This window comes from Cinclus cinclus, chromosome 29 (assembly GCF_963662255.1).
Source record: "Cinclus cinclus chromosome 29, bCinCin1.1, whole genome shotgun sequence".
In the NCBI taxonomy this organism is placed as follows: Eukaryota; Metazoa; Chordata; class Aves; order Passeriformes; family Cinclidae; genus Cinclus; species Cinclus cinclus.
The window spans coordinates 2,928,916-2,999,980 of NC_085074.1; the positions used below are offsets into that span (position 1 = coordinate 2,928,916).

The 71,065-nt window shown below is 46.4% G+C and overlaps 1 protein-coding gene across 1 annotated transcript; it reads right to left on the reverse strand.

Moving 5' to 3' along the window:
- Nucleotides 1-19,768: 19,768 nt before the first annotated feature.
- Nucleotides 19,769-44,850, reverse strand: ADAM28 (ADAM metallopeptidase domain 28). The gene is made up of 24 exons (XM_062510553.1): nucleotides 44,802-44,850; nucleotides 42,229-42,329; nucleotides 41,577-41,653; nucleotides 39,537-39,615; nucleotides 36,456-36,532; nucleotides 35,347-35,542; nucleotides 34,846-34,908; nucleotides 33,680-33,751; nucleotides 32,737-32,906; nucleotides 30,775-30,859; nucleotides 30,144-30,274; nucleotides 29,640-29,817; nucleotides 29,124-29,213; nucleotides 27,889-28,084; nucleotides 26,935-27,037; nucleotides 26,287-26,443; nucleotides 24,138-24,218; nucleotides 23,528-23,606; nucleotides 23,022-23,112; nucleotides 22,589-22,688; nucleotides 21,153-21,215; nucleotides 20,791-20,868; nucleotides 19,882-19,944; nucleotides 19,769-19,801 (listed from the first exon to the last, which is right to left on the reverse strand). Exons 1-24 carry the CDS (start codon nucleotides 44,848-44,850, stop codon nucleotides 19,769-19,771), a joined length of 2,412 nt encoding a protein of 803 aa, XP_062366537.1.
- Nucleotides 44,851-71,065: the final 26,215 nt, after the last annotated feature.

The following is a 71,065-nucleotide window of genomic DNA, read 5'->3' on the forward strand; positions in this document are numbered from 1 at the left end:
CAGCCTCATGTGCTCCTGGAGATGCCTCTGAGTGCTTTTCTTTATTATTTGCCTGATTTGAACCCCTTCCAGCGCTCGAATGCAGTAAAAATGACATTTAGGAAGCAAATTGGGACATAACTCTGAGGTTCTGAAGTCTCCTGGAATAGAGAGCTCTGTGGAAGGACAGGGTGAAAAATTATTAAGAGTTCTTTTAAAAGCCGTAAGATTTTGTTGTTGTGTGAATACAAATATTATAAAGTTTCTCTGTGTCTATAAATGCAATAAAGTGATTTTTGTTTTTGTTTTTGTTTTTTTTTTCCTCTTCTGGAAATTGCAGCGTGACCTGAGAAAGGTGGAAAGGAAAGATCAGTTGGAAATTATTCCAAACCTTCTACCTCCTTTTTATTTACAATTTAATAAAAAAATAACATCAAAGTTATATTCAAAAGCTTTGAGTGTCATTGTAAAAGAGTTTGATTTTTTTTTTTTAAATTTAAATAGGAATCCTGGGGCTCTTAGGCCTGGGGTGAGCTAGGCCCACAATAAAAAGAGATTATTTAATTTTGTAGCATCCAGTTTATGGTTGCAATTAGAACCCCTGGAGCATCAGTTCCAACCCTGGAGCATCAATTCCATCCCAGGAGCATCAATTCCACCCCTGGAGCATCAATTCCATCCCTGGAGCATCAATTCCATCCCTGGAGCATCAATTCCACCCCTGGAGCATCAATTCCATCCCAGGAGCATCAATTCCATCCCTGGAGCATCAATTCCACCCCTGGAGCATCAATTCAGCCCCAGGAGCATCAATTCCACCCCTGGAGCATCAATTCCATCCCTGGAGCATCAATTCCATCCCAGGAGCATCAATTCCATCCCTGGAGCATCAATTCCACCCCTGGAACATCAATTCCATCCCTGGAGCATCAATTCCACCCCTGGAGCACCAGTTCAGCCCCTCTTGCCCCAGAGCTGGGTCTGGCACAGCCCAGGGGCAGCAGGAACTGGGAGTGACATCCCAAAATCACTCCAAACCCCACCTGACATCCCGAAATCACTCCAAACCCTCCATGTGACATCCCAAAATCACTCCAAACCCTCCATGTGACATCCCAAAATCACTCCAAACCCCACCTGACATCCCAAAATCACTCCAAACCCTCCAAGTGACATCCCAAAATCACTCCAAACCCCACCTGACATCCCCAAAATCACTCCAAACCCCACCTGACATCCCGAAATCACTCCAAACCCTCCAAGTGACATCCCAAAATCACTCCAAACCCCACCTGACATCCTGAAATCACTCCAAACCCCACCTGACATCCCAAAATCACTCCAAACCCCCCACCTGACATCCCGAAATCACTCCAAACCCTCCAAGTGACATCCCAAAATCACTCCAAACCCCACCTGACATCCCAAAATCACTCCAAACCCCACCTGACATCCCCAAAATCACCCTTTTGTGTTCCAGGGCAGTCAGGGATCAGCTCATGCCCGGATCCAGGGGGGTTCCATGGACTCCCCCTCCCTCCCCAGTTCACCTTTGGAACTGGAGCTGGAGCTGGAGCTGGAACTGGAGCTGAGCGAGCTGCAGACAGGAGCACAAGGAGGAAAAGCCTCGGGAGCTTGTCCCGGATTTCCAACCCTGCTCCCTGCGTGCACTGAGGGCAACCACGGAGCTGGGGGCTGGAGATTGATCCAGAGCAATCGCAGACCCTGGGCAAGGCTCAAAGCTGCCCCTCCGTGCTCCGCTTCCCCTCCCAGCCCTTTTCTCTCAAGAACTGTTTAATAAAAGCAGTTTTTCATTAAGGAGATGAGCCTGGAATCCACGGGACTGTTCTTTCTTTGGCTCAGAGGTCACAAAATTCAATTAAAAGCTGCCCAGCACTGCAGGAGGGAGCTGGGCTGTGCTCAGAGCACTCCAAGGTGCCTCAGACATCCTTGACACTCTCACTCCATGGCAGAATTGAGGGTTTTATGTTTTTATTGCAGCTGAGAAGACTTTGAGCGCGAGGTCCATTTGCATTTTCAAATCTGAAAATAAATCAGTTTGGAAGAAATTTTTTTCCCCCTCTCTGAGCCCCTGAGCAGAGAGCTCCGGTAGCTGGAAATTTCTGAAATTGCTTTGAAAACGAGGCCAGAATTAACACAAAGCTGCAAAACCCCCCCGGGGAGGAAAATGTGACATTAATTTTTGGTTGCGTCACACTCTGATTTCATCACTGCAGGGCTGGGAAGGGGCTGGGAGTTAAAATGAAATAAAACGAGTTAAAATGGATGTAAAACTCGGCCCGTGCATCGTGGGCTCAAGGGCGAGATCAAATCATCTCCCGGCCACTGCCACTCCCAGCTTTGCCTGTCATGTGGGACAAAAATCAACCCGAGTTCCATTCTGCACTAAATAAATTTTGTGTTTGAAAGGCTCAGCCAAAGTCCGGGAGATCTGGGGTTGTCTGGGTTGGTGCTTTCGATTTAATGCTTGTCAAATCTTAGCACAATAAAGTTACAGGCAAGGATTACGTGGTTCTGACCCTTGGAACTCCATCCCTGCTCACAAATATCTCAATTTCTTAATTCTTATTTATAGTGCGGTGAGTGCCCCACTAAGTTCCAGCTAACGAGCTAAAAATCAAAACATGGAGCTGGATCTTGCTCGTTACAAGGTCTGTTAAGGCCTAATTATTCCATTAAAAGCTAACATTTATATTATTTATATTATTTATATTTTTATATTATTTATATTTTTATATTATTTATATTTTTATATTATTTATTTTATTTATTTTATTTACATTTTTATATTATTTATATTATTTATTTTATTTACATTGTTTATATTATTTATGTTATTTATATTATTTTTATTATTCATATTATTTATATTATTTGTAATTTTGACCCAATGACCAAACACCTGTGACCCGCGGTGTGGAATTTTGTATCCAATTTTAAAAGTACCACCTAAAACTAAGAAGGAACAAGAAGGAAGGAAAAAGACAAAGCCCCAGAACCTCCACCTCGTCCCATAACTATTACTGTGTCCCAAATTCACACAATCCCAAATTCATGAGCAATCCCAATTTCACACACAGTCCCAAATTCTCACACAATCCCAAATTCACACAATCCCAAATTCTCTCACAGTCCCAAATTCACACAATCCCAAATTCCCACACAACCCCAAATTCACACAATCCCAAATTCTCACACAGTCCCAAATTCACACAACCCCAAATTCACACAATCCCAAATTCACACACAATCCCAAATTCATGTTCAATCCCAAATTCACACACAATCCCAAATTCACACACAATCCCAAATTCCCAATATCCCAAATTCACACACAGTCCCAAATTCTCACACAATCCCAATTTCACACAAAACCCCAAATTCACACAATCCCAAATTTCACACAATCCCAAATTCTCACACAATCCCAATTTCACACAATCCCAAATTTCACACAATCCCAAATTCACACACAACCCCAAATTCACACACAACTCCAAATTCACACAACCCCAATTTCACACAATCCCAATTTCACACAATCCCAATTTCACACAACCCCAATTTCACACAATCCCAATTTCACACAATCCCAATTTCACACAACCCCAATTTCACGCACACAACCCCAAATTCCCACAGAACCCCAAAATTCCCGCAGAACCCCAAATTCCAAACCCTTCCCCACGTGCAATCCCACACTTCTGTTCAAACCCCACGGCAGCGACCCCAAATCCATCAGCCGGATTTTGGAATCTGAGCGTTCTCCAAGGCCCAGCTCGCCCGCGGTGCTCTCCAGGGGCAGGGCCAGAACCCCGGGATCAGGGGTCCAACGTTCCTGGAATAGGAACGAGTGAAGGCTGGGGCTGATCAGGGATTGATCAGATTGATCAGGGATTGATCAGATTGATCAGATTGATCAGATTGATCAGGGAGTGATCAGAGATTGATCAGATTGATCAGGGAGTGATCAGGGAGTGATCAGGGAGTGATCAGAGATTGATCAGGGATTGATCAGATTGATCAGAGAGTGATCACAGATTGATCAGAGAGTGATCAGTGATTGATCAGATTGATCAGATTGATCAGGGAGTGATCAGAGATTGATCAGATTGATCAGGGAGTGATCAGGGAGTGATCAGAGATTGATCAGGGAGTGATCAGAGATTGATCAGAGAGTGATCAGTGATTGATCAGATTGATTAGGGAGTGATCAGAGATTGATCAGGGATTGATCAGAGATTGATCAGGGATTGATCAGATTGATCAGATTGATGAGGGAGTGATCAGAGAGTGATCAGAGAGTGATCAGTGATTGATCAGGGATTGATCTGAGATTGATCAGAGAGAGACTGATCAGAGATTGATCAGAGAGAGATTGATGAGAGAGTGATCAGAGGTTGATCATATTGATTAGAGAATGATCAGAGATTGATCAGATTGATCAGAGAGTGATCAGAGAGAGATTGATCAGAGATTGATCAGCAATCGATCAGGGATCGATCAGAGAGTGATCCCTGTTGGAACAGAGCAGTCCCAGCTCACTTTTCATGCAGAGCAGGAGCGATTCCTCCTCTCATCCCAGGAATTATAAATCCATGGCTCTCCTCATTTAGCAGGGGCAGCTGTTAATTGGGGGATAAATGGGAATTTGTCACCTTTGAAGCTCCTCCTTGACCCGAGGAAGAGCCTCCACAAAGGCTGAGGAGCTTCCAGCAATGTTAGTTTAGATTATCACAGCAATTTTCTGGCCCAGTAGAACGCCACAAGTCCTCATTCCTCATCCCTGCTACTCCTTGGAGTAAATCAATAAATAACAAAAGGCAGGCAATTGAACTCCGTCCCTAATGGATCGCTGTCCTCTTATTAAATGGGCACAAATTGAAAATCCAGCAGCAGCTGAGGGGAAAAATCATCTTGTCTGATGCTTGGTGGGCGCAGAACTGCTAGGAAATCTGTGATGTAATTGAGGATCATTGCCTGGTGTAAATGTTTGTGATGGAATTTATTATTTTATTTTATTTTTCAATAGATTTGTTCAAGGAACCTCTGTACATGGAACTCAAGGCTCTGGTCTGGTCAAAAAGGTGGGATTTGGGCAAAAGTTGGGTTTGATCCTGAAGGTTTTTTTTCCAGCCTTGGTGATTCTGAAATCCAAGTGTCAGTGGGAAGAGTTTTAATGCAGGAGGAGGAGTTTTAATGCAAGAGAAGGGTTTCTAATAATGAAAAAATAAAGCTATGGGAGAGTGTCTGGAGCCAGGAGAAGGGAAGGGAAAGGATTCTTGGGGTGCCCAAGGAGACACCAGGATAAAAAGCAAAAGAACTTTTGCAGGTCTAAATGCTGAAGTCCATCGGTACTGCAAGAATTCAGGGGGAAATATATTCCTGGGAAAAATAAGAAATAATTTCCTTTAATTCCTGGCTATAATTTGATTTTCAGCATTTCCATCCAGCAACTTCCATGTTCAGCTGCTCCTGTTGGGGTTTGATTCTCCATCCTCCTCTTTGCCCTGTAAACCCACAGAAACACCCCGAGCCTTTGTTTTAGGAACATGCTGTTTTATAAATATCCCTGCTGATTTCCAAGAGGCTCAAATTAGCAGGGCCAGGATCAATGGATTCAGAGCTGACGTTCTGCTGTGCTGCCTCAGAGAGGCAGAGCTGGGAGCAAAATCTGCCAGCCTGGGTTGGGATTGAGGGGATATTTCAGCCAGGAGCTGCCCAGTTTGGGGGATTTCAGCTGGAGCAGGCACTGAGCTGTCGCAGGTTCAATATTCTCCACTGCGGGGAATTTGTTCTCCTTTTGGAATTCCTTTTGGAATGAAAAATGCCGGGGGAAATTGGCTAATTTGTCCACCTCTCCAAATCCTGCTCCAAATCCAAATCTCCAAATATTTCTTCATTCAAACAAAGCCTGGCTTTGTACTTTTGACTCTTCCAGAGGAACCGCTCAATCTCTTTAATGAAAAAAGAAGGGGGGAAAAAGCCAAAAAAGGGACAAAATGCCCGGTGATTTCTGTGGCTCTCTGCCACCAGCGCTTGCACCAACCCATCCTCGAGGCTCAACTCATCCTTGAGGCTCTGTCTCCATCCCCCGCCAAGCAGGAATGATTTTTCCCTGCTTTTCTGCAGACAAAGGGGTTGTTGTCTGCCCAGCAGATTTGGGATAGCTGAGCTGGGAAAACGGGAATGAATTTTGGATGCACGCCGTTTCTGCTGTGCCTGGCGGCTCCCCCTTTGAATTAATTAACATTTGAGTGTCTGTGCTGTAATGAGAAGGTTCTCAGAGCCTGAGCCGCACCTTTACCTGAAATCCCAAATTTTCACGCCATGGGTGGATGTTAAACAACAGCTGAATTTACAGTGACCATGGTGTAAAAGAGAATTTCAAGGGTGGATGTGGTTTCACAGCTCTGCCCGGGGATGGTGTCCCTGTGCACCAGGCCAGGGCTCTGTCACTTTGGCGAGGTCTGCAGCCAAATCGCTGCCAATTAAGTGGCTCTGTTAAATGGGAATGTTGGGAAACATTTCCATTTGCCGGCTGAGTGTCCGCATGCCTTTGATTAATGCAGAAAACAAAGCAAATATTAGGGCAGAACATTCCTGCTGGGTTTGCCTGGCTGCTTTTCCATCCATCTCGCCTGGAATCAAGGGCCATAAATTTTCCAAGGAGGTAATTGGAGCGTGCTTCCATTTAATCCTGCCGTGATTTTTAACCTTGACATGAAGTTTCTTGATGATGCTTCCCCTCCCCTCCTTTTTATTTTTTTTTTCCTGTTGTTTTTTCTTAATTGCTTGTCTTGGCAGCAGGACATTTCACTGTCCCAGTGTAATCCCCAGTTCCCTCTGGGAATGTTCCAGCAGAGCTTTCTGCAGAGTCAGCCTTTCTGAAAATAAAGCAGATCCCGAGGTTAACACGACAGGAGCGTGCCTGGAGGTCACATTGGAAGGGGGTTTTTGTCCTCTGCGTGCAGGAAGGACAAGATCCCCTTGAAATCCTGAATCCTTCCCTGTGTGCCATGAAAAGAAAACAAGCTTAAAGAATTGCTTGGTTATTTGAATTAATTTTTAAGTTGCAATAGGGGATAGTAATAATAATAATAATGGTAGTGATAATAATAATAGCCTTGTGGAATAATCAAATGTTTCACCTGAAATCCTGGATTTTATGTGAAGAAATGTTTTTATCCCATTTGGATACATTAAATCACTCTTCCTTGCGAAAATAATCCTGTTATAAAGGTGAGCTGTGTTTAAAAAGGAACAGAGAGTGACCCAGCTCTGACACCAAACACGACAAAATTCACAAAGACAAATCCTTGGAGATGAAGCAGCTGCTGTGTCAGGGCTCTCATCAGCCAGGTTAATAAAGATTAATTGGAGGGATTGGATTGAAGCTGGGAATGTTTTATGGGAGGCGAGGAGCAGCCCAGGGTGCGGGCAGGGCCCTTGTCACTGCAGGCAAATCCTGCTGGGCACATTCAGGGGACAGCACCCGCCTGCTTGTCCCAGACCTGGGCAGGAGAGGAACTCTCCTCTCTCCTTGGGAATGAACTCCAGCCTGTCCCCACTCCAGCTGTCAAACCCTTGGTGTGTGGCAGTCCTTGGGCATCAATTCTGCTCCCGCTGAGATTTGCCACGGGATACTGTGGAGATCAAGAGCTGCTGTGGGTGGGCAATTATTACCAATAATGAGCATTGATCGACGCGGGACAGTTCAACTGCACCTTCCAGGACCTGAAGGAGCCAACAGGAAAGAGGGAGAGGGACTGGGGACAAGGGATGGAGGGACAGGACAAGGGGGAAGGGCTTCAAATGGGAAGAGGGGAAGGTTGGATGGGATGGTGGGAAGGGATTCCTGGCTGGGATGGAATTCCCAGAGGAGCTGGGGCTGTCCCTGGATCCCTGGAAGTGCCCAAGGCCAGGCTGGGATAACCTGGGACAGGGGGAGGTGTCCCTGGGGTGGCACTGGGTGACTTTTGAGGTCCCTTCCAGCCCAAACCATTCCAGGATTCCCTGAGGAGGGACTGGGGACAAGGGATGGAGGGACAAGACACAGGGAATGGCTTCACATGGGAGCAGGGGAAGGTTGGATGGGATGGTGGGAAGGGATTCCTGGCTGGGATGGAATTCCCAGAGGAGCTGGGGCTGCCCCTGGATCCCTGGAAGTGTCCCAGGCCAGGCTGGGATAACCTGGGACAGGGGGAGGTGTCCCTGGGTGGACTGGTGGCACTGGGGGATTTCAAAGCCTGTCCCAGCCCAGGGTTCTGTGACTCCTGGAGTTCAAGCACCACCATGGCCACGGGAACATCCCAAGCTGGATCCTTTGGGAGCTGCTGGCTCCCACCGTCCCAGCAGTGTCACAGGGCTGGGGCAGGGTGCCACACACAGCACAGATTTCAGTCTGGGAGCTGGGGATTCGCTGCATGGATGAAACATCTGGGTTTGCTGGGATGTGACTTGGCCAGGGATGTGACTGGGGATGATAAAGGGACTCTCCAGGGAGTTGAATCATTCCTTGCACTGGGGCGATCCCTCCTCATGCCCTGCCCAGTCCTGCAGAGGTTTTTAAGCAGCAGGTTGAACATTGCCCTCGGAATGTCCTGATCTCTGCAGGATTTTTTGGCTCCAGGCTCCTTGGAGGACTGTGGCTCACTCAGGGCTGACAAACCCAATATTTCCACCCCATCTGCTCGGAGCCCTTCCCTTCCCTTCCCTTCCCTTCCCTTCCCTTCCCTTCCCTTCCCTTCCCTTCCCTTCCCTTCCCTTCCCTTCCCTTCCCTTCCCTTCCCTTCCCTTCCCTTCCCTTCCCTTCCCTTCCCTTCCCTTCCCTTCCCTTCCCTTCCCTTCCCTTCCCTTCCCTTCCCTTCCCAAAACTTCCCAAAACTTCCCAAAACTTCCCTTCCCTTCCCAAAACTTCCCAAAACTTCCCTTCCCTTCCCAAAACTTCCCTTCCCCAAACTTCCCTTCCCAAAACTTCCCTTCCCAAAACTTCCCAGAACTTCCTAAAACTTCCCTTCCCTTCCCAAAACTTCCCAAAACTTCCCAAAACTTCCCAAAACTTCCCAAAACTTCCCAAAACTTCCCAAAACTTCCCAGCCTGGTGTGTCCCTCGTGTCAGAGCTGAGCCCACACCTGCCAGGGGAGGGCTCTGATCCAGGTGATCCAGCCCCCCAAGCCCAGGAATGTTTGGCTGCTCACCCCCCTTGCTCTCACACAAAACGTGCAAGGGAGTTTATGAAATTGAGCTTGGGCAAGCTGGGAAATCGATTCTGGGGTTAAATGAGACTTGTTATTACAATTAAGTTGGTGTGTGCAGCCCTGGATGGGAATAGCTCAATCAATAATTTAAACAATGGGATTTTTGGGGGGTGGGAGACAATCAGGAAGGATGGAGCTGCTGCTGCTCCGAGCCTGGGCTGTGTTTGGGAGGATCTCGCCCTGCACAGACCTGGATTGGGGCAATTAAATCAGTAATTTAATTTGGATTTTGGGGGGTCGGAGGCAATCAGGAAGGATGGAGCTGCTGCTGCTTTAACCTGGGAGGACCCAGTCCTGCACAGGCTGCTCCTGGGGATGGGTCCCAGTCTGGATAATGGCTGCAATGAGCAGGGAAGAGCAGATAAAGCTGGGCTCAGGCCTGGGCATCCCTCAGTGATCACAGAGCTCTTCAGCAGTGATTTATCTCCTGAGCTGAGCCCATCCTGATGAGGACAGGTCACCACCAGGGTCCAGGGCTGGCTGCCTGCAGGGAAGGATAATTCCCAGGGAGAATTCCCTGCCTGGGCCACATGGTGAAACTCAAAGCTTTGCTTTCCCAGGATTTCCCTCTGCAGGCTCCTCTTGCTGCAGATCAAAAAGACTCCTTGTTGTGTGTTTTAATTGAAATACAGTAATAATAAAATCACTGTTGATCTCACAATATTTACCAGTGCCTGCAGATACCATCAGCTCCCAATATCTCCCTGATATCCCACCAAAGAAATCCATCCCTGCAGCTCCCTGGCTGGAAAACAGCACTCGTGCTGGGGCTCTTTCCTTTTCCCTTTTCCCTTTCCTTTTCCCTTTTCCCTTTCCTTTTCCCCTTTCCCCTTTTCCCCTTTCCCCTTTTCCCCTTTTCCCCTTTTCCCTTTACCCTTTTCCCCTTTTCTCTTTTCCCCTTTTCCCTTTCCCTTTTCCCCTTTTCCCCTTTACCCTTTTCCCCTTTTCTCTTTCCCTTTTCCCCTTTCCCCTTTTCCCCTTTTCCCCTTTTCCCTTTTTCCCTTTCCCCTTTTCCCCTTTTCCCTTTTCCATTCCCTTTTCCCTTTCCCTTTCCAATTCCCATTCCCTCCCCCTTTCCCCTCCTCCAATCAAAAACTCACTGCAGCTTTTGGGTGGATTTTAGGCATTTTTAGAGCAGCTCCACAAACCTTTCCAGACATTTATCTTATCCAAGAGCTGCGGGCACAGAAAATTCCTCCCTTTTCTCACAGGGCTTGTTCACACAGGGCCCTGCTGGAGGTCAGCAATTCCCAGAAAAGCTGAGCTTATGGAAAAAAAGCTGAGCTTATGGAAAAAAAGCTGAGCTTATGGAAAAAATCCTCCCATCCTGGGCTTGCAGGTGAACACAACACCAGGCAAAGCCCAGCTCGGCACTTCTGCCTCACCAAGCAAGGGATTTCACAAAGGTTAATGGGAATAACTGGGAATCAAAGCTGGAGAGCAGCAAGTGCCTTCCCTGCTCCTGCCCAGAGTCACTCACCGTCCTAAAATTCATGGCCAAACCCAAATTCACACACAGTCCCAAATTCACACAATCCCAAATTCATGTACAACCCCAAATTCACAACAAAACCAATTTATGTGCAATCCCAGCTTCATGCACAATCCCAATTAATGTACAGTCCCAAATTCCCACACAGTCTCAATTCAGGTGCAATCCCAAATTCACACAATCCCAAATTCACTCACAACCCCAAATTCACTCCTTTCCTGTCCTCAGTTTAAACCCTCCAAACATGACTTTAGTTTTAAGCAAATAAACCCTTTTCATTTCCGTATTTCCTGTTGGTGGGTGCTGCTCTGCCAAACTGACCCCTCCTCACTGCGCTCAAAAACAAAATTCAAAAACACCTCAATGATTAAACACCACCATAAATATTCTGATACATCCAAACTCCTTTGATCTGGATTTTGTAAGATTTTAGTACTTTGTTTTTCAGCTAAAATAGGACATTTCTTCTTATTGTTCACAAAATAATCCCCATACACTTTGAATTATTAATTCCTGTTCACGTCCTTTCAAGTTCCTTTCTGGAGAAGGGTTGAATAAAGTTATTTTTTCAGGAGGTTCTGCCCCCACCTGCTCAGGGGTTCAATACAAATTCCGTGTCTGTCCTTGCAGATTGCATTAAGCAGTCTGGGGATGATGGACTCTTTAATAAAGTTGAGTATCAGAGGCAGATTTGATAAAAGACATGCCACTGCTAACGATGCTTAATGAAAATAAAAGCTTTGGGGTTTGGTGTCCTGCCCATCCTGTTAAGTGGGATTGTATTTATTGGCCATCAGGCAGCTCCACACAAGCTCGGGGAGAAAATGGAATTTCAGTGTTCCAGTAAAAACAGAAAACAGGCTGGGGCTGGGGTACAAACAGGGATGGTGAAGGGCACATAAATCCACGGAATTATTGCCACTGGCTCCAGCAGGGATGGGCTGGGGGTGGGTGCTGCTGGCCGAAGGTTTGGTGTGGAACAAAATCCTGGTGTTTTCCCCAGTATTCCTCACCTGATTCTGGGGAAATGGGGATGCTGGACATGGAGCTTCCCTGTTCTCCCGAGGTTTTCCTGGCTGGGCAATCCCTGTGTGCGTGGAGTTCCAGCTGTGTGTGACACAGGCACCTCCTGCAGCACCTTCCTCTCCCTGAACCCCAGGATTCCAGAGCTCCCCACATATCCCTGCACGAGCAGGAATTAAACTCACGTCGATCCATAAAACACCTCTGAGAGTTTCTGGGGATGCACAGCACTCTCCAGAACAGAGCAGTACTTGTGATTTCCAAGGGAAATGTGTTATTCCATGGGTTTATTCCCTGAGCAGAGGCAGCAGAATTGCTTCCCAATATCCCACCCACCCCTGCTCTCTGCCATTCCCCGTGTCCTGTCCCTCTATGCGCTGTCCCCAGTCCCTCTCCAGGGAATTCTGGAATGGTTTGGGTTGGAAGGGACCTTAAATCCCATCCAGTGCCACTCCTGCCATGGCAGGGACACCTCCCCCTGTCCCAGGTTATCCCAGCCTGGCCTTGGGCACTTCCAGGGATCCAGGGGCAGCCCCAGCTCCTCTGGGAATTCCATCCCAGCCAGGAATCCCTTCCCACCATCCCATCCAACCTTCCCCTGCTCCCATGTGAAGCCATTCCCTGTGTCCTGTCCCTCCATCCCTTGTCCCCAGTCCCTCCCCAGCTCTCCTGGAGCCCCTTCAGGCCCTGCAAGGAGCTCTGAGCTCTCCCTGCATCCTTTCCTTCCCTTCTCCAGGTGAACATTCCCACCTCTCCCAGCCCAGCTCCAGAGGGGCTCCAGCCCTTCCCGACAGGAATTTGGGTCAGGGCAGCCTCAGGTGAGCCCTGCTCCAGGGCTGGGTGGATTTGCAGATCCTGGCTGGAGGTGTGGGAGATGCCTCCAGTGACAACCACAACTCCCGGGAAAATCCCAGGAGAAAATCCCAGGAGAAAATCCCAGGAGAAAATCCCAGTGGCGGGATCGCTCCTTCCCAAACCCACAGTGGCAGCAGAGGCAGCAGCTCCCACCTCATTTTGGGACTCGGGATGCTCCAAACCCTCAGCTTGTCTCTGAACCTCCCACTCCCTGCCGTGGCTGCAGCTCCTGGGGTGTGATTTGCAGAAATAATTTGCTCAACCTCTCAAAACCCATCCGAGGAAAGAAAAAATAATACAATGTAAGAGACACCCAAAAATCCCATCCTGCCTTCCCTGACAAGACACCAGGCAGGAACTCAGCAGGGCCCAGAAATTCCCCCCTTCCCTCATCTGGAGCAGCACTTCCTAATTTTATTTAGGATTAATTTCGGGTGGAGAAGGGCCCTTTTAAGAGGAACTTTTTAAACCAGGATTGGAGCTTCTCTTCTCCTCCTCCGTGCCATGGGGGTCTCTGCAGATGGGCGGGAGATGGAAATATGGAACTGTTGGTTTCGGGTTTGTTTTTTTTTTTTTCCTTTCCCTCTTTTCCACTTGGGCATAATTTGGAATGCCTTTCATAGATGTCTGTGCTAGCAGGCACGTTTTAAATAAGTGATGAGGAGGCCCCACTCTTCTGATTGCAGTTTCTAATGATGGCAGTGATTAAGGAAGCTCCAAACCCGGGTCAGGGCGGCTTTTAAGGCAAGGAAATGGGACATGAATAAGGAATAGGTGGGAAATGTGATCATTCCAGGGAAAGCAAAGCCGTGGGGCTGGTGAGAATTGGAGCTCTGCTCATTTCTGTCCCCACTCAGGTTAAATTTAAAGAGTTTTGGGTCAGGTTTCATGAGTGAGAGAGGGAAGTCTGGCTGCTGCTTTGTGCTGTCTGGGTGGATGCTGAGATGTGGTGATAAATGCACCATTAAATCCCCTTCCCTTTCCTTTCCCTGTGGGTTTTGTCCTGACCAGACCCACAGCAATGAAATTCTGGAATAAAACTACTTTTGGCACCAATAAATAAAATAAATAAAACCGATTTTGGGGTGTTAATTCAGGCTCAGAAGCTCCTGAGGGAGGGTGCAGCTCACCCAAACTCCTGATGTGTCCTAAATCCAACTGCTGGCCACCCCAAAACCTGGATTTTAATGGTTTTCCTTCATTTTAACCCAGGTGTATTTTGGCCAAAAAGAAAAAAAAAAAAGGGGGAATTACTCCACCAGGCTGCCTGAGGTTCGCTGTCCTCATTTGCAGCTCTCTTGCTCTGCAGTGGCTCATGAATATTTCAGGATTCTCTTCCATCCTCTGCGTGCCTGCAGCACACAGCTGATTCCAGCATGAAAAATTCACAGGGAATTGCAGCAATCCCGAGCTGGGCTGATGGGACCCAGCTCCCCCCAGGCTCCTCTTCTCACGAGCAGCAGCACCAGAGGACACCTCAGGTTGTGCCAATTGTGCCGATTTTGAAGGGGAAAATTCATCCCTTGTCCAGCCCTAGCAGTGGAGTTGCCGTTCCTGGAGGGATTTAAATCCTGTGGATGTGGCACTTGGGGACACGGGTGGGGTGGCACTGCTGGGGGGGGGGGGTCTTAATGGTTTTTGAGGGGTTTTTCCAGCCTCAGTGATTTTAGAATTCTCTCTCTTTCTGCCTTTTTCGGTGCTGGGCTCTGCAGGAGCTGTGCAGGTTCTTGGTTTTCCTTTGCAGAGATCACTTCAGGGATGGTCACAGATCAATCCCAGCAAAGCACCAGTTACTGGGAGAGAGGTGTGGGCACCTGAATGTGCTTTGGTGTTGTTCCTGTGAGTCCTTCCTGCTGCTATTGCCTAAAATCCACCACCACGGGCCCTTTCCATGGAATCACTGCATTGCCGAGGCTGGAAAACCCCTCCAGGGGAACCAAATCCAGACTTGGCCAAATCCCACCTTGCCCATAAGGCACATCCCAACCCAGAGACCGGGACGCTGCCCAGGGAAGGCACACAGGGGTCCCCCAGAGCAGGGATCAAATCAATCAACCCAAAAAATGGGGCTGAGCACCCCCTGTGCAGCCAGAGCAGCCCAAGGAGAGCTCTGGGATTTGGGACGAGGCTCAGAGGAACCCGAGTCCTTCTTGTGGGCACTCTGAGCCAAATCCCAGGGGACTGAGGCTGGGATGGAACTCCCAGATTCCAGGTGAGCAAGCTGAACATGCTGGGGAGGTGGAAAATGCTGGATTTCTGTGCACATCCTGGGATTGGGATGGGATGGGATGGGATAATGGGATGGGATAATGGGCTGGGATGGGATGGGATGGGATGGGATGGGATGGGATGGGATGGGATGATGGGATGGGATGGGATGGGATGGGATGGGATGGGATGGGATGGGATGGGATGGGATAATGGGATGGGATGGGATGGGATGGGATGGGATGGGATGGGATGGGATGGGATGGGATGGGATGATGGGATGGGATGGGATGGGATGGGATAATGGGATGGGATGTGGGGGTCAGCCCCTCCCGTGGCACCAGCCCAGCATGGAAAAGGGACTGTGGCCTTGGGATGTGGCTCCAGGAGCAATGTCCCTTGGGCTGGGGGCAGGGGGTTTCCTGCTTTTCCCAGGTGTGTTTGGGGAGGGAAGGTGTTCTGAAAGGAATCCTGTCCTGGAAGGAACAGTGTCCTGAAGGGAATCGTGTCCTGAAGGGAATCTTATCATAAAGTGAATCACATCCTAAAGGGAATCATGTCCTGAAGAGAATCATATACTGAAGGGAATTGTGTCCTGAAGGGAATCCTGTCCTAAAGTGAATCATATACTAAAGGGAATTACATCCTGATGGGAATGACATCCTAAAGGGAATCCAGTCCTGATGGAAATCCAGTCCTGAAGGGAATCCAGTCCTGAAGGGAATCCTGTCCTAAAGAGAATCATATCCTAAAGGGAAACATGTCCTAAAGGGAGTCACGTCCTGAAGGGAATCACATCCTAAAGGGACTCGTGTCCTGAAGGGAATCCTGTCCTGAAGGGAATTACATCCTGATGGGAATCACATCCTGAAGTGAATCCTGTCCTGAAGGGAATCATGTCCTAAAGAGAATCATGTACTGAAGGGAATCACATCCTAAAAGGAATCCTGTCCTGAAGGGAATTGTGTCCTGAAGGGAATCGTGTCCTGTCCCAGTGGGAGACCCCACCACGGGGATTTTTAATCCTCTCTTAAATCATCTCATGCTCTGAAGCCCCATCCCGCCATGGGGCTGGGCAGGAGGGACGTTTGGGGTCACCTAATTTAGGAGCAGGAATTCCCAGCAGCACTTTTCCCGTGCCTTTCCCACCGCTGGGATCCTGGGATGCGCCTCTCCGTGCTGGCTGCAAAATGGAACATGGAAAACACATTACTGCAGTGCACTCCAGGACAGGCAAAAATAGCTCAGCTGATCCCTGTCTCCATGTAGGAACAGTTGTAAAAGGGATGTTTTGTGTGGCTGCAGCCACGAGCAAACCCACCTGGGCTCTGTCCTCACGTGTTCTGCCTGGAAAACTCCTCCATGCTTTCCCAGCACTTTTTTCCCTGCTGGAGGAGCAGGGGGGTTTTTTTTGCCTCCATTTCCAAATTCCTGCTGAAATGGTGCGGGGTTTATCGTTTCTGTGTTACCTGGGGCTGAACGCTCAGATCTGTTTGGTCAAGGTGCGGCCCAGGGTCCTCCCTCCTCCCTGTGCTGCGGCTCAGCCCCACCCCATGGAAACCACTTTCCCTTCCCTAATGGCTCCTGCAGACACATCCATCAATATTTCAGCCTCTACTCTTTTACCCTGAGACCTTCTAAAGGCCAGGGCCACGCTTTTTGTGGAATTATTTATGGATCTCGTGTCAGGAGCAGCCTGTTAATCTTTGCCACTTTTCCTGAGGGAGGTTTTAGAGGGATGCAGGGACCTGGACAAACGCTGGAGCCTCTTGTTTGGGAGCCCCAGAGGAGGGTTAGAAGCGTCCAGCAATTCCATACTGGAGAAATCAGCATTAAACGGGTGATTAATGGCACTTCTCAGCCATTCTTAAAGAAACTGAAGTGGCTGAGGTTCACATTTCAGCACAGGGTGGGATCCTTGGGGTGTCTGTGCTGAGCCAGGAGTTGGTTGATGATCCTGGTGGATATCCAGGATATCCAGGAATATCCGGGATATTCCATGATTCCCTGGTTATTATTATTACTGATATTATTAATACTTATATTATTATTACTGATATTATCACTGATATTTTACTGATATTATCACTGATATTTTACTGATACTATTACTGATATTATCACTGATATTTATTAATATTATCACTGATATTTTACTGATATTATCACTGATATTTTACTGATATTATCACTGATATTATTACCAGCCAGTGGCACGGGCTGCCATGGTCAGAACCATTTTTTGGCAGCACTGGGGACCATTAAGCCCAGTTTGGTGTCAAACTGGGCCAGCAAGGGGTGAGTTCAGGGAGCATCAGCTGGGAAACCTTCCCTGTGAATTTTCCCTGCGATTTTTCCCCGTATCAGTGGGCTCATCCTGCAGCCTTTTGTCTCCTCTTTTGCGCAGAGGGTGATGATTTATGCATTACTACAAGGCTACAGAAAATCTGCTGGCACAGGGAAGCAAAATCCTGAATTCCACCTTCCCAGTGACATGAATTATTCACCTGCACAGGGGCTGCTAGGACAAGGCTTTGGTTAAAACCTGACTCAGTTAGAGCTGGTTCTTTCTGAGGAGCCCTGAGCCCGGCCTGGGTGGGAGTGGTGTTTGGAGAGTTGGCATCAGTTTATTTATTCCCTGTCTGGTGCCTCGGTGTCTGCAGCTCCTCCGTGTCCCTGTCCTGGACGCAGCCCAAGGTCAGGAGGTGCTGGAAGTGCAGAATTGATCCTTTTTATTTTATTTTATTTTATTTTATTGAGCCATTCCTTCCCCACATCCCATTGCCCTCTAACGGCCAGCACGGAATTTGCAATGGACAATTGTGAGAATTCCAAAGGAATTCTGAATTTCCAGAATTTCCCTAAAAACCTTCAGGGAGAAGATTGGGTTTGGGGTGCAAGGAGAAGCGCCATGCTCAAGGGGAAGATGGAGGGAAAAGTGGGATGAGGAAGGGTGGAAAATTGGGAATGGGTTATCCCGGAGAGGTTGTGGACTCCCCATCCCTGGAAGTGCCCAAGGCCAGGCTGGACAGGGCTTGGAGCAGCCTGGGACAGTGAGAGGTGTTGGGGTTGGAATTGGATGATTTTTCATGTCCCTTCCAACCCAAACCATTCCAAGATTCTGCGATTCTGCCGATTCAGAGGTTGAAAATTAACAGAAAAAAAAAAAAGTTTGTTTTCCCGTGGAGTGAGGGAGAAGGAGGAGTGGAATATTTACTCATACAAAAAAAAAAAACCAAAACAAAAAAAAAAAAAAAAAAAAAAAACCAAAAAAAAACCCAAAAAAACCCCCTATCAATAAATGGCTTTTTGGGGGTGCTGAGAGCAGGGGAAGTTCCAGCCCACGGCTCCTGCACAGCAAATTCCAGGAAATTTGGGGATTTTTTTTTTTTTTTTTTCCTCCTGCAGTGGAGGCTTTTGAGCAGCAGATGTCACGTTTGTACAACGCTACGAGAGGTTGTAGCTACACACGGAGTAACCAGGGGTGTCCCGCAGCAGGAGGGGCTGGAAATCACAACCTGCCCAGGGTGGGAATAAATCAGATATAAAATGATATATAAATTATAGAGAAAATAGAATTTTTATTTTTTTTTTCTGAAGTTTCTACTCCCGCTCACTCTGAGGAGGATTTTTGATCTCAGCCCAGGGCTCACCCTCTGCTTGGGGCTGGAAGTGCAGGAGTTCAGGTATGGATTTGGTTTTCTGCAGGAAAAGGCAGCCCAGGCTCCCTGCTTGGAGCTGAATCTCAGAGGGTAATCAAGAAAAAAAAACAATTCTCTGGATTTGCTTCAAATCTCACTATCCTTGGAAAATTCTGGACTGCTCCCAAAGGCTGGAAATCAGGAAGAAATAGATTTGAAGGTGGCAGAAAATATCCTGTAAAGCCTCATTGTAAATGGAATTCAGCTTTCCTGGCTGACTTGGCAGCTCTGACAACACCTGAGAATGATAATTTTTGCTGCAAATTGGGAATTTTAGGGCTCTGGCAATGTCAGAAATGACCCCACTTCACCCGGTTTTCCTGTGCTTCATGATGGGTTTTAAAGAACACAACAATTACTTCCCGTTCAGACAGAACTTTAATACAGAAATCTCTGTAAATACATTAATTACAGCTCATAAAAAATAACTTCTGGATTTTCAAACCCCAGTCAAACCCAGGTGGAGATTCCAATCTCTTCCTGGCTCAAATAAAGCAGCAATTATCCAAAGAGGAAGGAAGCTGAGCTCTTCCAGTACCATCCATCCTCACCCAACACAACCTGGCTCCTCAAACTGAGGACTGAAATTCCATCACATCCGTGGTTTTGCAGGGAATGGCATCCCCTAACAAGGAATTTAAGGACTGTGGAGAGAATCCAGTCCAAAGGATCTTCCCACGTCACATTCCCAGTTTGTCCTGTTATTTATTCCATGTCCAGCTCAGACCCTGAGGACACAACTGCTCTCCCCAGGAGGGCAGGAAGGGTTTGGTTTTTTTTTTTTTTTTTCCTCCAGGATTTGTACATGAAGGAGAAATCTTTGAGTTGTTGAGGGCAGAGAGGGCTGGAAAAGATCCAGAAGTGGAACAAAAAAAAAAAAAAAAAAAAGTAGTTTGCAATTCCCAAAGCTGCAGCAGTCACACTGGTCCCAGAGGAGCAGAGGAGGAGCAGCCTCATCCTGCAGTGCTGGCCCAGCAGCTCGGGGTGCTCAGCAGCTTTTGGAACTTACTCCCAGTTTACACCTCAGTGCAAGTGGTGACTCTGCTCTGCTTCCCTCGGACAGCAGCTCCTCCCTGCCCGAAATCCCAAATCTTTCCAAGCAGCTCTCAGTCAGTTCTCAAGGAGAAGAGGGACATGGTCTGGGATGCCTTTGCCAAAAGCGGAGGAATCGAGGGAAAAATTGTCCCTGGAAACTTGGGGTGTCTCACCCAGCTCTGCTTGGGGAGCCTCACACTCTGGGGTTCATCGGGGGCTTCAAGGCCTGCATGGAAAAGGAGCAGTTAAATCCCAGCAGGCCCAGGAATTCCATCCCCAGGGAATTGTTATTCCCACCTGAATTACCTGGGGTGGAGGGGGGGGTTTGCCTTTGGGAACGGGCACAGGAGGAGGTTTTCTCTCTGGAGCCTGGAACAAAACAGGGTTTGGATGTCACTGGGGCTGTCTGAGCAGCTGCAGAACCTCCCCAGCCACCCTCATCCTGCAGCGTTTTCCAGCTGGGAACGCTGCAGGTGGAGAGGAATCATCTCTCCATGTGCAAGGGGAAAACAAAATACAAATACAAATAGTCCAGGTCTGTTTCAGAAGACACCGAGCTGTTCCCAATATTTAAATATTGATTTCCATGCTCACGCAGTGGGATTTAAATGTGGTTTATAATTGATACATGGGGATATTTTATATTTTTTTATATATTTTATCTTGTGTTTTATATTTTAGGTTTTACACTGTCCTGACCCAGTGTTTGTGCAGGCAGCACTCCACAGTTGTGTCACCAGAGTGAAATGGATTTTACAGCCTCAATGGAAATCAGATGGATTTTATAGGAGGGCAGGGGGCTCAAATGCTGAGATGGTGAATATTTGAGGCAGCTCTTTCCTTTTAATCAGGATTTTTGGGTTTATTAATGAGTAATAGAACCATTCCTCTGGGTTCTTACAAACGTAAGACCCCCTAAATCTCTGCCATACAGGGACCCTCACAGGCACCTGCAGTAGCAAAGTTACTCATCATTTAAGTGGTATTTACACCTGAAATCCCTCTTGGCTTAAACTCCAGCTTCTCATGCCTTGGAGGACTCCCTGGCTGATGAGGAATATTTGTGCAGTTTAGGATTACACAGCCAAAACGTGACTCCTACCCTAAAAATCTGTGCTTTGAATGGCTGTGATTTTTATTTTTTACTTTAAATCATCGTCAGAAACTGCAAGTATTAATTGGAATCTGATAGGGAAGGTGCAGGGTTGTACTCACAAATTTCTTCTCGGGGTGGGAAGAGCCAGGTTTGGTGACAGGAACGGGGGGTGGAGGACCTTTGGGCCTCAGGGCAGGCTGGAAAAAAAAAACCAAAAAACCAAAATAAACCAGAATATAAACCAATTTAACCCTCTGTGTGCAGTGTGTGTGTGTGTGTGTGTGTGTTTTCCCACGTGCTCCTGGGGAATGTGCAGGCTGGAGCTGGGTAGAAAAGGGCTGGGAGGATGAGGGGCGCTGGCTGAGGAAACAGAAACACAGAATCCTTGTGGTCACACTGTGCCCAGGGTTTGTGATGCTCCCCAAATCCCGCAGGGGAGCAGGGACATTCCAGCTATTTCAGTATTCCCAGAAATACTCACACTCTGCCGCTGGGGTTTGTTCTCCTGAGGGGGAGGCACGGGAAGAACTTTGTTATCGATCACCTGCGAACAGGAGCGGTCACAGGTGGGCTGGAGCCCTTGTCTCACCCGTGATTGATTGACTGATTGATTAATCGATTGATTGATTGATTGATTGATCGATCGATCGATCTGCGGCTGTCCCTGCCCTGCCTCGGGCACCCAGAGCCCTCCCCGTGCTGGGATTCCCAGCCTTGTCCTGACAAAATTATGGGAATTTCGTGCTGGGATTCCCAGTGTTATCCCTTCAGAATTCTGGGAATTTCGTGCTGGGATTCCCAGTGTTATCCCTTCAGAATTCTAGAATTCTGGGAATTTTGTGCTGGGGTTCCCAGCGTTGTCCCTTCAAAATTATGGGAATTTCCTACTGGGATTCCCAGTGTTATCCCTTCAGAATTCTGGGAATTTTGTGCTGGGGTTCCCAGTGTTATCCCTTCAGAATTCTGGGAATTTCGTGCTGGGATTCCCAGTGTTATCCCTTCAGAATTCTGGGAATTTCGTGCTGGGATTCCCAGTGTTATCCCTTCAGAATTCTGGGAATTTCGTGCTGGGATTCCCAGTGTTATCCCTTCAGAATTCTGGGAATTTTGTGCTGGGGTTCCCAGTGTTATCCCTTCAAAATTATGGGAATTTCCTACTGGGATTCCCAGTGTTATCCCTTCAGAATTCTGGGAATTTCGTGCTGGGGTTCCCAGTGTTATCCCTTCAGAATTCTGGGAATTTCGTGCTGGGATTCCCAGTGTTATCCCTTCAGAATTCTGGGAATTTCGTGCTGGGATTCCCAGCGTTGTCCCTTCAGAATTTTGGGAATTTTGTGCTGGGATTCCCAGTGTTATCCCTTCAGAATTCTGGGAATTTTGTGCTGGGATTCCCAGCGTTGTCCCTTCAGAATTCTGGGAATTTCGTGCTGGGATTCCCAGTGTTATCCCTTCAGAATTCTGGGAATTTCGTGCTGGGATTCCCAGTGTTATCCCTTCAGAATTCTGGGAATTTTGTGCTGGGGTTCCCAGCGTTGTCCCTTCAGAATTCTGGGAATTTTGTGCTGGGGTTCCCAGTGTTATCCCTTCAGAATTCTGGGAATCTCCTGCTGGGATTCCCAGCGTTGTCCCTTCAGAATTTTGGGAATTTTGTGCTGGGGTTCCCAGTGTTATCCCTTCAGAATTCTGGGAATCTCCTGCTGGGATTCCCAGCGTTGTCCCTTCAGAATTTTGGGAATCTTGTGCTGGGATTTCCAGCTCTGTCCCTTCCCCCCATTATTTTGGGAATCTCTTTCTGGGGATCTCAGCGCTGTCCCTCCCCTCAGCATTTCGGGATTCTGATGGAAGTGCAGCCCCCGTGGCTGATGGTTTTTCTGATGGTTTGAGCCCCGGGGACAGTCCCCAGCTGTCCCCGCTCACCTTCGGGGCAGGTGGCACCAGCACAGGCTGTTCCCTGCAGCTCTGCTCCTGATCCACAAAGACCTGGTTGGTGGCTCCGGGTCCCCTCCCGGTCTGGTGGCTGTCAGAGATTTCAAATCGAGGTCAGTTTTAGTGAACCGAAGAAAAAACCTCACAGCTGAAGCCCCTGCCTTCCTCCTCCTGCTGTTTTGGACTCGTGGCTTTGATTTGTTTCTTCCCTTTATTCTTTTGGGATTATTAGGGATTTCATTTCAACTCTTCCATCCCCTCCCAACCATGGGATTTCTGAAACACCTCCACAAATCTCATGGACCATCTTCCTTCCTTTCCAGAGTCTAATTCCTCCCACCCTCATTGCAAACTCTGCTTAAACCTCTGCAGGGATCTCCTGGCTTTGCTCTGTGGGTTTTGGGTGGGCGTGGGGAGGATTTACCTCTTGTGGAAGCCTCGGAAGCGGGTGAGCAGCACGGCTGCAGCTGCAGTGACAGCCAGGACAGCCAGCACCCCAGCAGCCACAGCAATGCCTGCAGGCACAGAAACAGTCCTTAAACATCCCAGACCACTGAGGGCAGGCACAGAAACAGTTCCTAAAACATCAGGGAATCACTGAGGGACAGAAACCGTTCTTAGAACATCAGGAATCACTGAGGGATAGAAACAGTTCCTAAAATCACTGAGGGCAGGCACAGAAACAGTTCTTAAACATCAGGGATCACTGAGAGCAGAGACAGAAAAAGTTCCTAAAACATCAGGAATCACTGAGGAACAGAAACAGTTCCTAAAATCACTGAGAGCAGGGACAGAAAAAGTTCCTAAAACATCAGGAATCACTGAGGAACAGAAACAGTTCCTAAAATCACTGATGGCAGGGACAGAGAGAGTCCCTAAACCCTCAGGAGTCACTGGGGACAGGGACAGATTCCCAGGTGTGGCACTTACTGGTGAGGGCTGAGGAGCTGTCGCAGTTTGGGGGTGCCCACCCCTCCTCACACTGGCACTGCATCTTGTGGTCACACACCTGGGGAGCACAGAGCAGGGACACCCTCAGCAGGTTTGGGGGCCGAAAGTTTATGGGTGAGGATGCTGAGAAGTTTTTGTATTTCCTTTTTTTTTTTTTTTTTTTTAATCACTCAGTTTGTTTGGGCTAAAATTTAGCACAAAAGGAGCAGTTTGGGGTGTTAAAGGACAGTCCTGATGTCATGCACCTTTTGCTTCTGCAGTGAAAGCTTCACTATAGATTTAATCTATTTATCTGTAGGTCTCTGAAAGGTCAAATATGAGCAGAATTCTCTTCCCCAAATCAAAATAACCTAATAGAGAAGAGCTGTGATACCATGGCTCAGGGGCTGTGTCCATCTCCAGGCCAAAAATATTGATGTTACATCAGGTGAGATGTGTTTTCATAAAAAACAATTTTCAAGTTTCTGACTCCTCAAATTTGACAGATTTGTGTCAATGACTGAAACACTGTCAGCAAGGAGGTCTGAGGCTGATCTGCATCATTTTCTTGGGGTTTTAAAGTGAATAACATCAAATGCTGGTGTCTTACAGCATGGCCAGAGCACTTGGCAGAGCAGTTGGTGGATCTGAAGACCTCCTCAGCATGGACACACTCCCCGTGGCTGCACACCTGAAATGAGAGCAAACCACAGGGATTTGGAGCTTCCAGGACAGGCAGAGTTGTCATTTTATCCTGTGAGGGGATGGAGAGCAGCAGGAGACACAGAACCAGCTCTGGAAACCCCTCAGACCCCTTTCAGGAGTGGGAGATGAGGGGTTAATTTTCCATGTGGGTGTTTTGTAGAAAGGGGAGTGACAGAAATGTGCAGACATCACTGCTCCCCACCCCAGGCCCTCATCCCTCCCTTCCAGGTGGGAATATTCAGGGAAGTGACTGGAAACAGCACCCAGTGATGAGGGACATCCATTATGGAAATAATTAAATGTAATAACAACACATTAATGATCTCCTAACCCCTCACACAAATCTTTGTGTCAGTAAAGGCAACGAGGCAGCAGCCAAGCCTAAAGGAAATGGGAATGGTGTCAATTCCTGTTTGCTTTGCTGCTGGTTTGGGATAAAAGTCAGGAAAGCAGATCAGCAGAAGTTTGGGGTCCACTCAGTCCTCCCTGTTTAAAAATCTTCCTTGGACAAGAGAGAATTGTATAAGCAAGACTGAGGGAGGGGGAAGAATAAAGGAAAAAGTGATTCTCTGTTGGGGAAGGTGAAACAGGAAAACCTTGTCAGTATGATTGCCTGGCAAAAGATCTTGAGAATATGGGAACTGTAACCGAGAGTGGAATGAGAGCGGTCTCTGAGACACCAAACCTCAGTTACTGAGCAGCTGAAAACAACAGCGCGGGCAGCTGAGAGTGATCCCTGCGGAGAGAACAATTCCCTGCGCCTGCACACAGCTCCAAGGCCAGAGCAGACCCTGCCAGCTCGGCAGAAGGGTCCCCAGAGGAGTTTGTAGGGTTTGAGATGGGACCCAGCGGGGCAGCGCGATGATTCTTACAGGCTGGGTGTAAACGCTGCAGGATTCGTGTCTTGTGTTACACCGGGCAGTGACAATCAGAATATTCAGCACGGGAGAAGATTTCTTGTATTGTGACGGGAACGTCGCGCTCTTCCTATTGCTTTACTCTGACTCTGAGACTGACTCTTACTCCTACTCTTACTATTGCTTTACTCTGACTCTGAGACTGACTCTTACTCCTACTCTTACTATTGCTTTACTCTGACTCTGAGACTGACTCTTACTCCTACTCTTACTATTGCTTTACTCTGACTCTGAGACTGACTCTTACTCCTACTCTTACTATTGCTTTACTCTGACTCTGAGACTGACTCTTACTCTTACTCTTACTATTGCTTTACTCTGACTCTGAGACTGACTCTTACTCCTACTCTTACTATTGCTTTACTCTGACTCTGAGACTGACTCTTACTCTTACTCTTACTATTGCTTTACTCTGACTCTGAGACTGACTCTTACTCCTACTCTTCCTATTGCTTTACTCTGACTCTGAGACTGACTCTTACTCCTACTCTTACTATTGCTTTACTCTGACTCTGAGACTGACTCTTACTCCTACTCTTACTATTGCTTTACTCTGACTCTGAGACTGACTCTTACTCCTACTCTTACTATTGCTTTACTCTGACTCTGAGACTGACTCTTACTCCTACTCTTACTATTGCTCTCACTCTCACTCTCACTCTCACTCTCACTCTCACTCTCACTCACTCTCACTCACTCTCACTCTCACTCTCACTCTCACTCTCACTCACTCTCACTCACTCTCACTCACTCTCACTCTCACTCTCACTCTCACTCACTCTCACTCTCACTCTCACTCTCACTCTCACTCACTCTCACTCTCACTCTCACTCTCACTCTCACTCACTCTCACTCTCACTCTCACTCTCACTCACTCTCACTCACTCTCACTCACTCTCACTCTCACTCTCACTCTCACTCTCACTCTCACTCACTCTCACTCTCACTCTCACTCACTCTCACTCTCCTGCTCTCTGGTGCCTGCCCCGAGCTGTTCCTGGCAGCTCCCAGCAGGGTCCTTGCCCCCCGGCCCTTTGCAGTCACCCCGAGTTCCCAGAGCTGGAATGGTTTCCGAGCTCTCTCCTCTCTCCGTCCCCACCGTCCTGCCCCACGATGCTTCTACAGTTCTCCACTCACCATGCCATTCCCACATTTGGTTCCATCCAGGATCATCCCCGGGTCCTCCTCCCCAGCCCTGGGGAAGCTGCCTTTGCAGGAGCGGAAGGTCAGCAGGCTCCCATCCCGAGGCATCTCCCTCCCTCCAGAGCAGTAGAGTTTTCCACACATTTTGTCTCTGGAAAGAGAACAGGAGCTGTTACCTCAAGAACCTGGCCCAGAAAAGCAGCGCTGAGCTGCTCCCTCCTGCAGGCTGAATTGCAAGGAAATGGAATCCCTGCAGCAGGGAATGCTGGCGTGGGCAGCTTGGTTGGAGCAGGTGACAGGTTCTTAAATCCTGCTGAGTTTATTAGGGAACAGAAATCCATTCACAGAAATGAGCATTGAACTGGTATTCCTTCACTTCTGAAATTCCCAATCCCGAAATCCCTGGAGCTCAGCCACACGCTCGTCCTCCCCAGCAGCCCTGCACAGGTCCCTGTGCACACCTTTGCTCTCTCACATCAGGGTTTAAATCCACTTTTGTTAGAAATTACTTCCCACAATTTTCAGACACAGCAAGAAGGAATACAGGCCTGTGCCACTAAAATAGGGCATTCCTGGCTTCTCATTTGAGTGGGAATGGTCTCTCTTCCCAAATCCCAGCACATTCCATACCCCAGTGCTTACTTTTTCTTGCACGGGAGGTGAGTCCCCTGCTCCTTCCTGCAGTATCCAAAATATGTCCCCCTCTCGTTCATGTGGTAACAGGAGGCTGGGCCCTCTGTGGCCTCTGCAGGGGAAAAGGCAGCAGGATGAGTTTGGGAAAACTGGGAATATTCCATCTCCTTCCTTTGCTTAGGAAATGGCCATTCCCAGCCAAGTGCCCATGGGCATAAATGACTTTTTGGCACTTCAGCCTGCAGAAGGGAAGGGAAGGATCCAGGGAGAGCTCAGAGCCCCTTCCAGAGCCTGAAGGGGCTCCAGGAGAGCTGGGGAGGGACTGGGGACAAGGGATGGAGGGACAGGACACGGGGAATGGCTTCCCACTGGAAAATTGAGATTTGGGTGGGATACTGGGAAGGAATTCCTGGCTGGGAGGGTTGAGGGGCTGAGATGGAATTCTCAAAAGAGCTGTGGCTGCTCCTGGATCCCTGGCAGTGTCCAAGGCCAGGCTGGATCCCCCAGGAGGTGTCCCTGCCATGGCACTGTGTCACACTGGGTGGGATTTAAGTTTCCTTTCAGCCCAAACCATGGCCGAGTTCTAGAAAATGCTGCTTTCAGAAGCACCAGACATGCCAAATTTGGATGTTAATTTGAAGGACAGCAATCTCCTCTTCCCATCTGGTCAAAAACCACTTCCCCAATTCCATTCCAGCTACCTCAAATGCGTTCTGCAAAAGATGAATGCACTCCCCACTTCCCATTTCTCTGGAAGCACAGAGCACCCCAAGCCCTGAGCTCCAGCTCATGACTTCCAAACACCAACAGTGGGAAAGATAAAAATCATCGTTAATTGTGCTACGGACTGGAGTTTACTTGTATGGACGGGCTGCTCCTGAGGATCTGGAGATGCAGAATTCCCTTCTCTGTGTGTGCTGTGACCAAGCCAAGCTGAATTTTGGGGCTGCCCAGGGTACTCACGTGGCCCGAAGGCAGCTTTGCACTGGCTGTCACGGGTGGGACAGGTGCCCATGTAGCAATATCCCTCTCCAAAGTTGCAGGGGTGCCCATTGACCCGGAATCGATCCTCAGGGCAGCTGGGGGAGCTCCCTGTGCACATCTCAGCCAGGTCACAGTCGTCTTTCACCGCCCGGCACACCGAGCCCGGCTTCTTGTACTGAGGGAGGGACAAAATGCCACACTCGGCACCCGGCTCCTCCACGCTGCTCAGAGCACCCAGCCGGGGGCTTGACCCAGCAGGGAAATCTCCTCCTCGCTCCACAAGCCGGGTGAGGAGCAAGATCCTGTCTCACTTCACCTCGGATGTGTCAGCTCACATTTTGGGGCTTTGGCCTCTCCCGACACAGCTTTCGTTGCCGGGAGAAAATGGCCAAGCAAAGGCTCATTTCTCCAGGCTGGTGGGAGATGGAGGGAGTTGGGGGTGGTGGGCAGGGCTGGGCTGGTGGGCAGGGACAGGATCTGAGGGAGCAGCTGGAGCTGTGCAGGGAGGGCTGGGCTGGAGAGCAGGGAAAGGCTGGATTTTGGGAAAGGTTGGATTTTGGGAAAGACTGGATTTTGGGAAAGGCTGGATTTTGGGAAAGGCTGGATTTTGAGAAAGGTTCTTCCCCCAGAGGGTGCTGGGCACTGCCCAGGCTCCCCAGGGAATGGGAACATTCCCAAATCTGCCAGAGCTCCAGGAGAGTTTGGACAGGGCTGCCAGGGATACCCAGGGTGGGATTTTGGGGTGTCTTTGCAGGGCCTGGGGTTGGAGCAGAGATCCCAGTGAGCCCCTTCCAGGCCAGGACATTCCATGATTCCATGGCAGTGCCAAGGGCAGGGGAGGGCAGGGGAGGGCAGGGGAGGGCAGGGGAGGGCAGGGGAGGGCAGGGGAGGGCAGGGAAGGGAAGGGAAGGGAAGGGAAGGGAAGGGAAGGGAAGGGAAGGGAAGGGAAGGGAAGGGAAGGGAAGGGAAGGGAAGGGAAGGGAAGGGAAGGGAAGGGAAGGGAAGGGAAGGGAAGGGAAGGGAAGGGAAGGGAAGGGAAGGGAAGGGAAGGGAAGGGAAGGGAAGGGAAGGGAAGGGAAGGGAAGGGAAGGGAAGGGAAGGGAAGGGAAGGGAAGGGAAGGGAAGGGAAGGGAAGGGAAGGGAAGGGAAGGGAAGGGAAGGGAAGGGAAGGGAAGGGAAGGGTCTCACCTGTCAGATTTTTACAAGGGTCTCACCTGGCAGTTCTCACAGCACTCCCCGTGTGCACAGGCAGCTCCCGAGCTCAGCTTGCAGCTCTCAGGGTCACAGCACTCGTTCGTGCACTCCTGGGACAGAAGTAACAGGGGACAGGGCTGGGGACAGGGACAGCAAACCTCTGCCCCTGGCTGGGATGGAAATCTGGGATCTGGCTTTGGCTTTTTTGGGAAGCACCTGCCCTAAAATCCCTGGGTCTGGAGGTGGAAGCTGTGCAGGGAACTTGGGGTTTGGGCTGAGCCCTGGGGGTGGCTTTGTCCCACTCTCGGTTCCTCTGTCACCCCCTCCTGCCAAACCAGGCCTTCATCTTTCCCAGCACTCAGCACGTCCCCAGCCACCCCAGCTCAGCAATTTGGTGACCACAATTTCTACTTCAGCAAGATCTGTGTGCGCCTCAGGGGCTGCCAGAAAGCAGCTGCTGTGCAAACAAACAAACAAACAAACAAAAATCCACAATCCCCTTTGCCTTCCCCAAGGATTCTCTCACTGCCAGGTACCTCGGGAGTGCCACAGTCACATTCCTCTCCCTTCTCCACGAACCCGTTCCCGCAGGACGGAGGGGCAATGATGCTGCTCAGCTCTGGGATGTTGGTCAGGCACCTGGGCATGTCGGCCAGCATGAACGTCTCAAAGCTCTGCAGGCTGCAGGAGCTGAACTCCTTGGGAATCCTGGAGCTGTGTTGGGAAAACAGGAGGATTTATGGTAGGATTGGCGTGGGCAAGGAGGAGAAACACATCTTGGGAGAGATTTGTTGCTGTCCCCACAACTCTTGGGTGTAAACATTTTTCTAAACATACAGGGACCAAATCCCGGGTTGGGTTTTTCGTGGGAACACCTGACAACGACCTGGAATTTAATCCATTTTAATTTTTTTTTTTTTAAATTATTTTAAAATTCATTTGAATGTAATAATCTCACAGGACAAAACCACTGGCCCAGTTTGGAAGCTCTCAGCTTGCCCAAAACCCATTTTCAGCCCCAATTTTACCCCCAGCCCCACCTGACAGTGTCTGTCATGATGCAAACGTCGTCGCTGCACGAGCAGACCTCGGTGTCGTGGCTCATGCCCAGGTTGTGCCCCATCTCGTGGGCCATGGTGGCTGCCACTGCAATCTCGTTCCTGTTGTGGTCCTGGGGAGCCAAGGAAAAGCTCTTTGTTATTTCCAGGTTTGTTATTTCCCTATTTCCAAGCAGCAAGAAAATGAAAACCACAATTTTTCCTCGAGTGGAATTATCCTCGCGATGCACGAGGGGCTCACGTGGTGCTCAATCCATCCACTGGATTATTTTTATTGTTTCATAAAGATATTTATAACATTAGACACAACGGAGGTTTTCTTTAACCCCTTCACTTCCATTAAAATAAAATCCCAGAATGGTTTGGGTTGCAGGGGACCTTAAATGCCATCCAGTTCCAGGGCAGGGACACCTCCCTCTATCCCAGATTGTTCCAAGCCCTGTCCAGCCCAGCCTTGGACACTTCCAGGGCTCTGCTTGGGAATTTTTACAGTTTAATCATGAACCAGATAACTGAGAGTACCCTAAACCCAACATTATTCACAAGAGTTCTTCACTGGCAGAGTGAAAAACCATAGGAAAGCCTTTAAAAATGAAATAAAAATGAATCAGACCTGAATAATACCTGCAGAGTATAAATCACTGCATATGGATTTGAGGAAGGCCAATCCAATGGTGGTTCCCTCGAAGTCCAGACCTCTGGAAGGAAACACAAAAGCACAGTGAGATCAAGGATGGGGCTCTGAACTCAGGGATCTTTCCCAAACCAGGCTGGAGGTTTCATCCCCAGCTCCAGATGGAATCTCACATCGAATAAAATATTTAATTTTAAGATCTCTGCAAATAAAAAAAAAAATTAAAAAAAAAGCAAACAAAAAAAACCCACAAAAATCAATTGAAGCACTTTTCATTGTAATATTTATTTAAATTCTGTGATGGTTTTTCAGATTTAAAGCATCTGTGGGAGTGTAAAAAGCTCCAAATGCAGCAAAGGGATGAGTCAGGACCTCTAGGCATGAGACAGAAAAGTGACATGAGGTCAGCGCTGGTTTAATTTGGCATTTCCCACATTTTTTGGGAAATTAAATTCATCATTTCCCTGTTAGACTTCATGCTATGACTCTTGAAGTTGTCAGACTTTGCTGCAGTCCCCAGGACACTCAGATTTTGTGAGCAAATCCAGAAGAAGAGTCTCAGATAAGGGAAAAGTTCCCATCCCCTGTTTTTGCAGGGATTCAGCTGGAAAAATTGGATGCCGTGTCCTGGCAGGAATTTATTTGTGCTCCATGACAAAAAAAAAAAAAAAAAAACCCACAAAAAAACCACAAAAAACAAACAAACAAAAAAACCCCACGAAAAACCAACAACAACAACAAAAACAACAAAAGAGAGAACTTGGATTCTTGGATTAATTTTTTTTTTTTTGCCCTGGAATTGGTACAAGCCAGCTTTGGAATAGGTCAAATCCAGCTCAGGAGTGGTGACAAATTTTAAGGAATAAAAATGGCCTTGAATGTTTAGTGAATTATTTTTAAGGAATAAAAAATGCCTGGAATGTGTTTGGTGAGTGATTTTTAAGGAATAAAAATGGCCTTGAATATTTGGTGAGTGATTTTTGTGGAAAAAGTGCCTGGAATGGATTTGGTGAGAGATTTTTAAGGAATAAAAAGTGCCTGGAATGTGTTTGGTGAGAAAATTTAAGGAATAAAAAGGGCCTTGGTTGTTTGGTGAGAGATTTTTATGGAGGGGGGGGAAAAAAAAAAGTGCCTGAAATGAATTTGGTGAGCAATTTTTAATGAATAAAAAATGGGAAGGGAAGTTTCGGGAAGTTTTGGGAAGGGAAGTTTTGGGAAGGGAAGGGAAGTTTTGGGAAGGGAAGTTTTGGGAAGTTTTGGGAAGTTCTGGGAAGGGAAGTTTTGGGAAGTTTTGGGAAGGGAAGTTTTGGGAAGTTTTGGGAAGTTCTGGGAAGGGAAGTTTTGGGAAGTTTTGGGAAGTTCTGGGAAGGGAAGTTTTGGGAAGGGAAGTTTTGGGAAGTTTTGGGAAGGGAAGTTTTGGGAAGGGAAGTTTTGGGAAGTTTTGGGAAGTTTTGGGAAGGGAAGTTTTGGGAAGTTTTGGGAAGGGAAGTTTTGGGAAGGGAAGTTTTGGGAAGTTTTGGGAAGTTTTGGGAAGTTTTGGGAAGGGAAGTTCCGGGAAGGGAAGTTCCGGGAAGGGAAGGGAAGTTCCGGGAAGGGAAGGGAAGTTCCGGGAAGGGAAGTTCCGGGAAGGGAAGGGAAGTTCCGGGAAGGGAAGGGAAGTTCCGGGAAGGGAAGTTCCGGGAAGGGAAGGGAAGGGAAGTTCCGGGAAGGGAAGGGAAGGGAAGGGAAGTTCCGGGAAGGGAAGGGAAGGGAAGGGAAGGGAAGGGAAGGGAAGGGAAGGGAAGGGAAGGGAAGGGAAGGGAAGGGAAGGGAAGGGAAGGGAAGGGAAGGGAAGGGAAGGGAAGGGAAGGGAAGGGAAGGGAAGGGAAGGGAAGGGAAGGGAAGGGAAGGGAAGGGAAGGGAAGGGAAGGGAAGGGAAGGGAAGGGAAGGGAAGGACCCACGTGATGAGCTGAGCGTTGTCGTTCCTCTTCCTCGTCAGCAGCTCCGTCCGGCGCCATCTGGAGAAGTTGTCCAGGGTGGACCCCGCGCTCCTGCTCAGGGGACACTTGTTCCCATCTGTCCACACCTCCAGGCCAACCAGGGCCACGTGGGTGTTGATGGATTTATACACCTGCAGCAGAGAATTCATTAAAAACGAATCAATTAAAAATCAGTAAAAAACTAAACACAGCTTTGTCCTGGTACTTGGGTCACTTTTCCACTCCGATATCCACTCCAGACTTAAGAAAGCCTTTCCAAGCTCTGAATTCCCAAAAAGTGTCACCAAATAAACCAGGAAATCTGATTTCCCACCACTTTCAAACAACTTTCAAATATTCAAAATACTTGAAAATTCCAGGAACTTTGGAAGAAATTTTTAGCAAAGGAATCAAGAATCAATTTATCTTTTTTGAAGCAATCATTCACTTGACAAGTGATTAGAAAATACCTTAAAATATCGGTAGAAATAATTGAAGTATGAGTATAAATATATCAATATATAAAATATGTGTTAATATAATATATTATATATAATTATTAATATGCATTATATATTAATATATAATGCATATTTATATAATATTAATATAAATATTTAACGTAGGAATAGAAATAATCTTTATTAAAAATCTCATATCTGAAGGCAAAGAACAGGAAAATAAATTACCATGAAGCTGAGTTTTCATTCATTCCTACATTAATAATGAAAATTTATGATGTTTACAATGGAAAAGAATTATAAATCACTTGGATTTCAATGGTTTTAATAGAAAAAACGAATTGAAATCACTTGAATTTCAACAACTTTAAATAGAAATATCATAAATTATTTGGGTTTCAATTGTTTTCAATAGAAAAAATTGACTAAAGGCTTGGATTTCATTGCCAATTGTTTGCTCTCACCGTGTTGATGTAGTTGACTATTCCAAATATCCTTTGTCTTATTTTTTTAACATCTTCATCATATTTCTTGTACTGAAAAGGCAAATACAGCGTGTCAGGAAAAGGGAATTAATCAGGAAATAAATATCCCACAGGAGATTGGTTTGCAAACCACGCCATGCATGAAAAATCATACTTTATATATAAAAAAATGATGTTGGATGTAGGATTTTATCAGATGTTGGGTTGTGGTTTCAGTATCAGCCCCTTCCAAAATTTTATGAATTTCTGTGTAGGGTGCAGAGAAGGAGTTGGGCTCAAGGATCCTTGTGGGTCCTGTCGAGCCCAGGATTATCCCTTCAAATTAGAATATTCCAAATCAGGATATTCCAAATCAGGATATTCCCTTCAAATTAGAATATTCCAAATCAGGATATTCCTTCCAAATCAGGATATTCCAAATCAGGATATTCCCTTCAAATTAGAATATTCCAAATCAGGATATTCCTTCCAAATCAGGATATTCCAAATCAGGATATTCTCTTCAAATTAGAATATTCCAAATCAGGATATTCCTTCCAAATCAGGATATTCCAAATCAGGATATTCTCTTCAAATTAGAATATTCCAAATCAGGATATTCCTTCCAAATCAGGATATTCCAAATCAGGATATTCCAAATCAGGATATTCCCTTCTAATTAGAATATTCCAAATCAGGATATTCCAAATCAGGATATTCCAAATCAGGATATTCCTTCCAAATCAGGATATTCCAAATCAGGATATTCCAGATCAGGATATTCCTTCCAAATCAGGATATTCACTTTAAATCAGGATATTCCCTTCTAATTCAAGATTTTCCCTTCCAAACCAGGATTTTCCTTCCAACTCAGAATATCCCTTCCAATCCGGAATATTCCTTCCAACTCAGAATATTCTCTTCCAATTCAGGATATTCCCTTCCAAATCAGGATATTCCAACAGGACAAGCACTGCAAGATCTTTTCTGAATTCTTGTCATCTCCAGGTAGGAATTTCAAATCAAATCCCCTTTAGAAATTCCATTTCCCAGCCAGGCTCAGAGTAACCTCGCAGCTCTTGTAGGATCCCAGGAATACAAGCTGGGATACCCTGGGAAGCTCCAGTGGAGCTGATCAAGCACAAAATAAGAATTCCAAAACTCACCAAAGCATTGTCTGCAACGATGTAGAGCTCCAGGTACTTCCTTGCCTTCAGGTAGGCTTTCATCTAAAGAATAATTTATTTAAAATTACTTTTAAGAGCTTTTCTAGCCCCAACCTCTGCAGCTTCAGAGCTGCTTATTAATTATTGAGGGGATTTCTTTCATTTAGAAGGGACTGGTTTGGGTTTAAATGATAAGAAGTAGGCTGGATATTTAAATTTTTATTCAGATAGGGAAGGTAAAATAGACATGAATGAGTATTTAGGTGTTCAAGGTGCACTGTTAACCCGTTAAAGGCAGGAGGGTTTAACTCAGCTGGTGACTCTGAAATCTCAGATTTTGTTCAGGTTTTTAAGATCTGACCCCATTTCTCTGTGTTTAAACAGCTCTGTGGAGGAGCCACCAGACCAAGTGGGATTTGTGTTATTTAGAGTTTCCCAATGACCACAAATCCCGTTTTTTTTGTTTTGTTTTGTTTTTGGACGGGAACATCCATGTGTTACCTCTGGGCTGTTGCTGGATTTGAAGATGTCGTTGATGGGGTCCCTGGAGTCCTGTTCCCAGGAGTTGTTGACCAGCCCACAGGTTTTGATGGGTTCTTGTTTCAGGGCCTCGTATTTATAAACCACGTGCTCAGCCCTGCCCGAGGCTCCCAGGGGCTCAATCAGGAACTTCTGACCGCGGGTCTCAAAGTAGCCACTAAAAAAAAATGGGTTGGAACGGGAGATTTTGGAGCATTTATCCCAAACGTAAAGAACCTTGGGGTATCCCTGCGGCCTGAGGCAGCGAGCGACGCTTTCGAAGCAGAAATTTAATAATTAGTGAGTTAATTGGAAGATTTGGGTGCTCCCAGTCAAAGAGAGGCTGGGTTAGGAATGAATTTGTTTGAAATTTTGAGAGGTTTGTGCTGACAGAAGTGGTTGAAAAGTGGATTTCCTTCCGGTGGGAAATTCAAAGATGTTTTCATCTGATTTGAGGTGAAAATATTGTAATTACTGGGAGTAACTATTTTTCTCCCTTCTGCTTTCCTCTGGGAAGCAGATTTCCAAATCCTGAATAAAAGATCACATGAATGAAAGATCACATTTCTTCTTTCCATCCTGATTCTTTCCTGTTGGTGTTACCTGGAAAGGCTGAGCTGGAACAGAGACTGGACAGAGCAAAAGGAATAAAATTTGTATTTTTTGAAAGGATTCACCTTGGGCAGTGCAAGAGCCTGGCCGGGGCTACACCCAAATCAAATCCAGGATGGATCCTGGTCATGAGTTTTACACTTGGATAAATTTTGGTTCAAATCTGGGGTCAATTATCCAACCACTTCCTATCCCAGGCCAAGAAGTCTCAACCCTTTTCCTCGCTGATTATTTCTCATTTTTGGGTACTGGGTGTCCTTGATTCTCCAGCTGGGAAGGGATTGTTGTGTCCAACTCCCCTGTGAAGAGAATTTACTAACTCCTAACTAACGCCTTACTAACACCTAACACAAAGTCTCAGAGTTACACACTAAGTAGCAGAGATTCTGAAAAATATAAAACCTAAAACCCCAAGGCGTTTTTTGGAACATTTATCCCAAAACTGCACATTCTGCTCTGGGCACCCAGCCCCGTCTCACCTGAGCCCTGTGCAGGTGCTGATGCTCGCCACAGACTCAGCATCACCCTCCACGTGGCCTCCATAGTAACAGTGATCCTGGTGGGAAAAATTAAAAATAAAAATAAAATAAAATAATGAAATAAAATAAAATAAAATAAAATAAAATCCAGTCTCATGGAGTCCATAGACTCCGTTGAATCCAGGGATTTTAAAAAAACAAATCAAACTCTCTGCAAATTACAATAAGCTTCACTACTCGAGGAAGCCTCTCTTTGCTTAAAAGGAATTTTAAAAGTTCATGACCATTCTGTGGAGCCATTGTTTTTATCCTTCAACACAAGGAATTGTGAGAAATTCAACAATTCTGGGCTCTGGTCAATGCACAGCACAGAAAAATAAGAATATTCCCACTCCCTGCTCCAAGTTAAGCACGCACTGCTCAGTTAAAGTCCACTCCAAATTGTTTCCTTCAGCACAAATTTCAAGGAAATGCTCTTTAATTACCCAGCAATTAAATGCATTCATTTCACAGAGATTAAAATACAGGTATTGTAATAAACATGGGTAGGGGAAATGGTTTGGGGACTTAATTGGCTTAAGGATTTAATGTTTCTGTTTCTGTGTTCAAAAAGATTTCAAAGTCACTGAGGGGTTGTGGAAAATTTTACCCACGGCGTTTTCCTGAATGGAATCCTTAAGAACCTGTATCCAAACCTCCATTCCCCGTGCCTTTTGTTTTCTTGTGGATTTTGGTTTAACTTTATCATTTATTTGTTTTCCACCATGAAATGTCAGCTTTGTTACAGGGGAAAAGACATCCACGAAGGAAAAGTTACTGGGGAAAAGCGGAGGATTCAAGAGGAAAATCTCCTGATCACAATCCAAAATCCCCAGGGCAGAAATTCCCTGTTCAGCACAGGCAGGGCTGTTCAAATTTATCTTTATTCAGGTTTTTGACAGGATTCATTCAGGGAGTGGAAACAATTGGAGTAATCAGAAAAAAAATACCCAACAAAAATAATCAACCCAGAGTTATTTATGCACATTTATTTCATTCATATATTTATATTTATATTTATATTTATATTTATATTTATATTTATATTTATATTTATATTTATGCACATTTATTTCATTCTAATTGCTCCTCACAAAGAAAATTTGGCTTCAAATTCCAGATTGTGTTGTTAAAACAGGAGGAGAACTTTGGGGAAAATAACCAACCCAGAGTTATTTATGCACATTTATTTCATTTATTATTATTATTATTATTATTATTATTATTATCATCATCATCATCATCATCATCATCATCATCATCATCATCATCATCACTATTATTATTGCACATTTAGTTGTTATTATTATATTATTATTATTTTATTATTATTATTATTATTGCACATTTATTTCATTCTAATTGCTCCTCACAAAGAAAATTTGGCTCCAAATTCCAGATTGTGTTGTTAAAACAGGAGGAGAACTTCAGGTGGGAACTTTGGGGAAAATAACTAACCCAGAGTTATTTATGCACATATATATTGTTCATTTATTATTTATATTTATATTTATATTTATATTTATATTTATATTTATTTATATTTATATTTATATTTATATTTATATTTATATTTATATTTATATTTATTGATGCACATTTATTTCATTCTAATTGCTCCTCACGAAGAAAATTTGGCTCCAAATTCCAGATGGTGTTGTTAAAACACATCTTATGAGCTTGGATAACTTCAGGTGGGAGCTTTGGGGAAGATCAGTGAACAGCAAATTAAAAATTCCCTTCTGTAGCAAGTCCAGTTTGCCTGCAGGTGCAGAGCTGATTTGTCAGGGCTCAGCTGCACAAAGCGTGCCTGGAAATGTGATCTGGGAGGAAATGGGATTTTATCAGGCTCAGGATCTCTCTCCTTGGGATCAGGGCCCAAATCAAGTCACGGGGCTGGGCATGAGAAGCAAAGTCTGCGAGCCAAAGTCTGGAGGTTGAAAGCTTTGGGATGACCCTGGCTCCCAATAAAAGGCTGGAATTCCACCCAGAAATTGGTCAGCAGCCACTGAGGTGGTGCCTTCTTGGAAACCAAACCATGGAGCTGATTCCCCACAGAAACAAGTGAAAATCCCAATTTCCCCATCCCTCCAGAGCCTCCCTGAATGGCTTCAAACCTGCGTTTCAAACCTGAGTTAAAACCCGGGTTTCAAACCTGGGTTAAAACCTGAGTTAAAACCTGGGTTAAAACCTGAGTTAAAACCTGAGTTAAAACCTGCGTTTCAAACCTGGGTTAAAACCTGAGTTAAAACCTGAGTTAAAACCTGGGTTAAAACCTGAGTTAAAACCTGGGTTTCAAACCTGGGTTAAAACCTGGGTTAAAACTTGCAATTCAAACCTGGGTTTCAATCCTGGGTTTCAATCCTGGATTTCAAACCTGGGTTTCAATCCTGGGTTTCAAACCCGGGTTTCAATCCTGGGTTTCAAACCTGGATTTCAATCCTGCATTTCAAACCTGCGTTTCAAACCTGGATTTCAAACCTGAGTTAAAACCTGGGTTTCAATCCTGCATTTCAAACCTGGATTTCAATGCTGGATTTCAAACCTGAGTTAAAGCCTGCATTTCAAACCTGGATTTCAAACCTGGACTTTAAACCTGGGTTTCAAACCTGAGTTAAAACCTGCATTTCAATCCTGCATTTCAATCCTGCATTTCAAACCTGGATTTCAATGCTGGATTTCAAACCTGAGTTAAAGCCTGCATTTCAAACCTGGATTTCAAACCTGGACTTTAAACCTGGGTTTCAAACCTGAGTTAAAACCTGCATTTCAATCCTGCATTTCAAACCTGCATTTCAAACCTGGATTTCAAACCTGAGTTAAAACCTGGGTTTCAATCCTGCATTTCAAACCTGGATTTCAATGCTGGATTTAAAACCTGAGTTAAAACCTTCATTTCAATCCTGCATTTCAAAGCTGGGTTTCAATCCTGGGTTTCAAACCTTTCCTTGCTGTCTCATATCCCCTGTTGTTTCACACATCCATGAATCTCATGTGAACCTCAAGACTGGAAGCAAAAGGGAAAATCCCTTCCTGTCCTACCTTGATGTGAGGAGTTGTTGTTATTTGTCGGCCGCCAGCAGAATAAAGAGTTTCAGAATAATCCCCAGCCAGGAGATCCCTGCAAGGAGCCAAGCGCAGCCGTTATTGCGAGGAAATTGTTGCCATGTGGAAATGAGGTGATGACACAGCACACCGAGTATGTGGGGAATTCAAACAATTACTCAGGTTATTCTTAGTATCGCAGAAACTCCGGGAGGGGAATTCTGCTTGTTCATAACCTTTGCTCAAACAAAAAGACTTTCCTAAAAGAAGAAAGCAATTGAAGTCTGCTGATTTCATTGGGATGAACTCATCTCCTGGCAGATCTGGATGCAAATATATAATTACATAATGACTTTTATTTTATTTTTTTTTTTTGGTCCTTTTTACATCTTCCTAAAAGCAGCACACCTGCAATGACTCCTGTTTGGGCAACTCTCTTCCGTGGCCACAATCCCACTTCTCTTCAAAGAACAGGATTCAGTACAACACCATTTCCCTCCCCCCCCCCCACTCCAAATATTTGGATTAGATTAAAACAGGGGCAAGCAGTTAATTAGAATCTATATTTAACATGAGTTGATTATGGCACTACTGTATTTGCACAGCCTCTGGAAAAGCAACCATTAACCCAGACTTGTTGCAGCGTGGGCTAATGCTCTGCTGGAGCCAGATTTGCAATTTCCAGGAAGATTTTGTCAATGACAGTTTATATTTGGTTAGTCCAGGTTAAAGTAGTGCTAAGGCAAATATCTGTTATCAGTTTACCAATTTATCTATTTATCTGTTTACCAATTTATCTATTTATCTGTTTATCTATTTACCTATTTATATGTTTATCTGTTTATATATTTATATATCTGTTTATATATTTATGTATCTATCTATATCTCTATATTTTTAATTTCTATATCTATATCTATATCTATATCTATATTTATATCTATATCTAGATATAATTTTATATATATTTATCTAGCTCTATCTGTTTATCCATATATTTATTAGCTATATCTATATCTATATCTATCTATATCTATATAGGTTTATATATATTTATCTAGCTTTGTTTATCCATATATTTATTATCTATATCTATATATAGATATCTATATATCTATATCTATACCTATATCTATATCTATATCTATATCTATATCTATATCTATATCTATATCTATATCTCTATATAATTTTATATATATATTTATCTAGATCTATCTGTTTATCCATATATTTATTGTCTATATCTATATCTATATCTATATCTATATCTATATCTATATCTATCTATTCATCTCTCTATATAATTTATATCTATGTCTATCTATTTATCGATATCTCTATTTATAATTTTTCTATTTCTATATCTGTCTATAAAATAGGGATATATAAATAAAGAACCACGGAATGATTAAGGTTGGAAACACCTCCAAGATCACCGAGTCTGTTCTGGAATCATGGGATGGTTTGGGTGGGACCTCAAAATCCTTGTTCCATGGCAGGGACACCTCCCCCTGTCCCAGGTTATCCCAACCTGGACTTGGGCACTTCCAGGGATCCAGGGGCAGCCCCAGCTCCTCTGGGAATTCCATCCCAGCCCCTCCTCATCCTTCCAGGGAGGAATTTCTTCCTGATTTCTCATTTAAACCCCCTCTTGCTCAGTTTAAAACCATCCCCCTTATGCTGTCACTCCAGGCTACAATTCTGCAACACGCAGAGTCTTCACAGAAAACCGGTGAAACAACAGAAAAATATTAAAAATGCATTGGATTTAACAATTTAGGAGAGAAATGGGGGAGCAGAGGTAGCAGGAGGGGAAGTCTCCCCATCATGGCAATGTCTCATCCCAAGCCCTTATTCCACATTCCCAAAACAGTCACAGGATTCTTCCTCTCCCCTTTTCTTTCCTTGCTATCAAAATGTTGACTCCACCAGAACACTCCTGTTTTATTGGGCTCTAATTCCTGCTTTCTTGGCATCCTGAACACCCTGCAGTGGCTCCTAGGGAGGAATAAAGAGGAGTTGGGCTGAACCTACCGATTTTTTTGGAGTTTCAGCACCACTTCCTCTCCGTTGGCTTTGATCCCGTACTTCACTATGTCATCGTATTTGCTCTGCAAACAGATTTAAGTGTCAGGAAATTCCCTGCTGCAGCTCCTGGCTCACCAGTGCTGTCATTGGAACACCAGCCGTGTTCTTTCCCCCCCACTTCCCACCAAAACCAAGGATTCTGGCAGGAGCAGGATAAGCAGGAGGTCGCTCTGTTTCAGGGGTTTCTAATTAGAGGAGCAAATTTGACTTTGCAAATTCATTTCTACCTCCATAAGCACAAATCCTGCATGCCTGGGGAAAGGCTGAGTGGTTCTGTAACACCCTCTGGAATTGTACAGACCAATTCTGCTTTTAATTATTGGTTTAATATCATTTAAATTAAAGCATCCACAGGTTATTAAAACTCAAGCCCCACATCTTTGCAGAGCCTCAAGCTCAGAAGAGACACAGATGGCGCAAGGGATCTTCTGAGCTCCTCTTCCAGATCACTTCTCCAGTTTTGTTTGTCTTTTTTTTCCTTTTGGAAGAGCAAATGTTTTTTTCCGAATTCTCTCACCCTTGAAACCCAAGGGTGTTTCAGCTCCAGAAATCCTTCTCCATCCCCCAGAATCACCCAAGAAATGATCTCCCTTCCTACCTCTGAGCTTGTTCCTACACCTCTCCTGTGCACCGCGTGCAATTTCTGTGGATAAACGATTTCATAGTGCTCAGCTCCGGGGAACTTCTCTCTGCTGCTCCCTGGGGAGAAACAGATTGATGAAAACACAATTTTAATTTATTAAACACTCAATTTCATGGCTGGCCGGGTGACTCTTTTGGGTTCTTGCAGCACCTCGTGCTCCCCTGCTTTGCCTCCATCGTGTGACCCAACACCAAAGGTTTCCTTATCCTGGATTTTGGAGGAGTTGCCCTCCCTGGCTACTTCCAGGTGTCCAAACATTTCCTGCAATTCCCTTTGTGTTTCTTCCCCCAGCTCTGAGCAGTTCAAGTCCCAACAAGCCAGCCCAGCCATGCCAGTTCAGCCTTTCCTTCTGCATTTTCCAGCGACGTGAATTAATGGATTTGGGTTTGTGGAATGAGCGATCTCCAAACCTTATCACGCGTCAGACAGGCCCAGACTGCTTCTGCACCAGCAAATAAACTCACACAATGCCAGCTTTGCAACAGGATTGCTGCTCTGGAAGGCTTTGGCACATAAATAATGGTGGCAGAACTTGAAGAGAGGGAGGCAATAAATAATCTTTTCTTTTATAGCTTTTACCTCTTGAATTGGGTTGAAGAGAGGACAGCAGAAGGGTGGGGGGAGGAATTTGGACATGGCCAGGTAAAATAATGGCAGGAAAAGAGGAAAATCTTGAAGGTGCAAGGAATCCAGGAGGGTCCTTGACTCCCAGAACCCTTTTGAGCTCGGCAGAGCTGGGTGAGGAAATACAAGGCTGATAAAGAGAATTTTTTTGTTGGTTTTTTTTTTGTTTTGTTTTGTTTTTGGTTTTTTTGTTTTCTGCTCTGAAGCTTTGCAAATGTGGAGCAAAGTTAATTTGGGGCCTGCCCTGCAGGGGTGAGCACACCCTGGAGTTCATCCTGGCAGCTGGGGGCCAGGTTTTGGGAAAACAGAGTTGGACACGGGATGTGTTAGATACCCCCGAACTCTTTAATCTCCTACAGAAGGGAATTTCATCTGAATTGCTGAATTCTTGAGCGCCTGTATTTGAAAAATAAACCAACAGCAACAACAAAAGAGCCCAGAAAGCCAAGGAAACCCCACTAAAACAAAGGAACACAGCACCTCCCGTGGTGATTCCTGCCCCAGGGCCAGGTTTTTCCAGGAGAGAGGTCTCCAATTACTGTAATTTTCTTTCTGGAACAGCAGAGCCCATCCTCATGCAAATTGTCACAGTGAAACGAACAGATCCATTCTTTTATCACTGATTTATTTGATTCAAGCCCTTCCAAAAGTAATTGGTCGTATCTTGATAAAGATGTTGATTTACTGGTGCAGAGGGATCCTGTGTCAGCTGAGCTGTTAGACCGAGCACGTGCTGGGAGCAGCTACCAGGTGTAACTTTACTACTGCCACTCACAATAGTGGTTTATGGGGTTTTTTTTAAGCAATTAATTACGTTTATTTAAAAAATAAAAGAGATTTCTCTCCACAGGCCTCAAGTGTGTCCTTGTGGAGCAATCCCAGGAATATTTCAGGCCTCCTGGAACAGAGTTTCCCAATTTTATCTCTCCATGCCCTTTGTGCAAGTCCAGCCCAGAGGGTTCAAGTTAAGGTGAGGCTTAACGGGAGGCTCAGGACTAAACTCATCCCTTCCCTGCAGTCTGATCCAAACAGAATTTCAAGGAAAACTCGTGGGTGTTGATTGGAATTAATCCTTTATTCGAGGGAGTTTTTTAATCAGTGCATTGTCGTTGCTGCCTTCAGGCTTTGTCTAGAGCTTGAAGGAGGAAAGAAATTCCTTGGGCCTCGTGCAACAATTTGTAATAAGGAAGAAATAATTGTGTGCTTTTCCAAGGGTGTCAGCCAGCAAAAAATCATTAGGGAGGATTTTATTGACAACAAAGTTGTGGTTTTGTCAAGGTAACAAAAGTAACACCTTAATGGTGTGCACATTTTCAGATATTCTTTGCAAAACAATAAATTATAGGTTTGCTCCTGAATGCTAATTATCTGTTTAATTATGGATATAAATCCTGTGCATGTTTGTGCAGGCCAAGCCCTGAAGAATTCCATTCCCCACTGACAGGAATTGAAAGAAACTGCGAGGGAAAAAAATAATGGGCTCTGCTCAGGTGGAGTCACTTGAATATAACCTGAAGTATCATGCAGAGAAATAAAGTGTCTTCAATACTTTAAATGTTGCAATTGAATTCATAGAGATATCTGTTATTTTATGGCCAAAATTGCTGATAAATTGCTGTGATTGGGTAAATTGGCCTCTCACTTGCAGGGTAAGTGTTGCTTTATTGGCTCACCAGCCACTTGTGGGTCTTTAGGCAATTTATGGCCACTTTTCAAACAAGTAAATGCTGCTCTAACTAAAGAATTACAGACAATTGCTTGGCACAGAAAATCCCAAAAATCCCCGACTCCATTTCCCAATTTTAAACTCGCTGTTCCTCCCTACTCTCCCCCAGTTAATTGAAAATTCCCACAGCGTTACCCGCAGCAAAACCAGTAAAGGAATACAACAAAAAGTGCAGTACCTTGTTGGAGGAAAAGCAGCAGAAGAGCAGAAATGAGGAGGATTTCCATGCTCTGGGCTCTGCTGAGGCTCCGTGGGGTGGGAATGTGACGTTCCCAGTTGTTCCCAGTTGTTCCCAGTGTGGCCCTGGCCAGGAGCTGCTCTGGGCTGTGAGTGAGAGGCAGGGACGGGTTCAGTTTTATTCCTGCGCCTGCAGGAGGAAGTGTTTGCTCAAGGTGTTGCACAACACCAAGGCACAGAGTGTTACAGCCAGGGGAGTTCCTGCTGCTTGCTTTGTGCCCCAGACACCGGGATTGGGATTGGGATTGGGATCGGGATCGGGATTGGGATCGGCCTCTGCCTTGGATTCGCTTCCCTAAAAATGGGGAAGAGAAAATTAATAAATCAATAAATCAATCAATAGATGTGGAGAGTGGAGCTGTCATTGAATTATAGAACGGTTGGGCTGGTCCTGATTCCATTTTTTTGGTGTTGTGGCTGCTAAAAGCTGAACCAAAACCAGTGGAATGTCAACGAATGGGAGAGGTCCCAGGAAGTTTGGGGTAAACCAGGTCAGCAGGGCTGGGGGTGAAGCTGTGCTTTAACTTTGGGTATTTACCCCCAATCTGCTCAGTGAATCACTGACAGAATAAACACTGAGCACGGCCTTTGCTGCCCTGTCATCCCTCTTAGTAATGTTTGCTCCGGGCTCAGGTGATTAAATAAAGGAGGCAGAGCACTGAATGATCCAGGTGAGTTCTGCCCAATAATATTCCAAAAATCCCTGCCAAAAAGGGACCCCATTGACTCAGCTGTAATGAAGGAGTAATGTCTTTATTACTCCAGGCCGCAGGTGTCAGTACAGAAGGGCTTTAGAGAAAGTGAACTTCTGTGGGTTAAATTAGTGGTTACGGAGTACAGAGAAGTGGATGTAAATTTATATTCATATATGGCAGTGTCAGCAATACGCATGACCCAGTAATTTATACATTCATCATCTATGCCAATTTATCTGTGAGCAAATATATCTGTATAAATCTACAGGGGAATTACATCCACAGGAGAATTTTACTGCCATTACCCTTCTCAAAAAGCATTGGTAAATAACTATTTCTCTGTTGAAAAGTTCTGAATTTTTTTGAAACATTTTAAAGCCAAACTTTCCCCTTAGATTTTTGCCGGATGTCCTGACATTCTGGGACAGATTGGGAGCTGCAAACAGATGGGTTTGGGCTTTTATTAAGTATAGGATGGTGTTAATTGATAACAATTTTTGGCAGATGCTTGTTTGGGATGCTTCAATCAAGTATTTCAACTCACGTCCCCATCCCAGGTTAGGAAAGAGACTTCCAGGGAAAGAATTCATGAAGGATTTGGATGTCTCCCTGCCCAGGTGCTCATCTGAGCTGCTCAAAATAAGACAGAAGCTGTGTCATTAAATTTAGGTTGGTGCCTTTTAAATTCTCTGGAGACAAAAGGTGGACAATTTGGTGTTTTAAATATGAATAAAAATAAGCTGGGCATTCTTAGACAACATAAAAAAAAAATTGAGAGAAATAACTGTGAACAACTGTTTTAAAAAACAAGTGGCTGCTGGCCAAGCATTGATCTCATCTCATTCTCTGTGCATGACGCAGGTGAAAATGATGTGTGACCCCCCCCCCATCTCCACAGTTAATGCTCTTAATAAACTGTGCCTTGCAGCAGGATGGAAGGGAGAGTTCCATCCCAACAAAGGGCTGCCAGGAAGAAGGGAACGTGCAGCGATGAAGGTCTTGGGGAGACATGAAAGGGAATGGGATGTAATTTCCTTTAGTGACTGGAAAAGCTTTTGATGTTCCTGCCCTCGCTTCAGCGATTCCGGAATAATCTGATCGTGGCTTCTGCCCCTGGAGGTGCTCACAGAGGTGGCCCTGAGCTGACTTGGGATTTTTTTGCATCCACTAAACAGCTGAGCGAAGCCCGAGTGAACAGCTTTCGTGTTCCTAGGAGGGTGAAATTGGATGGCAAGTTTGTCTAAACATTTAGTAAGTGAATATTGGTGGGTTTAACCCAAGTACTCCCCGAGCAATTAAAAGAAAGAAGCAGCAAAGGGTGAATTCCAGCCCTACACTGAGGATCTGCACAAAACCTGCTTGGATTGAAAGTAAAAGGAGAGCTGTATGGGAAGCACTTGGCAGAGTCCAGGAAAAATCCAGGTGTGAATCACTTCTCTGCTTCTGCCTTGTCCCAAAGTCCATGTTGAACGACGTTTGGAAAGGTACTCAAGCACCAAACAGGGATTTTCAGGAGTAAACAGAGCCCAGCAGACCCACGTTCAGCCACCCCTGAACCCCTGAGACAGAGCTGAGCAGCTGGGCCTGGCTCTGTTCCTGGTTCTGTCCTGGTTCTGTTCTGTTCTTTTCTCTGTTTCTGGTTCTGTCCTGGTTCTGTTCTGTTCCTGTCTCTGTTCCTGGTTCTGTTCTGGTTCTGTTCTGTTCCTGGTTCTGTTCTGTTCTGTTCCTGGTTCTGTTCTGTTCCTGGTTCTGTTCTGTTCTGTTCTGTTCTGTTCTGGTTCTGTTCTGTTCCTGGTTCTGACCTGGTTCTGTTCTGGTTCTGTTCTGTTCCTGGTTCTGTTCTGTTCCTGGTTCTGTTCTGTTCTGTTCCTGGTTCTGTTCTGTTCCTGGTTCTGTTCTGTTCTGTTCTGTTCTGTTCTGGTTCTGTTCTGTTCCTGTCTCTGTTCCTGGTTCTGTTCTGTTCCTGTCTCTGTTCCTGGTTCTGTTCTGTTCTGTTCCTGGTTCTGTTCTGTTCCTGGTTCTGTTCTGGTTCTGTTCTGTTCCTGGTTCTGTTCTGTTCTGTTCCTGGTTCTGTTCTGTTCCTGGTTCTGTTCTGGTTCTGTTCTGTTCCTGGTTCTGTTCTGTTCTGTTCCTGGTTCTGTTCTGTTCCTGGTTCTGTTCTGGTTCTGTTCTGTTCCTGGTTCTGTTCTGTTCTGTTCTGGTTCTGTTCTGTTCCTGGTTCTGTCCTGGTTCTGTTCTGGTTCTGTTCTGTTCCTGGTTCTGTTCAGTTCCTGGTTCTGTCCTGGTTCTGTTCAGTTCCTGGTTCTGTTCTGGTTCTGTTCTGTTCTGTTCTGTTCTGTTCAGTTCAGTTCCTGGTTCTGTCCTGGTTCTGTTCTGTTCCTGGTTCTGTTCTGTTCTGTTCCTGGTTCTGTTCAGTTCCTGGTTCTGTCCTGGTTCTGTTCTGTTCTGTTCCTGGTTCTGTCCTGGTTCTGTTCTGTTCCTGGTTCTGTTCTGTTCCCGGTTCTGTTCTGTTCTTGCCCCATCCATCCCGGCACAGCCGTGCCCCAGCACCACATCCTGTTCGTCTGGGAGCAGGGGAAGGGATGTGGGATTGCTCAGGCAGCCACAGCTCCATTCATCACTGCTCAGTCACCTGCCTTCCTCGCGCCCCCACTCCCTTCTCCCAAGCTCCATCCCAAGCCTTCCTGCAGGTTCTTTCTCCCAGGAATACAAATAAAAGCACACGGCTTCGCCTCTGTGTTCGCTCGCCTTGGCTTCCTCCATCTATTCCCAGCTGCATTCCAGTGTCCCCACAACCTGCCTGGAGCTCCATCCCTTCCTCTCCATCCCTTCCTCTCCATCCCTTCCTCTCCATCCCTTCCTCTCCACTTCCAGAGTGATCCAAAACCCACTGGAGTCAACAGAACACTTTCTGTTGCCTTCCAGGACCTTGGATCCTCTCTTGGACGAGCTCTGTTCCTCTTTAAAACCTCTTCTTCACACAAAGCTTTTCCTTGTGCTTGCCTCTGTTGCCTCACACATTCCCAAAGCGAATAATCCTCCTTTTCCTCAACCACCAGCCCTCAATGTTTTACTTTATGGGGTTTTGTTGAAGGAAATGATCCAATGGTTGCTTTAGACCAGAGTGTTTGGAGAAGTTCTCTCCCTTCCAGTTGCTCATTACCTGCTCCTCAGCTTAACTGCAGCACTGGCTGTGTTTGTATTACCAGGCTTTAATATAAAGTAAATATAATTTTTTCTCACTGAAATGATGATTGGAACTACCTGAGTAAGCACCAGCTGAGTTATTTTTGCTGTGTATTTAATCAGTCTGTCATCTGAGCCTGACTAATGAAACCTCATCACAAATATTTTGCATCTTGGCAGCACTTTCTGCCCTGAGAGGATCACAGACATATTTGGTGTTACAAGTGTGTGGCTTCCTTTCTTCCTTCCCTTTTCTTTGAAATGTAGGGCCAAAAATCAGTTACTTCATCTTCCCCCTTTGTCAGCTGCGTTTTACTTAATTATCCTGCCCCCAGGTGATGGAGGCTGGGCAGCTCCAACCACTGCAGGCTGCAGGGAGTTAACTGAAGTCACGGGACCTTGCTGTGGATTTCTCAAGAGCCATGAACTTCTCATAAGTTCTCAACTCGATTAAAGTGGTTTTTTGAAGGTCAATTCTCCTCAGAACACACCTGCAGCCCCATTTCTGGCCGTGGCCCCTGTTGTGTAATTGTGTGCACACGTCCGAGCTGTTTAATGTTCTCCACGGCACGAGTGACAAAGCAGATCATTGTGAATTAAGGGGCTTTTTTTAATTTTTTTTTTTTTTTTGCAGGTGCTGCTTCTGGTATTGTTTGTGCTGGTCCTACGTGAGGGCTGGCTCCCTTTTCCCGAGGGACAGGGAATTCTGCCTGCTCCTACGTGGGGTTGAGCACGGTTCTGTGCTGGCTGGAATCCACCAGGGCTCTGCACGAGGGCTCCGTTCTCGGAGTTCACGGGGTGGGAATAGACCCAGAATCATGGAACGGCCTGGATTGGAAGGGACTTTAAACATCATCCTGCTCCAAACCCCAGCCATGGCAGGGACACCTCCCACTGTCTCAGGGGGCTCCAACCTCTCCTTGGACACTTCCAGGGATCCAGGAGCAGCCACAGCTCCTCTGGGAATTCCAGCCCAGCCTCTCCCCACCCTCCTAGGGAAGGATTTCTTCCCAATGAACTCTGCCCCCTTTTATTCCAAACCATTCCCCCCATCCTGTCCCTCCCATCCTTATCCCAAATCTCCATCGTGTCTTCGCCTCCCATGGTTTAACATGGAATGGTTTGGGTGGGAAGGGAACTTCAATCCCATTCCCTTGGACACCTCCCACTGTCCCAGGGTGCTCCAACCTGGCCTTGGGCACTTCCAGGGATCCAGGAGCAGCCACAGCTCCTCTGGGAATTCCATCCCAGCCCCTCCCCACCCTCACAGCAAGGAATTTATTCCAAATATCCCATCTAAACCTACTTTCTATCAGCTTGAAGTCCTTCCCCCTTCTCCTCCCTCCAGGCCTGTGTCAATATTCTCTCCTGCTCCTCTAGGCCCTGACAGTTAATGGTGGGAGGCCACTCTGAGGCCACCCCAAATCTTTTCCTCTCCAGGCTGGACAATCCCAACTCTCCCAGCCTCTCCTCCCAACAGAGCTGCTCCATCCCTCTGATCATTCTGGAGCCTCCTCTGGGCTCTCCCCAACACCTGCAGGTCCTCCCTCACCTGCTGGGCTCCAGGCTGGAGCAGCTCTGCAGGTGAGGCCTCACCTGAGCGGGTTCCAACCCTCGGCCTCCACGAGCTGAATTTGGGGCTTGGAGCACACTGAGAGCTGGGGGGTGGCACTGGATGGGTTTTAATGGCACCCCAACCCTAATTATTCCACAGTTGTGCCCATCCTGTCGCTCTCTCCAGTCCCACATTGCCCATGGAAGGTTTGCTCCTGATTTTTCCCCAACATGTGGCTGTGCTTCAGTCAAGCCCTGAGCTTTTCTCCGATCTCTCACAGGAATTCAGGCACAGCAGCCAAGGCCATGAGGTGTTTTTGGGGTCCAAGCCCCTGGCTGTCACAGACGTTCCTGGATAGGGAATTCCACAAGGAACAGCCTCTCCTGGAGTCTCAGGCACTCTCAGCCACAATGTGCGAGCAGTGCCTGGAGTTCAGGCCATCAGCTCTTAGAGTGATTTCAGCTCCAAGGGATTTTAGCTCCACATTATTTCAGCTCCAACTGATTTCAGCACAAAGTGGTTTCCGCTCCAGCTGATTTCAGCTCAAAGTGATTTCAGCTCAAAGTGGTTTAAGCTCCAGCTGATTTCAGCTCCAACTGATTTCAGCTCAAAATTATTTCAGCTCCAAGTGATTTCAGCTCGGCTTGCAAGGTACATTCTCATCAGAGGAATGAGACCGGGAGCGCTGTGTAGAGGTTCTGCAGGGTTCTTTATTGTCCTCTGCCAAGGGGAGTCCAGGGACAGCAGCATTCCACTGAACGGGGTCAGAGTAGGGGTTTTTATAGGGAAAGTATGGCTTGACAGAATGACCAATGGTTTGGGGCTAAGGGAATAGGACCAATGGTTTTACAAGGAGATACACCGTGACTAAACAATTCTGATCTAGGGACAGTTCTCCAAGGAAGCCTCGTGAGGGGCCTTGCTCCCTCCACTTTTTTTTTTTTGTCCCGGCAAACAAGAAGGGGGAAGCAGAACCCACCTGGATAAACCGTCTCAGCCTCCTGCCTGCTGGACTCCAGTCTCCCCAAACACCGCGAGCAAACAGAGATCACTGCATTGAGTCATCCCAGCCCACGCTCAAGGTGGCACCAGGAACAAAGGAGCCACTGTCCAGCCTCAGCTTCCTCTGCAGCACGAGGCTTTTCCTGGAACTGCAATCACTGCCCAAAATGTCCCCGTGTGGACACGGAGCCACCAGCCAGGCTTTGCTTGGGATCAGCAGAGAGAAGGTGCTTGAGGGAAACACCTTCCTCAACCTGTACACCTGGATGTGGCACACCTGGATAAGGGAAAGGAAGGGAAGTCCTGGGAAGGGAAGTTTCGGGAAGGGAAAGGAAGTTTTGGGAAGGGAAGGGAAGTTTTGGGAAGTTTTGGGAAGGGAAGGGAAGTTTTGGGAAGGGAAGTTTTGGGAAGGGAAGTTTTGGGAAGTTTTGGGAAGTTTTGGGAAGGGAAGTTTTGGGAAGGGAAGTTTTGGGAAGGGAAGTTTTGGGAAGGGAAGGGAAGGGAAGTTTTGGGAAGGGAAGTTTTGGGAAGGGAAGTTTTGGGAAGGGAAGTTTTGGGAAGGGAAGGGAAGGGAAGTTTTGGGAAGGGAAGGGAAGTTTTGGGAAGGGAAGTTTTGGGAAGGGAAGGGAAGTTTTGGGAAGTTTTGGGAAGGGAAGGGAAGGGAAGGGAAGGGAAGGGAAGGGAAGGGAAGGGAAGGGAAGGGAAGGGAAGGGAAGGGAAGGGAAGGGAAGGGAAGGGAAGGGAAGGGAAGGGAAGGGAAGGGAAGGGAAGGGAAGGGAAGGGAAGGGAAGGGAAGGGAAGAAAAAAAGAAAAGAAAAAAGAAAAGAAAAGAAAAGAAAAGAAAAGAAAAGAAAAGAAAAGAAAAGAAAAGAAAAGAAAAGAAAAGAAAAGAAAAGAAAAGAAAAGAAAAGAAAAGAAAAGAAAAGAAAAGAATCCTTGACTGGAATAGATGAGAAATGAAGGTAAATGAGTAGAGCCCAGTGATTTGGCCACGGAGGGTCAGTTGTACAGGGACAGCTCCCGGGCTCCAAACACCACAAGAAGTGATCCCTCACCGTGTGATCAGAACTGGTTTCGTGTGGCTCAGGTTCCTGGGCCACCTCCCCGTGCCCTGGGAGCAGGACAGGCCCCGGGCACCGCAGGAGGAACAAAGGCCAAGCTCAGCCCTGTTTGCTCACTCCACGCACGGTTGTCTTCCATCAGATAAGCCCCTGGCTAGAGGATGGAATATTTCCAGATCCAAATCAGCCAGAAAAGAAGTGAGACTTCGAGACAAACAGCAGAGCTCTCGAGTTTCATCTGTCTGAGGAATGTTCCTGTCATATGATGGGGACCAGGCTGCCATTCCCAGGCACTGGGAGCCTTCTGGTTCCATCCTGCTCCGGGCTGCGCCTCTTGCTGCAGGTGGATTTTCCTGCAGCAGGATTTCACCTATGAAACAGCACAAGCAAGGGAAATAGCAAAGGGACATTTAGGTTGGATGTTAGGGAAAATTTTTTACTGAAAGTGTGATCAAGTACTGGAATGGTCTGCCTGGGGAGATGGTAGAGTCACCATCCCTGGGTGTGTTTAAAAAATGGAATTGATTGAATATGGCACTCAGTGCCATGGTTTAACTGAGGTGTTAGGGCATGGGTTGGACTTAATGATCTCAAAGATCTCTTCCAACCTGGTGATTCTGTGGTTCTGTGATTCTGATTGTGTGATTGTGTGATTCTGTGACCCTGATTTTGGGATTCTGTGACTCTGATTCTGTGGTTCTGTGGTTCTGTGATTCTGTGGCTCTGTGACTCTGGTTCTCTGGTTCTGTGACTCTAAGTTCTGTGGTTCTGTGATTGTGATTCTGTGATTCTGTGACTCTGGTTCTGTGATTCTGTGGTTCTGTGATTCTGTGATTCTGTGACTCTGATTCTGTGGTTCTGTGGTTCTGTGGTTCTGTGGTTCTGTGGTTCTGTGACTCTGGTTCTGTGGTTCTGTGGTTCTGTGGTTCTGTGACTCTGTGACTCTGGTTCTGTGATTCTGTGGTTCTGTGGTTCTGTGGTTCTGTGGTTCTGTGATTCTGTGACTCTGATTCTGTGGTTCTGTGGTTCTGTGATTCTGTGACTCTGGTTCTGTGGTTCTGTGGTTCTGTGGTTCTGTGGTTCTGTGATTCTGTGACTCTGGTTCTGTGGTTCTGTGGTTCTGTGGTTCTGTGATTCTGTGACTCTGATTCTGTGGTTCTGTGGTTCTGTGGTTCTGTGGTTCTGTGACTCTGGTTCTGTGGTTCTGTGATTCTGTGATTCTGTGATTCTGTGACTGTGATTCTGTGGTTCTGTGAAACCAGCAAAGGGGGATGAAGGAATCAGCTGCTGGAAGGAAAAGCTGCTCCTGCCCTGTTCTGGCTGTGTTGTGGCTCTGGAACTGCTGTGACAGGCGATGTGGGAGGGGTACAGGTGACAGGAGCCATCCCTGAGGGGACACCTGAGGGGCTGGGGACCAGCAGGTGGCAAAATCCTGTGGTGCCTCTGCAGAGCCACGTGCCCAGAGAGGAGCAGGGGGGTGTTCCACTGGCCTGCCCTGTCAGACAATCAAAAACTTCCCAGCTCGCCTTTATTTTGCTTTCTAAACTGGAACAAAGCCAGGATTTAATGGATATCATTCAGCCAAAATATATTTACCAGCTTTCCCTGCTTTCCCTGTGACTTTTGGCCAGTCGGAGTATTTTAACTGGAGGCAAAGCAAAGAGTGCTTTAAAGTGCTGTGGGTACAGGAGCAGTTTTTAAGCAGCCTGTCCAAAGAGTGCCCATGCTGAGAGCCAGCCTGAGTGTGCACAGGGACATTACAAAGAAAATCTCCTCCCCAGTCATTACCTGCAGAAGGCAAAATTCTGAAAGTTAAATGGAGTAAAACAAACTTCCAGAAGCATTTAACTGAATTTGGTCAGGCATGCAGAATACCACATTTATGATCTGGCTGCCTCTGAGCTGCAAATCCTTTTTTTTTTTTTTTTCCCCTGTTATTTTTGCTGTTTAGTTGGAGAAAACGAGCACCATTTTTAAATGGCAGAGTTAATGAAGGATTGCACAGAGAAGGCAAGAATTTCACTCCAGCACTGCAGGAGATATTCCCTGTGCTCCATGGCAGGAATTCCAAGGTCAGTGTCTCATGCTGTCGTGGTCTTTCCTTGATTTATTCCAGCTCGTGGCTGTGGCTTCATAAAGCCACCACTGTCCCTCAGCTCGTTTGTTTGAGGTTCTGACAGCAGCAGGAAGGATTCCCAAATCCCTGCTCTGCACGGAGGTGCCGTCAGCAATCACTTGGCTTGGCAAACAGTGGCAGAGCTCTTGAGGTGTTTGTTAATCCCAGTCAAACACAAGCCATAAAAGCATTAATAAAAACCAGAGAGAACCTCAGGGATTCCTTTCCCTCTGCTTCCAGTCCAAAGCAGGGATGGCTTTGAATTTGCACCACTCTGAAGAAGGAATGGCTGAAGCTCTCCCAGATTTGGAACTTTCAATCAAATCTAAAAGGTTGGAAAACACCTCCAAGATCATCAAATCCAACCTTCAACAAAATCCCACTGTTCCTGTGACATTTGCTCGGGTTTTGGACATTTTTGGGTCGTTTTTGGACACTTGTTCCCTCGGTGCCTCCAACTCCTGGCAGCACCATCCCCAAACTGAGCTTTTCAAGGGTTTCCTGCTGCCCAGGATGAGTTTCTCACATCCACAAAACACATTTTTCACATCCAGCCTATGAACTGGTCCTGTTGGCATCGCCGCCCTCAGGGGAAGGATTATGGAGAACATTCCAGAAGAAGGGTGGAGCTGGGGGGGGGATGAGGCTCTTCTCCAGGAAACGTGTCAGGATGAGAGGAAATGGCCTCAAGCTGCCCCAGGAGAGGCTTAGATTGGAATATTGGGAGAAAATTTCTGTATGGAGAGGGTTGGAAAGCCCCGGAATGGATGGTATTGTCCCCATCCCTGGAAAAGTTCCAAAAATGCATGGATGTGGCACTGGGGGAATGCGGTGCTGAACTTGATGATCTTAAAGGTCTTTCCCAGCTTCAACAATTCCATGATTCGATGGGCTTTGACTGGTCCAGAAAGACAGAATGAAATATCCCAAGAAAGCACAGAAATATCCCAAGAAAGCACAGAAATATCAAAACCATCCAAAAAAACTTTAAAACAAACCCCCCTCCCCCCCAAAAAAACCCAACCCTGCTGTGAACTTCAACCTGTGGCTCCTCACCTGAGCCTTCATTTCGTTGGAATCCAGAGTTGACATTTGGAGCCTCCCTGGTGTGTCTGTGTTGATAAGAGAGGATTAAACCCCTGAGCAAATACCCCGGGCAATCTCTGCCTTTGTGCCTCTGGCCATGCTGGGTTAAACATTTCCAAGCTCCTTTCTTAAAATAAATCAGGAAGAGATTTCTGAGCTCAGATCTGATTCCCAGCAAAATTATTTTGTTGTTTTTTTTTTTTTTTTCTCTCTTGTTTTCAATCAAAAAAATGTAAGAAGGGCACAGTAACCTTGGAAGCTTTTTAAGTAACAAAGCTGAAGACAGAAATTTTTTTTTCAGTATTTCATAAAACTTCAGAACTTCAGGCAATTTTTTTTTTTTTCATAATTTGGTTTTCTTCCGAGCATCTTGGCCTTGGGCAGTCTTGGGCTAAAAGGTGCCAGGATGCTCCAAGAAAATCTGATTTTGCTGTACTTTCACACTTACTGGTGCTGTGAAGTGGTAAAAGAGAATTAATGAGAAAGAAATATTAAGGAATAAGATATTTGGAGATGTAGTTGCCCAAATATTTACTAAATGAACCCTGTAACTTTTAAGGACTCTTGTCAGATATAGAACACCAAGAAAAAGGAATAAAAAATTTATATTGTTTATTATTGTTACAGGCACCCAATTTCATTAAAGATTCCAGGGTGAGTCCAATAAGGAAGCGAATAAAAGTGGAAAAATATCAGAGGAAATTCTGTTTTCTTGAATTGCAATGGGTTCTTACTCTCTAAGACATAAATAACTCCTAGGACTTTATTCCTCGGTATAGGCTTTGATTTATTTTGCACTTTATTTTATATTTATATTGCATTTAAACTTTTATATTTTTGTTGCATTTTAGAAGGAAAAAAAAAACCTACTTTTTAATTTTCCTGAGTATGAAATTCTACTGCATGTGAGGAAACGGTGTCAGCAAAAGTTCCTCGGTGTGTTTAACCACCATGGCTGTCAACATTCAGGTGAATTTGCTATCAGGAGTGGGATCTGTTGTGGTAATTCCTTGGAAACTGGGATGTGGCACTGGGATCCTTCAAGGGAATTGTTGTGACACCAAGAACTGGATTTGGGTCATGTTGAGAAAGGGACTGGACCTGGGCCAGCCCCTGAGGAGGGGCCAGGATGGAACTGAAGTGGGAAAAGCCAAGGGATGGTGGAAAAGATGGATCTTTATCTGGAGATTTATATCCGTATTTGGGAAACGTGCTGGGAATTCTAATCCCCAGCTCCCAGTCCTTTCTTTGTCATCCCCAAACACAGTTCTCTGAAATCTCCGGTTTCTGCTTTTTGGAGGTGTTTTAGTCACTGCTGGAGGAGCAGTTTGGTGTCACAGAGTCACCAAGGCTGGAGCAGACCTCCAGCACCATCCTGTCCATCCTTTGTCCAAATCCCTGTTCCAAATCTCCACATCTGCTCATTTTGGTGACTCCAGCACCACCCTGGACCCCTCCCCAGTGAAGAGATTTTTCCTGATATCCAACCTGATCTCTCCTGGCACAGCTGGAGCTGCTTCTCCTTGTCCCATCATGTCTTACAAGAGCCTGACCCCCCCTCAGCACAAAATCTGCTTGCAGAGAGCAGCCTGGATCAATCCAGAGCTCTCAGGACATTCCTGCTTCCAGGAAATGGTGGTTGAACCTGAATGAAGAGTTATCAAATCAAATCAAAGAAATCAAATAAATTGATTTCTCCCTCGTTATTCCCCGAGCAGCAGGGACAGAGACGGGGAAGAGCTCAGGGTTAAGCATTTCCCTTGAACCTCACATAATGAACTTTTTGTTGGTGTCACCGTCATGTTCTGAGTAATCTCCTGCCCTGGCACCCCACCTTTATCCTGAGGAAAGGAAAAAAAAGGAAAAGCCTCTCCTTGGAAGAGCGGGAGCTCGAGTGAACAATGCCAGGCGCTGTCTGTGCTCAGCGCCTCCGTAAGAGCTGGAAAATCCCAACAAAAGCTTTTGTGTGAGGGGTGTGAGAAAACTCGTTGTTGGTGGCGACTTCTGGAGAGTTTATCCCATTAACAAAGCAGGAACATCCCTGCACTGATGTCCCTGCTCCCGGTCCTTTTTATGCTGACTAGGGAGAAACGTCATGGAATCCTGGAATGGTTTGGGCTGGAAGGGACCTGAAATCCCATCCAGTGCCACCCCTGCCGTGGGCAGGGACGGCTCCCGCTGGTGCTCCAAGCTCCAGAACATCTCCTCAGATTGGGGCACGTTGGGCGCTATTGATCATTTCCCCCCGCTTTTGACTTTGTGCAGCTGCATCTGGAATTCCAGGGAATTCTGCCACCCTCAGTGACCTGCAAGGTCATCCCTGAGCCTGTCCAAGCCTACACCGAGGAATAAAGTCCTAGGAGTTATTTATGTCTTAGAGAGTAAGAACCCATTGCAATTCAAGAAAACAGAATTTCCTCTGATATTTTTCCACTTTTATTCACTTCCTTATTGGACTCACCCTGGAATCTTTAATGAAACTGGGTGCCTGTAACATGAATAAACAATATAATTTTTTTATTCCTTTTTCTTGGTGCTCTATATCTGTATCCAGAGCCCAAGACAGGCTCATCAGACCAGGAGTTATCCTAGAAACCTCATTCCTGCTGTCAGCTTTCCCTGGCAAAACCAGCCAGGTCACTCAGAGAACTGCCAAGATAACAACTTCTCCAAACAGCTCTGTTTGTCCTGCAAATTATCCACTAAATTGCTCTGTCTGAATGAATTTGATGGGAAATGATCCCAGCCATGGATCACAGCTTGCAGCATGTCCCCAGCTGCCCCTGCTTGAACCAGAGCAATCCTGAGCCTCGGGAGCTGTTATTTGAAATAGCTGAAATTTATTCAGCACAGCTCAGAAAAATCAACGCTGAGAGCAAATTGCCACCAGAGAGGCATCGGCCAAAAAATTTGGGCCATAAATTCTCTGCCACCTTGTTGTTATTTGCACTCGTTAGAGTTTCTTTGGATTTATAATTCCCTGGGAAGGTTTTGTCAGGAAATAGTGAGGTCATGGAGGTCAATATCTGTCGTTCCTTTTGTTAAAACCTTCATCTTTAGCTCTCAATTCTGTGCCCTTTTTAAACTGAACCTTGGGATTTTATCCTTCCAAAACTTTAGGGAATGGGTGGAGCTACTGTAGGGGATGAAGCATTAAAGGATTTTTTGTTCCAGTCTGGTGTCCTGCTCCAACCACTGCCAGATAACAACAGCAGGTCTCTAAAAATCCATTTTTTCTGGGGGCTGGGATGCATTTCCTGAATGTTTCCTTGCCACTCCTTGCTCCCACACATGGCAGGGACATGAAGGCACCTTCCCTCCTTTCCTCACTCACACTCTGCTCTGTTTCTCAACATAAACTGAGCTTTTTTCATCGCTCTGTGAGAGGAAATATCTGAATTTTTATTTTTTTTTTTTCCTGGCTGTGCCACCTTAGCACAGAGCTGAGGTGCCAGGGAGCCTTGGGGACAGACAGAGGGACAGACAGAGGGACACACACCTGTGCTTGAAGGTGCACAGGGACGAGGACAGGTGCACACAGAGAAGGGATTCATCATCTTCAACCACAAAGCTCTCACTTCTAGGGCAAAAATAGAATACACAGCATTTTTCCATCGATCAGAAATGTGCATTTTATCATTTCTGTGAGCATTTCTGAACTTCTCCCTCACCGGCTCATGTTTTTCATCAAGAACAACCAGCCGAGGATCAAACTCCTTGTTTTACCCAGGAGACTCCAAATGTGAGGTTATTTGGTGTCAGGCTGCAGATTTTAAAGACATTTAAAGAAGTTTTTGGAGACATTGAAATTTTCCCTGTGACACCGGAACGCTCAGGCTGAGCTGCCTCAATTAGCAATTTAGTAAATGATTAATTGCGAGAGGCTGACCAAGCCTTTTCAAAAGATTCCTGAATATTAACAAATGTGTTTTACAAGGTGGGAAGCAGAAGGGCCAAGCAATGACAGAGCTGCAGGTGGGGATAAATTGGGATTGGTGCTGAATTCCAGGGGGGGATTTGGGAATGAGGATCAGCAGCAATCACTTGCCAAATTCCCTGGGAATACCAAGCCTAAAAGCCAAGGAGGACAAGCCAAGTTTTATTGATTTGGAGGAGGAATTAAGAGATATTTGGAGTGGTTTAGAGGCCACATCATCCTTCTCCTGCCCTGAAGTGACAATGGCATTTCAGGCCTCTCAGCACATCATGCTGTTAAAAATTTGGAAATTTGCTAATTTGGGGATTTCAGTGTGCCTCAAGTTCTTCAGAGAGGTTTTGCAAAAGTGCAAAACACCCTTGGGAATATTTTGAACAACGCTCCAGACTCCAACTTCCCTTTCAGGCGGGGCTTTGTTCACCACGTACCAGGTGAAAAGCAGAGGGTGAGAAGCTGATGGCAGTGAACAAAGCCAGGCCCCCTGCTCTCCACAGCTCCAAACATTTTTGAAAAAGTCCTTGAGATAAGGATTTACGGGCTGCGGGGCTGAGCTGTGCCAGGTCTCACGTTGCTGACTAATTCCCCTCGCTGGTTCCGAGCCACTGACTCCAGATTTGCGTCATCAGAGGCGCTGAGTCCGAACGAGCGCGGAGGAATCGCGGCCGGAACGTCTCCTGGAAGAACCTCGTGTAAGGAGAAGACTCTGCTGCTCTCAGCTCTATCTGCTCACATTCCCACAGGCTCAGAGCCTCCTCCAGTCGTGGCCCTGGGAAGGATTTCCCCAGGTGAGAGGACACCTGTGTGCCCCTGGCATCTCCGGGTTGCTCTTGAGCGGTGACAGGGAATTGGGCTGGAATAATTCCTTTAATTCCCTTTGAAGTCAGCAGTTTTTATGGCAAGAAGAATCTTGTTTGTTTTGCCTTCCCCACATCTTGGGCAATTGTTTCTGGTTTCCTAATTTTGGGTGTCTGAGAGCACTCCCCGTTTTCCTGGGGGGCAGGAAAGAGGTACAGGACATTTAATTCTCTTTTTTTTTTTGACATCCTCTTGTCTTTCAGAGAGAAATTCTGCTTCTGACAACTCCTCTGTGCTGTTATTGATGCAGGGGATCCCATTGCTGTTGTTTGCCAGTGTAACTGTGCTCAATTTTATCCGTAATTTTCAACAAGTGCCAGGTTTTTAACCCTTCATTCCTACTTTTCCTTCCTGAAAAAACAGATTTCATGAACATCTCACTCTCAAATACTGAGGATTTTCTGAGAGCAAACTCTAGGAGTGTGAGGTATTGCAAGGATGAGACAACAGAAGCAATTGTGCTCCACTGTATCCATAATGCTCAACAGATTCCAGGTTTTTAAACCTTGACTCATATTTTTTTGTGGCACTTTCAGAAAAGCATATTTATGCACATCTCACATTACAAATTTTCTGACAGCAAACCCTAAAATTGTCGCCTGTTTCAAAGGTGAGAGAACAAAATCATTCTCCATCATACCCACAATTTTTAATAGATGCCAGGTTTTTAACCCTTGATTCATATTTTTCCTTCCTGAAAAACAAATTTCATGCGCATCTCACCCTTAAATATTACAAATTTTCTGCCATCAAACCCATTGCAAGGCTGAGAGAACAAAACAAGAACGCTGAGAAATGACTGCTAAAAATAGAACAGTCGGGGAAAGAGGAAGGATGTGGGAGGAAAGAGATGAAAGAGAAATTATTTCAAAGCTTTTTTCGTGAGTCTTTGAGAACAAACTGTAAAAATCCTGCACAACAGAAGGTGACAGCACCTCCTCGGGATGAGTCAATCCAAGGGAAATTTGTGCCCTCAGGTTTGGAAAAAAGTGAATCAGTTCCATTAGTAAAAAAAAATAAAATAATAATAATAAAAGGAGCCACTGGATGATCCCTGAGGATTTTAGCTTTTATAATTTTTATCCATTTGTATCCCTGCAGTTCTTCAGTGTGGAACTCTAAACTCCATTCCCAGTGTGAGCTGCTGCTTCCCCATTTTGGGCACACACAACAATTCCTCTCCAGGCTGGCAGCCAAGGACACCTCACTGCCTCAGGCCTGAGAGATGGAAACTAAAGTGACTGGGGGAGCAAACTTGGGGTAAATGACTTCATTAGCTGAAGCTGTAATTGGGGGATTAACCCCAAATGGACCAAATTTATAAAAGTGTGAAAAACTGGGACTCATTGTCCATTTCTGGGTGTAGCCCCTGGGGGCTTTGTCTGCCCTAAATGTACCTGAAGGCTCTTCAATAAATATAAATAACATATAAATAATAAATATTTATTATTTATAATTTTTATTATATTATTTTTTAAAATTATTTTTATTCCATTCTTTTTTATTCCCTTAATTCTGTCTGGCCTCTGTTTTTAGGTAGCCCCAGAAGTAATCACCAAACTCATGTCCCCTGGCTGTGACAGTGTTTGGGAGCTGAGCAGGAACAGCTGAAGGCACAGAGTCACTTCCCAACTTCCCAGATTCTCCTGAATCCAGGATTTTCCAGGGATTCTAAACCCCCTGGAAAGGTCACTCCTCACTGGAATATTTCAGTCATGGAGGGAGGGATTCATTGGCTGAAGGCAAAGTTTGGATCATTTCGTCGTTTCATAACAGCATAAAACTTAAGCAGAGAAAGTTAAATTTCCAAATTGAAATGGTTTTGTGGGGAGTGGGTTTACCTTAAAGCATAAAATCTTGGATTCCTGGAATGTTTTGGGTTGGAAGTTGTTGGATCCCGGAAATCTGGGAATTTTTGAGCTTTCTGTGCTGCCAGGCACTGAGCCCTGGAGAACACTGCTGGTGACCTGAGGCCTTGGAGAAGGATTCCAAAATGTGGGGGATGGAGTTAAAAATCCACGGGTGTGGAGTTAAAGAGGAGTGTGCGATTTCACAGGGTGAAGGGTTTGGAATTGGAAATTTTGATCATACAGTAATGGGTGTGGGACAAGCTGGAGGATTTTGGGTGGTGTCTCAGTGCTCATCTTCCTTCTTCTCCAGGGTTCCAGGCAGTTCCTGGTTGGACGCTCAGTGCTGCACCGAGGGTCACAGGAGTTTGGTTATTGGGTCAAAAGGATAAATAATAAAGGTGTGAGTTCTTGATTGGAGTGTTCGTCTTTAAAAGACCTCGGATCCAGCTCCGTTTCACTCATTTCTTGCTGGTGACTCAAAGCCTTACAGAACTTTCTATATTTTGATAAGCTTTAATAAACATCCAATCCCAAACACGAAAAGAATCCATTTCCTTCATGTGTTTTAAATCCTGGCTCTGAGTGAAGACAGAGTAAACTTCGTACAAACCAATAATTAAATGGTGCAAAACACCACACCGTTACAGGAAGGGACCTTAAATCTCATCCCTGCCATGGGCAGACACCTCCCAGTGTCCCAGGGTGCTCCAAGCTGGCCTTGGACACATCCAAGAACCTCTGGGAAAGCTGTACCAGGGCCCCATAAATCCGAGATAAAGGAGGGTGCGGGGCAGAGGTCGGGATCCAGCCCTTACTGCGCGGTGACGGAGTGTCCCGTGCTGGACACGTCACTGTCATTCCAGCCCTCACTGCTTCTTTATTGCCTTGATTAGGGCTAGACAGGAACTGCTGGTTCCTGATAATCCCACGCTTCAAAAAACCCTCCCTGGAACAGCAGTCGGGCTGCACTTGGGTGGAAATAACGTTTAAAATGATGTAATTCCTCATTCGGATTTGGCTCAGCTGCCTCAAGGAGCAGGGGATGCTGGAGCAGAGCAAATCTCCTTTGAGCAATTAGTGTGTGATTACAGTACAGACGTCGCAAAGGCCTTTTCCAACCTAAATAATTCCATTTTTCCATGTTTTTTTGGAAGGTTGGGGTAGGTGATGTGCTCAGGAGGTGAGGACTGGAGCTCGTATTTTTAGAGGTTGCTTGAAAATGCCTTCAAGGTGTGGTTCTGATGCTGTATGGATTAATTAATGAGGGTATGGATTAATTAATGAGGGTATGGATTTACTAATGAGGGTATGGATCAATTACTGAGGGTATGGATTTACTAATGAGGGTATGGATTAATTAATGAGGGTATGGATCAATTACTGAGGGTATGGATCAATTACTGAGGGCATGGATTAATTAATGAGGGTATGGATTAATTAATGAGGGTATGGATCAATTACTGAGGGTATGAATCAATTACTGAGGGTATGGATTAATTAATGAGGGTATGGATTTATTAATGAGGGTATGGATTTACTAATGAGGGTATGGATTAATTAATGAGGGTATGGATTTACTAATGAGGGTATGGATTAATTAATGAGGGTATGGATCAATTACTGAGGGTATGGATCAATTACTGAGGGTATGGATTTACTAATGAGGGTATGGATCAATTACTGAGGGTATGGATTAATTAATGAGGGTATGGATTTACTAATGAGGGTATGGATTAATTAATGAGGGTATGTATTAATTAACGAGGGTATGGATTTATTAATGAGGGTATGGATTAATTAATGAGGGTATGGATTAATTAATGAGGGCTGGTGACTTCCAGCGGGTCTGGAAGTACAGGAAAAATAACAAGTGAAACCTCCTCTCTCCATTGGCCCTTTAATGTCAGAAAGGTGGCTCAGGGTGTGTGCAGGGGCAGGGCACAGCACTGTCCCAGCACTGTCACAGCAATGTCACAGCAATGTCCCTGTCCCAGCACTGTCCCAGCACTGTCCCAGCACTGTCCCAGCACTGTCACAGCAATGTCCCTGTCCCAGCAATGTCCCAGCACTGTCCCAGCACTGTCCCAGTACTGTCCCAGCAATGTCCCTGTCCCAGCACTGTCCCAGCACTGTCCCAGTACTGTCACAGCAATGTCCCTGTCCCAGCAATGTCCCAGCACTGTCCCAGTACTGTCCCTGTGCCTGGTCCCTGTCCCAGCACTGTCCCAGCACTGTCCCAGCACTGTCCCTGTGCCCGGTCCCTGTCCCAGCACTGTCCCCAGCACTGTCCCAGCACTGTCCCAGCACTGCCCCAGCATTGTCCCTGTGCCCAGTCCCTGTCCCAGCGCTGTCCCCAGCACTGTCCCAGCACTGTCACAGCAATGTCCCTGTGCCCATTCCCTGTCCCAGCACTGTCCCAGCAATGTCCCTGTGCCCGGTCCCTGTCCCAGCACTGTCCCCAGCACTGTCCCAGCACTGTCCCAGCACTGTCCCTGTGCCCGGTCCCTGTCCCAGCACTGTCCCAGCACTGTCCCTGTGCCCGGTCCCTGTCCCAGCACTGTCCCCAGCACTGTCCCAGCACTGTCCCAGCACTGTCCCAGCACTGTCCCTGTGCCCGGTCCCTGTCCCAGCACTGTCCCCAGCACTGTCCCAGCACTGTCCCAGCAATGTCCCTGTGCCCGGTCCCTGTCCCAGCACTGTCCCAGCACTGTCCCAGCACTGTCCCTGTGCCCGGTCCCTGTCCCAGCACTGTCCCCAGCACTGTCCCAGTACTGTCCCAGTACTGTCCCAGTACTGTCCCAGCACTGTCCCCAGGCAGGGATGGGGCTCTCCCCTGGCTCTGTGCTCTGGGTGCTGCTGCCATCCAGAGCCGGCTCAGGTGAGCTGCACTCGGGGCTGCTCCTCTGCTGCTCCCGCACCTGCCAGGAACAGGCAGGGAATGAGAAAAGCCAAAAATTAGGGATGAGGTCCCAAAACAGCTTCAGTTCCCAGCCACAGCTGGAGCTGCCTCTGCCACACCTGGGGCAGGAATGGTTTCGTTTTGTATTTATCCTCTCCTCTCCTCTCCTCTCCTCTCCTCTCCTCTCCTCTCCTCTCCTCTCCTCTCCTCTCCTCTCCTCTCCTCTCCTCTCCTCTCCTCTCCTCTCCTCTCCTCTCCTCGGTGCAAAGAAAAGCTTTATATCTAGAAACTATAAGAAAAAAAAAAAGTCAGGGGAACACGAACTCATAAGAGAACTGCAGAAGATCCCTGCTCACAGATTTGCATTTTTATTGCCTTATTATCGAATGTCTCGGTTGTTGTGTATGAAAGCAGGATTGATTCTGGCTGCTGGTTGCTGACGTGGTGTCAGAAGGGAAGGGAAGGAAAGCCCAGATTTACTGCAGCAGTCAGACCATGAAACTTCTGTGCTTTGGTCCGTTCCTGCACATCCCCCCTGTGCCATGTGTTCCTGTGGCATTCCTGGTAATCCTGGAGCTCAGAAAAATCTCTGCCAGGGATGCCGGATTCAGGATTAACTGATGTTCCTGCCGTGTCTAATCAATGTTTTGGGAATTCACAATGCAGGAGGCCACAGGAGGGAGCCAAATGCTTTGTTCTCAGGAAAGAAGAAAATCACTTTTGTGCTCAGTGTCTTCATCGGGTGTTCAGAGGTGAAAAAGAGGGGAAAAAAACGATGGAAATGTCTAAATACATCCGTGGAGCTTTAAGTACGGGGAATTCAGACTTATCCGGGAGATTACCTGAAAGAATTCAGGGACAAAATATCATCCCGACTTATTTTATACAATCACATCATGGAACTGTGGAATGGTTTGGGTGGGAAGGGACCTTAAACCCATGCATGGGACAGCTCCCACTGCCCCAGGCAGAGACAGGAGGGCTGTGCCAGAGGCAGGGAAAGCAGCCTGGGATCTGGGAACCTCCTCCTGGGCCTTGCTTTGATTTTTTCTCTCTAAACAATGCTTCAGTTTGGTTTGTGGCTGTTGCTGGATGAGGAAAGTACAAAGCAAGGAAAGCTTTCAACAGGCTAAAAATAAACCCTGTTATTGTCATTTTTAATGAATATTTCACAGAAGGATGGGATTTCTTCAGCTTCACTGGAAACACCAGGCACAACTTTTCCATATTAAAAGAAGTCCATTATTATTATTATTATTATTATTATTATTATTATTATTATTATTTTATTGTTATTTGCTGGATTCCATGAGTTTTTGAGCTGCATGCTGACATCTGACATTGCTTTGGGATCACGCTTGGACAAGAGCTTGGGCACACATTTGCTTTTGCTTTGGGATGGAGGGAGCTTTCCCAGCTCAAAAGCTGATCCCTTTTATCTGCATCCCAAAGTAATAACACCAAGGGACAATCCATCCATCAGGATAACCAGAAGGAATGACCTGTTCTTGTTTGTTGTCACCGTTAAAGAGGTGGTTGGAGCTGGAAGTTGGCAAATCTCATCCCTCCCTTCCTAATGGAATATTTATAACCTCCCATCTCCCTGAGTAATGCCAGTGGGATTTAATTCCAAATCCATATTTCCTGAAGTGGATGGAAAATGGGATTGTGCCTGTCATGGATGATGCTGGAGAACAGCAAAAGCATCCCAGCTCCTCCAGGAACACAGCACATCCCCGGGATGCTGGGGAGACAAAACAAAGGGTGTTTCATCCATTTGATCAGTGATAATGAACTCATTTGGGACAGCCAAAGTACCCACACACACAAAAATGCACCAGAACAAACAGCGAGGGAATATTCTGTACATAATTCAGAACAGCCACGGGATGGAAAAGAAAATAGACATGTCCTGGGCAATGTTTTTTCATATGTACAAGGAATACATTCCTTTCCCCTGTGCTGGAGTTATGAATTTGTCAGGGTTCACGTTTTTCCTCTTATTATTTCTCATCCTTAAAGGTCACTGGGCTCTAAAAGCCCGGCCTGGCCTGCGTGTGTGCTCCAATCCAGCAAACCCCGCGTGGCCGAGGATTCAATCCCTGAACGGGACCAGATGGATCCCTCTGCTCTGCCCCCAGCCTTTGGGGTGAGTGGCAGGATGGATTCTGGATTCAGGGCTGGGATTTCATGGAATACATGGCATTGTTCATGGCAGAATCATGGGATATCCTGAGCTGGAAAGGACCCCTGCGATGGCTGATCCTACACAGACACCCCAAAATCCCACCCTGGGTATCCCTGGCAGCCCTGTCCAAACTCTCCTGGAGCTCTGGCAGATTTGGGAATGTTCCCATTCCCTGGGGAGCCTGGGCAGTGCCCAGCACCCTCTGGGGGAAGAACCTTTCTCAAAATCCAGCCTTTCCCAAAATCCAGCCTTTCCCAAAATCCAGTCTTTCCCAAAATCCAGCCTTTCCCAAAATCCAGCCTTTCCCTGCTCTCCAGCCCAGCCCTGCCCACCACCCCCAACTCCCTCCATCTCCCACCAGCCTGGAGAAATGAGCCTTTGCTTGGCCATTTTCTCCCGGCAACGAAAGCTGTGTCGGGAGAGGCCAAAGCCCCAAAATGTGAGCTGACACATCCGAGGTGAAGTGAGACAGGATCTTGCTCCTCACCCGGCTTGTGGAGCGAGGAGGAGATTTCCCTGCTGGGTCAAGCCCCCGGCTGGGTGCTCTGAGCAGCGTGGAGGAGCCGGGTGCCGAGTGTGGCATTTTGTCCCTCCCTCAGTACAAGAAGCCGGGCTCGGTGTGCCGGGCGGTGAAAGACGACTGTGACCTGGCTGAGATGTGCACAGGGAGCTCCCCCAGCTGCCCTGAGGATCGATTCCGGGTCAATGGGCACCCCTGCAACTTTGGAGAGGGATATTGCTACATGGGCACCTGTCCCACCCGTGACAGCCAGTGCAAAGCTGCCTTCGGGCCACGTGAGTACCCTGGGCAGCCCCAAAATTCAGCTTGGCTTGGTCACAGCACACACAGAGAAGGGAATTCTGCATCTCCAGATCCTCAGGAGCAGCCCGTCCATACAAGTAAACTCCAGTCCGTAGCATAATTAATGATGATTTTTATGAAAAGGGTGCTGTGTAAAAGCCAGGCCTTGCTGCTGCTCCAGGAGAAGCCCTGGATTAACCAGATTTTACCAATTCAGTGGTGGCCAAGGGTGATTTGCTGTAGAGGAGGTTCCTTTGCTGAGACTAAAAAAGGTTCTGGGCTGCAAGACCCCATCCTTCCCCAAATCCTGCCTCAATCCTACAGATTCAACCAAGGGAGGTCACCCAGTGCTGGCTCTGCCTTGGAGCTCCATCCCCACTCTTTATATTCCACTTTTTTTTTTTTTACATTCCCAATGCACATTAAGACAATTTTTTTTTTAATGGGGATGCTTTGGAGATCTCCATGAAGACCAGACCTTCCAGCTTGCTCAGGTCCCCTGTGCTGCTCCTGTTTGAGGCCTTAGCCTGAAGTAAACCCTCTTTACTAAATCCTTTGTGAGCCCCAAAGTCCTCCCCTCTGACTGGAAGGGAGGAAAAGGGTCGTTAAAAGCTCTGCATGGTTTGGTTGTAGTTTTTGGGGTTTTTTTCCTAAATATAACTCATTTATTTTTGCTTCCATCCTCCCTGCTGGAATCTGTTCTGTGCTGAGGGTGGCACCAGGTACCTCCAGCCATCCCCACCAGTGCAAGATCCAACCCTGGATCTTGCTTGAGGGGGAAATTCACATTTTCCAGCAAGGTCTGGATGCACCCCTGGGAACCTGGCACAGCCTGGGTTTGCTAAAACCCCCTCTGGAAAGAAATCTGTGCTGTGCTGCCCTTCACTTGTTAATAATCAAAAATACTTGCTAAAATAATCAATAAACACTTGTTATTAATAATCTGCCTGGGGCAGAATTGGTAACCCTGAGCCTCTTCTCTGACTGCAGATGAAGTGAGCAGCCTGACAAGAAAGAGCTTGTGTAAGAGGAGGAGGGATTTGGGAACCTTTTGGCCGGGTTGGTTTGTCCAAACTGTGCTTTGGACCAGAAACTTTCAGGGAAATGGCACCTTCTGCCCCCCCCCCCCCCCCCCCCAAAAAAAAAATCTCAAATCCCTCAGCTGGGAACTAAAACCAGCACTGAAACCCCATCCCAAACTCTGGAATAGCTGAGCACAGGTTTTATAGTAAATCCCAGGTCCAGGAGTCTCCATCTTGTTATGATTTACAGGGACACACAGATTGGTGAGGGAATCGTATTCCTGGGAGTGGGGTCATGTTTGTTATTTGAAGCTAGCTAGAATGTGCTGTAATTCATTTGCTTCATTGTTCTGGGGTTTGTTTGCCCTCCTTTTTTTTTTTTTCTTTTCTTATTTTTTAATTTTAATCTCTCCCTCCTAAGCAAAAGCAAACACTTGCACTGCTTAGTGAGGGACTGGGAACGTCCTGTCCCCTGGAGGCACCAATAAGACCAAAATTAATTTTTATCCTGACTCTACAGAGCCAGAATCCCAAAAGACATCAGCTGGGGAGCCACACTGGGCTTTTTTCCCAGTTTAAGGAATAACAAGGTGTGTCCTGGCCTAAAACAATTCTTTTATTGCAGTTCTAGAGCACAAAACCAGGCACAATCCTCCTAGCTTTGGGTCTGAGGCTCTCCCAATGAAACCATGGCTGGCCCAGGTTTGGATATTGGACAGTGCAGTGTCCAATTTTTTTTTATGGAACATCCCCACGGAAGAACTGGGAATGATAAAGGACATTAAAGCCAACTTTTGGCTGATGGCAACATGCCCCAAGAGCTCAAGAATTGGCCCTAAATTTGTCACAGCTGAAGAAGAGATTTGAGTTGTAGCTACAGAGAGAAAGGAATTGGCTGGAAATGGGGTTTACGATTCCAAAGTGGGGGATCCATGAATGTGCTGAAAGGGTCTCTGCTCCTGGGAATCTCAGATGTTCCAGTGATGAGGAGGAGGCAGAGAAGCTTCTGGTCCACCCCCATTATCTGCTGGGAGACTGGGAACGAAACGCAGCCAAAGTCACTCAGGAAATTGGTGACAGCAACTGAATTCTGGTGGATTTTCTGTCTTTTTGGTTTAAAGCTGGCGAAGCTCTTCAGAAGTTTCTCCTCTGCTTTAGAATTTGGGGTTGGGAAGAGATGGAAAATGGGAAATCAGCAAGGAGGGGAAAGAGCTCTGCCAAAATCCCCCAGGTTAATTGTTGGACTTCTCTGTGGGGTTTGAATTCGTGGTTACAACTAAAAGCTTTTCTAGTGGAGCCCGAGATGTGAGATAGAAAGATGATCCAAACATCAAAAGAGAGAATGGATTAAATGGAGAATCAAAAGGGAACGAAATGAGGAACTTTTGTGGTTACGTGCTAGGAGCTTTGGAAAATCTTGCTCAAATTGGAAGCATGTGCTCTAGAAAGTTACAACATAGGTATTGCAAAAAATGCATTTTTCCCAGAGGAAGGGGAGGAATTGGGATTCAGAATTATGAAATGATCTGGGGCAGAGCTCTGGCCGCGTGCACAGGACAGCAAACTGGGGCTGGAGATCAAACGTAGCTCGTGGAGGGGATGGTCCAGCACAAAATGAAACCTGGGTAGCTCCAGTGGTGAGGTGGAATCACTTCCATGAGACAGGAGAGAAGTGGGGTGGAGAAGGACTCGAGTTCAGGGCTCAAGGGGCAGTTCCTGGTCGATGGAAGAGTTTGGAGACATCCCCAGTGTGCGTTTGAGCCCCTGCTGAGGCTGGGAGTGGCTCCCACACAAATGATCGTGGCTATTCCTTTGGTTCCCCGTGTGCAGGAAACTCCCTGCCTGTGCAGAGGGGATGTAAAAATGAGGAGAGAGAGAACTGGGGCCTCCTGGATGCAGAAATCCACGGCTGGGAAGCACCCTCCCCTCCTTCTTGTCAAAGAAATGCCCA

What these genes read in the sequence shown, in the direction of transcription:
- ADAM28 (XM_062510553.1), bottom strand. Translation starts at nt 44,850, where the DNA reads ATGGAAATCCTCCTCATTTCTGCTCTTCTGCTGCTTTTCCTCCAACAA. An exon ending in CCAAGTGCTCTGGCCATGCT is followed by an intron (nt 23,607 to 24,137) that starts GTAAGACACCAG and finishes TGTGCTCCCCAG; the next exon opens with GTGTGTGACCACAAGATGCA. An exon ending in CCCACCCCGAGAAGAAATTT is followed by an intron (nt 19,945 to 20,790) that starts GTGAGTACAACC and finishes GTTTTGTTCCAG; the next exon opens with GCTCCAGAGAGAAAACCTCC.